Below are 51266 nucleotides of genomic sequence, written 5' to 3'. Positions count from 1 at the left end.
TCTCAGGGCGTCAGGGCCTCGGGGACCCGGTCCTTCTTCCCTCGTCCACTCCCCGGGGCACACTCGCGAGGCTCCCACTTGCTGGCTCCTGGCCACGGGAAGCAGAGCCAGGCTCAGCCAGGGCACCAATGGGGCCGACATGGGGCAGGCGTCAGGCATCTGCCCTCAAGGGGACACTTTGGGTGCTGAGTGGGGTTGGCCCTGACGAGAGGGTTGTGGGGTGTGTTTCAGGGAAGCCCCATGGGGCGCAGCTGAACGGTGGGTGAAAGTGAGCAGGTGGAGATGGGGGGCAGCCCCAGCGTGAACGTGTCCGCGGCCACAGAGAGCGCCTCCAGCGGGGTCACTAGATACAGCAGCAGCGGGAGGCCGGTGGGGACCCCAAGCATGCTCATTCCTCGGTCCCCGTGCCTGGCCTGGCCCCGGGGGGCTGCTCGCCCAGATCTGCGTCCAGAGGCCCGGGGGCAGCTCCCACTTGGGCCGAGGGCCCGGGAGAGGCCCGGGCACCGCTGTGCCCACACGCACCACCCAGCTGACCTCTTGGGCCGTGAAGCCACCCGCCGCCCCAGCCCCGACCCGGCCGCGGGGGTGCACCCGGGTCAGGATGACAGCCTCAGCGGGACGGGCCACGGTCTCCCAGTGGGCGTCCCTCCACCCTTGTTTCGCTCAGATCGGGCCCGGGTCTCAGAACCGGGACCCTGAGCTCAGCTGGAGGGACACCGGTGCCTGCATTTCCAGCCTTCTCCCCGGAACCCCTCTCCTTGGGTGAGTGCGACCCCCAGCACTAGCCTCCAGCCAGCAGGGGGCCCGGAGTGGGGCAGGGGTGGCGGGAGGCCTCCTGGGGCAGGGGCGGGCACGCTGGGCCCCGGGAGGGCGGGACGGCCCCGAGGCTCAGGGGTGCTGGTGCGCACTGCCAACCAACTATTTCCCTGGGCAGGAGCTCGTTAACTCCCGACCCGAAGTGCCCCAGGGCGCCAGCACAGGCCGGAGGAGACACTCTCCACCTGCCAGAGGCCCCGTCTACACTAGGACACGTGTCCCGGGGCCGGCCGGGCTTGGGGGTGCCCTGAGGCGCGGGTGGGCTGACTGACTCGCGGCTCACTAGCTCACGGGTCGCCTGGCCGGGTAACCAGCCGACTGACTCGTAAGCGGCAAACGAACCAGCTGCTAACGAGTGACCGGCCCGTTACCAGCCGCCGGCTGTGAACTGGCCACTGGCTGTGGCCGTGGGAACGCCGTGGGCTGCGGGGCGGGGGCTGGGCTCGGCGGTCACGGAGCAGGTGTGCGGGGCCGGACTCTGCCCCCTGAGCACAAGCGCCTGTGCATTTCCTGAGGCCACAGGCTAGTAAAAGTGGTCACGCGACTATGGTATGAGGAGTAAGATCCGGGGGGTGGGATTGGACCGGGGACAATGTTTTACGAGGAACAGAGCAGGGGACGGCGTGACCACAGGTCAAGAGACATTTGCGCGTGTGCTGATGTCATCAGGGCAGAGTTATCCCGAGGCCACCTTGGCCCCCTGGTCTGTGTGGGCCGCGCGTCCCTGCTCGCCCAGTAGGGGGTGTCCTGCAGCTATGGCCACAAGTTCCTGGGGCTCCTCGAGGGGGGCCACTGGGAGCTCAGACAGGGAGACAGACCCAGCTCAGGGTCTGTCAGCGGGGAGGGAGCTGTTCTGGCCCAGCACCTGCTCCCGGCTTTGGCCAGGCACCCTGCTGGAGACCCAGTGGCAGCTCTGCGAGCGGGACAGTCTCCTCACCACATCCACCGTGGCCCGGGCCCCCAGGCTCCTCGGGCCCTGAGGCCCGCCTCGGGACACAGCATTGGCCGTAATGGCCAATCAGGAACATGCTGCTGGGACTTGCAGCGAGCAAATAGGTGCTAGTTGCCCGTGAGTGATCAGCTCATAGGAACCCACAACCAACCAGTTAACTAGCCGAGTAACTAGCAGATAATCACCTAACTGGCCAGGTAGTTAACTAGTAGGTTGCCACGCTAACAAGAGAACTAGCCAAATAACTGGTTCACTTGCTGACTAAGCAGCTGACGAGTCAACCAATGAGCTAACTAGCTGGCGAGCCGGTGAACAGGAGCCCATCCGGTGACCCGAGGCGCCGCTAACTCGCTCCCCTGCTGGCTGAGTCTGCTCTTGCCTGGCCTCACGCGGCGCCGAGACCGGACGCAGGGCCGCGCCCTGGGGTGGGGCTGTCTCTGGAAGCCAAGAGGGGTTCCTCCCCAGTGTCCCTTTCCTCCTGGACACTAGCGATACCCTGGTCCCTGGGCATGAAGGGCCTTGGACGAACGGACGAATGGACCAAAGCGTTGACAGAGGAGGCGAAATTTTGGCCGCGGGGAGACACAGAATTCGACTCTCCTCTCGAACGCGCTATAGGAACATTCTCTTCCCAGTTACGAAGTCACACCCGCGAGGCTGGAAACGTCAGGAACCAGCGCCACACTGGCTGACTCGAGGCGTCCGGTACCCGGAGACGCTCGTGGTCAGCATCTGACCTGTCGACTCCCCGTTTCTCGAGTGCGCGCAGACACCTGCGGGCCTGGTCCAGGGGACACCAGTGGGAGGCGGGGCTGGGGGAGGGTCTCGCAGGCCGAGAGGAGGTGTCCAGGGAGAAGCTTGTCGGCCTGGCCTGGGATCCAAACGCGCAAGGGGAGTGGAGAGCCCCACGCGGATTCTAGGGGCCCTCCGAGAAGCTGGGGCTGGAGAGCCTGGGGCAGTCAGGTGAGGCCATCACAGGAGTCCGGTGACAGGGGCTTCCCCCGAGCTGGGGGGCTGTGTCTGCTGAGCTGCGTCTGCATGCGACAGTGTCTCCGCCCTGGGGGTGCGGAGAGATGTGTGGACGGGACGGCTGGGTGGGTGGCGGGTGGCTGGGGGATGGGTGGGGGGTACATGGGTGGGGGGCAGCAAGGGCACGGGCGCTCACCGCCGGCCTCGGGTGGGCCAGCACCGGGTGTGAGGTGCTCATCTCCCACTTCACAAATGAGGAACCCAGACCGAGAGCTGGACCCCCCCAGCTGTGGGCTTGAACCCCTAGTCCTGCCCTCCCTCGCCCCCTGCTCAGGAGCGGCCCGCAGCGCCCCCTGGGGGCAGGACCCGTCCCTGCGCCCCTGCTCCAAGGCAAGGAGGGGCGCAGGGGTGGGGGGAACAGGCCAGTGCCTGCTGGGGCGGGATCCCGGCCCCCGGGCTGGCGGCCAAGGCCGCCCTGAGCTTCCTCTCTCCGCGGCCAGCTGGTGGCCGGCCCTCCCCTGTGCCCGGGCAGCGCCCCTAGTCCTGGTGCCAGAGGGCCCCAGGGTGAGGGACCCCAGCCAGGCCCAGCTGTGCCGGGCGGGGAGCCAGGGGCCAGCGGAGCCCGAGGCGGGGCGGTCCCCCCGCGGCCCGTCCTTCCCCTCCTGCACCTGCGCCGCGGGGCGGCCCCTGGACGGAGGAGCCGGGCCTGCGAGCCCCTGCGTCCTTCCGGCCGTGCGGAGTGTGTGTGCGCAGGAGACACGCGCAGGGACAGACTCGGCTCAGACTGCATGACACACACTCGTGCGGGGACACACGCGCCCATGGACACACTTGTCCATGGACACACGCACACATGGACACAGGCCGCACTCCCGCCCCCACAGGCACCTGTGAGGGAGTCGGGGCTGTGTCTGGGGCCCTGGTCTCCGGTGCTGGGGGCGGGGTCCTGGGTGAGGAGTTATGGGGGTGGGATCCCCTGACCAGTGCCTGGGGGAGATGGGAGGGTCTTAGGGGTAGTTACCAGGGGGATGAGTATTGGGGCAGGGGTCCTGGGGGCGGGTTCCTGGGGGAGGGATGTGCCCTACCAGGGGCTGGAGTTTGAGTTTTGGGTTCCCTGCTGTGGCTCAGACAAGAGAGCTGGGCCCACCCCACATTCAGCCCCAAGAAGGGCTGAGGGTCTGGGTTTGGGTTTTGATCCATGGTGCCCTCCCCCACTGTCTGGGGGTTCTGATGAGGCGTGACCGGGGGAGGTGCGTCAGCACAGCAGCGGGGACAGTCCTCATGTAGACCCGGTCTGAGGGGCTGGGCCCAGGGGCAGCTTCAGAGAATCCACTGGGGCTTCTGCCCACCCCAGGGCCACGAGGGGCTCCCTCGTCAAAGCCTTAGTCGGGGTCATGAGTTCAGGGCCCTGTCGGAGGCAAAGAAGACACTTGCAGACAGGAGGTGCGTCCCTCAACATTTGAGATGGGGCTTGCCGTGGGCGCCCCACCACCTACACATGTGCAGATAAGGGCCTGGGCGGCCAGGGAGACCACACGAGGAAGCCCGGGGCTCAGAGTCTCCGGAGCGTCTGTGGGGGGTACCGGTGAACCGGGTTCCTGGGCTGGTCACCACTCAGCTCCCGACCTCGGGTCACCTGAGAGCGTCGGATGGACAGCAGGCCAGGCCCGGCTGTGACCCTCCCCACGAGGCCAGACTTGGGGCCACTTTCCTAGCGGGGCTGCGGGCACCCACTTGGACAAGGGTCTCACGTATATGGCCAGAGAGAGGGTTGCCCTTTCAGGGGCCTGAACTACCCCCAGGTGGATGGCTGAACACCAGCACCGCCAGGCTCTGCTCCGAGGCTGTGAGTCAAGTGCAGACCGAGGTGGCCTCGTGGTCAGTCCTCCCAGGCCTCTGTCCTTGGCTGGCGGGCACCCTCCTTCCGGGGCTCCCCGGGGCTCCCCGTGGCGGCCGAGTCCACGTGTCCCTGCTGAGGGCCTGGCAGACCGCATCTGTCCACACGGGACCTGGTTCCCCTAATCACCTGTCGAGGCCTGCTCTCCATACTGGTGCGGCGGGCGGGGGGTGGGGGCAACACGTGGCTGGGGGCAGCAGGGAGGGGGGTGGCTGGCTGAGCCCAGTGGCTACTTTTGTGAGCTCCGATACCATGGACTTTGGGGCTGGTGGGGCGCAGTGCGTTGGGAGACACACCTGCACTTTACAATGACGAGACGCGATGTATAGGTCATCGCCCCACCAGGGACTGTCACAGGAGCAGGTGCCCAGTGCTGCAGGGCCCCGACGACACCCCCACATCAGAGTCACAGGGCCCGTGAGGTACAGACCCTGGGGGATACCACGTTGCTCTGGGCCCAGCCAGGGTGTGGGGATCGGAACCCGCTGACACCGCTGGTGGGGGACAGGCTCCATCACTCGGAAAGGACAGTGGTGTGCAGCCTGACTTTGACTGGGCTGTTGCCCACCGAGGAGGAGAGATGCCTGAGACACCCGAGTCCCCCCGGGGGGTTGCGGCAGGTGGGAGGGTGAGGGACAGGACACCCCGCAGACATGACAGCTACAGCAGCAGGAGCAGGCAGCAGCCTCCGGGACCTGGTCCTCTTCTTGTCAGGCAGGATCCGGGGTCTGGGCCCACTCATGGCCCCGCGGGAGGGGAGGCCGGCAATCACCACCCACCACGCCAGCGTCCTCTGCGTGGGTGACCAAGGCTCCTCCCACCCTATAGGACCGGGGACCTGGCCTGGAGAGGAGGGGAAAGCATGGCCATCCCACGCCAGTCCACCCAGCATGGGCTTCAGAGGAGCTGGTGGGGCCTCCACCCAGCTGAGATGAGGGCAGCAGCCAGCAAGGGTGCTTGCCCCCTGCAGGGGACACAGTCTCCAGCCCCCACTGGGGTGGCCCTGCTTCCCCAGCTGCACCCCAAGTCCTTGGGCCCAGGGAGGTGCCATGGACAGAGCCTGAAGGTGATGGGGCAGCTGGGATGGGCAGCTGACGGTAGAGGTGTCTGTCAGGCCCCACCGTAGAGGGAGAGCCAGAGGGCTGTGAGCAGAGGGATCTGTCCCTGCACCCGGCCGGTGGTCCCCCGGGGCTGGAGCCACCGCTGCTGCAGGAAGCACTTCCGGGTCCGAGGCTCACCCAAGCAGCCCCACGGCAGCCCTGGGTGGGCAGCGTCGCTGCCCCCACCCCGCAGCGGGCAGACGGTGGGCCCGCCGGCCCTGGGCAGCAGCGAGGGCTGGCTAGGAGAGCCGGCTGCGGGAGAGCGGGCGCCGGGGCCCAGCTCACCCCACGCACCCCAGCCCCCGTGGGCGCAGGCAGGTGACTCAAGCAGGTGCCTGACCGGCTGGGCCCACAGACCTGCTGTCTCATTGTTTTGCTCCCTCCTGCGAGGGAGGATTCACAGGGTCACAAGTGAGTCACCGAATCCGCTGCGGGGTGTGGAGGCCCAGACTATGCTGCCCACACTGGGAAGCCAGGGCCAGGCATCCGCTCTGGCCGCCGCATCTCAGGCCAGCCCACTCAGGAGCCCCACAGGCCCCTGGGGCCCAGGGGACCTGCAGCTCCCCCCTGAAGCGTGTTAGAACTGGGTGCCTGCGCCACTCCGCCGCCCTGCAGAGGTCAAGGGTCGCGGCCCAGCTGCAGGTGGACAGAGGCCGAGCTCTTGGCCAGGTCACTTCCTCATCCCCACCTGCGCCCATTTTAGCACCCACCGGACAGGGCTCCGGGGAGAGATCAGGAGCTGGGGAATAAATAATTTATTGAAATCGGGGGAATAAATAAGATCGTGGGGGGGGTAACAGAACTATAAAAATCGGGAACAAGTATATACAGGCAGGGGGCGGAGCCTGCCCCGGGGCGGGGCGTTCTAGGGGCGGAGCCTCGCCCCCACGGGGCGGGGATTTCCGGCAGGTGCGGGCTCCCGGGCACCCGGGAGGTAGACGGCATATCTACAAGGCAGGAGCCCCTCGGGTCAGGGGGTGGGAGGCTTATTTACTGTGTGCATTCTGTGTGCATTCTGCAGGCCGCTGCCTCCCCGCGCCAGCCTCTGCTGCGTTTACAGACCTGAAGGTCGCTGGGAAGGATGAGGAGCTTTGGGGGGCAGGTGGGGGCCCTCACCTTCCTACGTGAGTCAGTGGGGCCTGAGCCATCAGGAGCTGGTCCAGGGAGACCAGTGCAGGCCGGAGAAAGGGACGGCTCCGGACATACTCCTCTCTCTCTGTTCTGCTCCCCAGTAAAGGCTGAGTGTTAAATGGAGCCCCCAGTCCCCCCTGAGCCCCGCGGCCGCCAGCACCCGGGCGGGGCAGCACCGTGGCCGGGAGGGAATCCGTGGCTGCGGGTGAGGGGCCGCGAACGCCACCTCTGCAGGACAGCCTGGCCCGGCCTCGCCGCGGAGGCCCGAGGGTGGGCGAGGCTGCCTGAGGTGCCACACTCGTGGGCATGGCCCCGAATCTCACGGAACGACTTTGCATGTGTCACCAAACAGCATTTGCCTTTGGAATCGTTTTCAGCCACTTAAAAATGTAAAGTGCGATCCCGGGTCCTGCGCCGGGCAGGTCAGGGGTGCAGCCACCAGGCCCCCCTCGCCACATGCCGCTGGGCATGGACAGGGCAGCCAGGCTGCCTACTCTGGTGCAAGAGGAGCCCAGGGGCCACGACACCATCTCCAGTGACCGCCACCGGTGCCCGTGCGCCCTCTGTGGGGCCGTCCCAGCGCAGGCCCCGAGGCGGGCCTCCCGGGGTTCTCAGAGCCCCGAGAGGAGGAGACGGCAGAGGCTGCCAGACGGTCAGCCCGGCTGAGAGCAGCGGGGTCCGGACCCGGTGGCTTGGCACCCATGCCACAGTCACCTCCGTGTCCACGGCCCTTCCCCAGCGCGGGGGACCCGTGGGCAGCCCTGGCGGCAGCCCACACCGAGAGCCTGGATTTGCCCATAGGGCTGGAGGGCAGAGGCCAGGCCCCGAGAAGCCCTGCTGCCTGCTGGACAAGCCCTCCCGTGGGGGTCCCATCCCGTCAGGCAGGGCTGGGGCTGCACAGTGGCCCCTTCTCCCCGTGCCCCTGCCGGGCTTCGAGCCCACTGTCCACAGTGTGGAGGCCGCACATCCCAGCAGCGCCCAACCCCACACAGTGGGCGTCACAGGTGGCCTCAGGGACAGGCCTGAGGCAGCACCTGGGTGCCTGGCACCCTGGCCGGACCCCGGCCCGCCGAGGCCACGCGGCAGCTGGGCACCGGGCTGCGGCCGGCAGGATCCGGCCCAGGGGCGCCTGCGGACGTGGGCCCTGCTCCTGCCCTGGGGTCCGGGCCAAGCTGGACGACCCTCCCCCACCTCTGAGCCGAGTTAGTCCAGGCGCTGAGACACCCGGAGGGGACAGCGGGCGCCTGTCACTGTTCCGGGCTGTTTGTGTAGGCCGCGGGGCCAGAACAGCAAACACGGCACGTCCGGAGCCGCCCCAGGATGCTCTGGGGAGCCCCCCCAGCGACAGCCCCCACCCCAGCTCTTCCTTCTGGCCGGGGGCCCACAGGGCCCGGGAGGGTATAAAGGGCTCCGGGGAGCAGCGCCCAGGACTCGGGCAGGGCTGCCGACCAGACCGCTTCCAGGTAGGGCTCGAGCGGGGCGGCGGGGGGCCTGGCTGGGCGCCTGCGAGCTCCCTCTCTCCCCAGGGGCTGCCGGGCCTGCGACACCATGCTGCTGTGGCTGAGCCTCCTGCTGTGGAGCGGCGCCTGCTGGGCCAGACGTGAGTCGGGCTGGGCCACCCCCAATCCTGAGACCCGGGCGTGGGCCCCACCCCAGAGGCCTCGGGGTCAGGACGGCCCCGTCTGAGGACCCGCGTCACCGGGTTCCCCTGTCTCCATCTTCACATCCAGAGATGTACGGGGCTGGGCGCGGCACCTCCTGCTCGGTGCCCCAGAGCAGCGACAGTGATATCACCGGCATCCGGGTGTCCATGGGCTTGGCCGGCCACATTAAAGGGTGCGTAGGGCGCCGGGGCTTCCGGGGCTGCTCCCATGCGGGCAGGGGTGATCCCCTTGCCTCTCCGTCAAGGCCATTGCCCCAGCGTTGGGTGGGGTGTGCAGGGGCCTGGGGCCCTTTGTGCTCAGTGCTTTTGGGGTCCCCGGCACCTGGGAGAGGGAATGGGGCCGAGCAGCCAGCGCCCCAAGGGCACAGCGAGGGTGGGGGGGCTGGGGCAGCACCGAGGTGGGGGAGGCCCCGGAAGCCCTGGCCGCGGAGCCAGTGGGCCCAGGTGAGCGTGGGGTCACCTGTGCTCAGGCCTGCGACCCGGGCCCCAGGGCAGCTCCCCACCCTGGGCCTTGACAGGGGCTGAGGGGCGGGCTTCATGCTGGTTCCCAACGGTCACCCCCCATTACAGAGAGGGAAACCGAGGCCCAGAGAAGCTGGGGAAGAGGCCCACACCCCAGAGTCCCTGCGGGCAGAGCAACATTCCCGTCTCAGCACCCAGGGCGGCCCGGGCACCCTCGGCGCATGGGCCGCTGCCCTGTGTGGTTGGGGGGGGGGCGACAACCAGGCAGGGGTCACCCAGGACGTCCCCCCACGGCTCCCCTCCCTAGGGTCTCCCTGAGACAAGGCTCCGTCTGGAGCGAGATGTGCGGCAAGAAGGACGTCATCAACCAGGAGTTCATTCTGCGGCCGGGCGAGCACGTCATTTCCGTGTACGGCACCAGCAAGAACTACTTCCGCTACCTGGTCTTCTCCACCGACTTCGGGCGCAGCGCCTCGTTTGGGCGGAAGGAGGGCCGCACCTTTACTGCCTACCCTGACGAACCCGGCCGTGTGCTGACCGGCATCTTCGGGCAGTACAGCTTCCTGGGCCTCAAGCGCCTGGGCTTCAAGTGGGGCCAACCCCTGGTGCAGGCCACGATGACCCCCCCGACGACAAAACAGAAAACCACCAAAGAAAGCTGGTGCGACATGCTCTGAGGACAGAGTCGGGGACCCGCCACGGCCTGTCTGGTGATGGGTGTGGCCCTGGGGATCTGAGTGCCCACCCGAGCCAGAGCCCTCCAATAAATGAAAGCACAAACGGCGTGTCCAGGCTGGTCCTTGGGTCTGGGGCCCTTGTGGGTGGCGCAACCGCGGTGGGGCAGCCCCGAAACCAGCCACAGGACGAGGCAGGAGAGGGTGACAGGGCCGCCCCGCATCGGCCATGCACACCTGGGACCGACCCTCAGCGAGGACACGGGAACAAAGGAGGCCCCGGGCCCACCCCAGTGTCCACTGGCCCCGCCTGGGCAGGCGCGTGTCCAGGCTCTCAGGGCGTCAGGGCCTCGGGGACCCGGTCCTTCTTCCCTCGTCCACTCCCCGGGGCACACTTGCGAGGCTCCCACTCGCCGGCTCCTGGCCACGGGAAGCAGAGCCAGGCTCGGCCGGGGCGCCTGGTTGGACCGACTTGGGGCAGGCCTTGGGCATCTGCCCTCAAGGGGACACTTTGGGTGCTGAGTGGGGTGGACCCTGACGAGAGGGTTGTGGGGTGTGTTTCAGGGAAGCCCCATGGGGCGCAGCTGAACGGTGGGTGAAAGTGAGCAGGTGGAGATGGGGGGCAGCCCCAGCGTGAACGTGTCCGCGGCCACAGAGAGCGCCTCCAGCGGGGTCACTAGATACAGCAGCAGCGGGAGGCCGGTGGGGACCCCAAGCATGCTCATTCCTCGGTCCCCGTGCCTGGCCTGGCCCCGGGGGGCTGCTCGCCCAGATCTGCGTCCAGAGGCCCGGGGGCAGCTCCCACTTGGGCCGAGGCCCCGGGAGAGGCCCGGGCACCGCTGTGCCCACACGCACCACCCAGCTGACCTCTTGGGCCGTGAAGCCACCCGCCGCCCCAGCCCCGACCCGGCCGCGGGGGTGCACCCGGGTCAGGATGACAGCCTCAGCGGGACGGGCCACGGTCTCCCAGTGGGCGTCCCTCCACCCTTGTTTCGCTCAGACCAGGCCCGGGTCTCGGAACCGGGACCCTGAGCTCAGCTGGAGGGACACCGGTGCCTGCATTTCCAGCCTTCTCCCCGGAACCCCTCTCCTTGGGTGAGTGCGACCCCCAGCACTAGCCTCCAGCCAGCAGGGGGCCCGGAGTGGGGCAGGGGTGGCGGGAGGCCTCCTGGGGCAGGGGCGGGCATGCTGGGCCCCGGGAGGGCGGGACGGCCCCGAGGCTCAGGGGTGCTGGTGCGCGCTGCCAACCATTTCCCTGAGCAGGAGCTCGTTAACTCCCAACTACCCCGCGAGAATCTACCGGGTGACCCGAAGTGCCCCAGGGCGCGAGCACAGGCCCGAGGAGACACTCTCCACCTGCCAGAGGCCCCGTCTGCACTAGGACACGTGTCCCGGGCCGGCGGGCTTGGGGGTGCCCTGAGGAGCGGGTGGGCTGACTGACTCGCGGCTCACTAGCTCACGGGTCGCCTGGCCGGGTAACCAGCCGACTGACTCGTAAGCGGCAAACCAACCAGCTGCTAACGAGTGACCGGCCGGCCCGTCAGCAGCCCCCGGCTGTGAACTGGCCACTGGCTGTGGCCGCGGGAACGCCGTGGGCTGCGGGGCGGGGGCTGGGCTCGGCGGTCACGGAGCAGGTGTGCGGGGCCGGACTCTGCCCCCTGAGCACAAGCGCCTGTGCATTTCCTGAGGCCACAGGCTAGTAAAAGTGGTCACGCGACTATGGTATGAGGAGTAAGATCTGGGGGGTGGGATTGGACCGGGGACAATGTTTTACGAGGAACAGAGCAGGGGACGGCGTGACCACAGGTCAAGAGACATTTGCGCGTGTGCTGATGTCATCACGGCAGAGTTATCCCGAGGCCACCTTGGAGATAGTCACATCACCACATCAATGGCGGCCCCCGGTACCCCAGGCTTCCGGGCCCCCGGGTCGGCCTTGGGACATGGTATCGGCTGTAGGTGGTCAAGCAGGAAGCGACGGCCACACAGGGTCCTCAGAGCCTGGGCTCCCAACTGTGCTCCCAACAAGGAGCCCAGGTCCAGAGCAGCCCTCAGCCCCTCCCCGCACAGGCCTGACACTTAGCTGTGAGCAGAGGGGTCGGGCCCCCTGCCCCTCAACCCTGGCCGGTGGTCCCCCGGGGCTGGAGCCACCGCTGCTGCAGGAAGCACTTCCGGGTCCGAGGCTCACCCAAGCAGCCCCAGGGCAGCCCTGGGCGGGCAGCGTCGCTGCTCCCACCCCGCAGCGGGCAGACGGTGGGCCCGCCGGCCCTGGGCAGCAGCGAGGGCTGGCTAGGAGAGCCGGCTGCGGGAGAGCGGGCCCCGGAGCCCAGCTCACCCCACGCACCCCAGCCCCCGTGGGCGCAGGCAGGTGACTCAAGCAGGTGCCTGACCGGCTGGGCCCACAGACCTGCTGTCTCATTGTTTTGCTCCCTCCTGCGAGGGAGGATTCACAGGGTCACAAGTGAGTCACCGAATCCGCTGCGGGGTGTGGAGGCCCAGGGCGCGCTGCCCACACCGGGGAGCCCCTCCCCGACCCGCAGCCCACGGTGTTCCGGCGCCCACGGCCAGTGGCCGGTTCACAGCCCGCCGCTGGTCACAGGCGCCCGCTCTGGCGCCGCCTCTCAGGCCAGCCTGCTCAGGAGCCCCACAGGCCCCTGGGGCCCAGGGGACCTGCAGCTCCCCCCTGAAGCGTGTTAGAACTGGGTGCCCACGCCACTCGGCCGCCCTGCAGAGGTCAAGGGTCGTGGCCCAGCCGCAGGTGGACAGAGACGGAGCCCCTGGCCAGGTCACTTCCTCATCCCCACCTGCGCCCATTTTAGCACCCACCGGACAGGGCTCCGGGGAGAGATCAGGAGCTGGGGAATAAATAATTTATTGAAATCGGGGGAATAAATAAGATCGTGGGGGGGGTAACAGAACTATAAAAATCGGGAACAAGTATATACAGGCAGGGGGCGGAGCCTGACCCGGGGCGGGGCTTCCGACAGGGGCGCGTCTTCCCGGTAGGGGCGGGGCCTCTCCCGGGGTGGGGCGGGGCTTCGAATAGGGGCGGGGCTACCATCAGGGGCGGGGCCTGTACGGGGCGGTGCTTCCGGCAGGGGCGGAGCCTCGCGCGGGGGCGCGTCTTCCCGGTAGGGGCGGGGCCTCGCCCGGGGCGGGGCGGGGCTTCCCGGCAGGGGCGGTCCCGCGCCGGCTCGCGGGCGCCCCCAGAGGTAGACGGCGTATTTACAAGGCAGGCGCCGCGCGCGTCAGCGGGGCGGGAGCGGGCGCCGGCTCCGCGCACCCCCGAGGCGGGCGACCCCGGCCGCGCGCGGCGCCCCCTCCGCGCGGGCCCGGCCCCCGGCGTGCCCGGCGTCCCCGGAGCGGCCGCGGAGCTGCACCCCTTGCACGATCCTCTGCACCCAGGAGCGGTGGGCGGTCAGGCTGATGTAGACGCCCGGGCGGTTGCGCTGCGCGCAGCCCTCGCCCCAGCTGATGATGCCCGCCAGCAGCCAGGTGTCCTCCACCTGGCACATGAGGGGCCCCCCGGAGTCGCCCTGTGAGAGGAGGGGGGTAGGAACGCCCGTGGGGCACCGGCGGGCAATGCCCTGGGCCAGCCGTGCTGGGTGTCGGAAGGACACTGGGGACCTGCGCTGAGCTGGCCTCCGCCACCCCTCGGGGCGCCTTCCGCGCTCACCTCCCCCGCTGTCCCGGGAGCCGCTGGCGGGCGCTGTCCTGCTTCTGCACAGCCGGCTCCCCTGAGGCCCCTGCATCCTCCCAGGTCGCCCTCGGGCCCCTCCAGCTCGCACCCGCCGGTCTCTGCGCCCCGCTCCTGCTCACGCTTTGGTCCCACCGGCCCCATCTCGTAATCAACCCTGCAGCGGGGTCCGGTGCCCCCACCCCTCACCCCGCCTCCAACTGGGAATAAAATGCAAACAGAAGTGGAGCGCCCCCTCCTCGCCCAGCCCACCTTCCCCTGTCTGGGGGAGCCCCCTCCCGCCCGCCCTCCGCAGCCCCCCACTTCCTAAAGGCAGAGACCCCGGCTGTTGTTTGATCCTGGGCGGGGCGCTGTGGACATGCCGGCTGCAGGCCTCACCGGCCACGTCTGGTCTCCAGAGAGTGGGGGGCTGGTCCCGGGCCGCACCAAGACAGCGGCCTTCCAGGCCGGCCCTCCCTGCTGCGAGCTTCTCCCAGGGCTGTCCTCCGGTCAGGGCATCCTGAGCTTGCTCCCCGCCTCCCCCCTTGGAGCCGTCGGCTGCCTCCTGGATTTATGCGTCTCCACAGCTCCCCCCTGACCCCCCAACACCGGGCGGGTCAGCCGGGCTGGGCCTGGGGCAGGAGGGCGGGTGTTGTCCCCCGTGGCCATACCGGGATGGTGCCCTCTCTGAAGCATGTTGAGAGTGACTGTGAGGGACAGGGGAGGCCGGCAGGCTGGAGGGATTCTGAGGCTCAGCTGCAGGTGGAGAGTAGCCTAAGGCCTGAGGGGCAAGGGGCCCCGAAATAGGAGCTGAGGTTCCCACCCAAGAGCAGTCGCCGGGAGGGCCCTCGCAGCCCCGCCTGTCTGGTCCTTCCCGGCGCCGACTCCGGGTGCAGTGGCCCCTGGAGTGTCTGCAAGCAGTTCCCAGCTCCTGCGGACGTGTGCAGGGCAAGGCGGGCTTCGGGCTGGCGGGTACCAGCCACTGTTGCGCCTGCCCAAGCAGGGGTTCCCCACCCCCCAGACCCTGCCCGTGAGCATGAGCCTGGGACTCGGCGGCCCTGCCAGCTCTGGTCTCTCATGCCCTCCAGGCAGGCCACCTGCAAAGCGCCAGCCAGCTCCCTGGGCTGCAAACCCGTCAGGAGACCCCCAGAAACCACCGAAGAACCTTCAACTAAACCTCCAGACCCCAAGGCCAGGGTGAGCCTCCCTGGTGCAGCTCGCACCCGGCCCGACGCGTCCTTGCTGGAGGGTTAAGCTGGGTCAGGCCCCCGCTGGGAGAGGACAGATGACCCCCGTGGGCCTCAGCCCGCCCCGCCCGCCCGTCCTGCCTGATGTGACCTGATCTGTCACCTCATGGGCCACGACCAGGATCACAAAGGCTTCAGCCGCAGCTGTCAGGGTGCGGGCGCTCCAGGGCCTGCTCCGCGTCCCCGGGGGCGGAGGGGGAGGCTCCCCCATGTCCTGACCCAGAGAGGTGGGGCGGGGCTGCGCAGGGCGGCTGGCTCCTGTGGCCAGGGGGCGCTGCAGCGCTGTCGGGGTAGAGCAGCCCCAGGGGGCGCCGGGGGCGCAGAAGCGGCCAGGGGCGTGCAGGTGGTGCTGGCGTGGCTGCTGCAGGCGGAGCTGGTGGTGGGACTTGAGCTCAGGAAGCTGGGTGAGGGGGAGGGTCCGGGGAGGGGGGCTGTCGGCTGGACTGGGGGTGCGGGAGGGGGCAGTGGAGACGGCTGGGGTGGGACAGGGGGGCACAAGGGTGCCTCATCTTTTCCTCTCCTTCCCCACCCACAGGTTTGGAGAACTGGTGCTTCATCTCACGTAACTGACGGGTCCCAGGAGGCAGGGAGGGTCCCCGCGTCTTCTCCCTTGGAGAAGGTCGCTCGCGGTTCCCCGGGGAGCCCCAGCCCTTGTGCACACCATCGCCCCCGTGGGCGAGGGCGTCAGGGTGGCCGGTCTCCTGCAGCTCAGCCCCGGTGTCGTCTGTCTGTCCAGGGCCGTGGGGCCTGCAGGCCAGCAGGGTGGAGCCGCACATCGTCTGCAGAGAGGACGCCAGCGCAGGACATTGGGGCCGCGCTGATCAGCCACCCCACTGCTTCTATCTCAAGTGAGGTGGGACCAGGACTCCTCAGGCGCTGGGGGTGTGGCTGGTGGCTGGGAGGCCATGGGTACCCGGTGGGGGACCCTCCAGCTGGAGCCTCAGGCTAGCTTACAGCTGCTCATACCCTCGGGCCCAGGGGGGAGGCCTGCTGAGCATCTTCCAGAATATTCCCCTAAATATTCCCAGGCACGTTTACACATGGGCTGGTTTCCTGCGCTGTCCCCTCTCCCCAGAAGGGAGCTCCAGCCCTCACCTCCCTCCTCCTGCCCCAGCGCAGCGTCCTGTCCTGGGTGCAGGCAGCAGCAGGGGTGCCAAGTGCTGGCCCCGGGCGGGGTCCCTGCCCCCAGGGAGCTGTGGGACCCCTCCCTGCTTTGGGGCCGGGCCCGGGTGGTTCTTTGCGGGCAGCTGGGAGTTGCCAGGCTGGCCGAGTGGCCACGGAGGGTCCCCAGGCCGGGCATCCGCCTTTGCCACCCAGGCCCCTGCGCCGGGGACGCGGTCTCGGCCTCTGGGCTCTCATGGTTTCTTCAGGGACTTGGGGGCCCTAGGAAAGCCTCCAAGGGTATTGGGGTCCCTGATGGCACCCCGCAGGCCCACCCCAGGAGGGCGTGTGCCGGGTGGCCCCCTGTGAGGAGCAGATAAAATGTCAACATCACTGACACCCTCATGGGATCCCAGCCTTCCGCAGACGCAGGCTGCGCGCAGCAGCCGCGGGTAGGTAATGACGTAATGAAGCGCACCCCCTGATCGGACACCCGCTGTCCAAGGATGCCGACGCGGTAGGAAGAGTGAAAGTAAATATTTTTGTTTTGATGATGAACTGGTAGTAACCGTTCTGGTGAAAGTGAGCTGTAAACGTGTGTGTGCACGTGTTGGTGAATTCTCCGTGTAAACATGGAAGAACAGGCTACGGAACCCCAGGCGGGGGTGAGCAGACGCCGTCCCCCAGCCCCGGGGCAGGACATAGACCGCACGATCGCAACGCACTTGGCTTGGAGACGAGCTCCAGACGCGCCGGGGCTGTGTGACCAGAGCCGCCGCCCCGTCCCGATCCAGCGAGGACGACCCGGGACATTGTCCCTGCGGAGCCGAGACCGACTTCAAGATACTGAGTTCGAGTCCCCGGACCACGGACGACCCCTCCCCGGCGACTGGGGCGACCCTGCGGTGAGCGAGCACTCGGGGGACGCAGCGACAGGGCCGCGCTGGGCGCGGGGTCAGCCGGGCGTGTGATGGAGCAGGTTGAGGGGCGCCGTGCATGGGCAGAGTCTGCTCGGCGACCCCCCCCGAGGAAGCCCCCAAGGCCATCCGCGTCCTTGCTCACGACACCCCCTCCTCTCAGGCCCCGACCGCGCCCCCAGGAACAGGGACCCCGCCACGCGGAGGGTGCAGCTTGGCGAGCCGTCTGGAGAGCCTCCCTCTGGAGCCCGCGGCCCACCGCCCCCGTCGCCTCGGCGGGCCCCGCACTCCCAGGCCTGGAATTCACTGCCGGCCCCGCCGCACTGGCCGCCTCCGGCCCCCGTGCCAGGGACACGCAGCCCGGCCCGTGGGGACACGTCCCCCGCGCTCCCGACCGGGACCGCCGCCTGGGGACCGGCCGGGGCAGCACGGTGAGGACGCGCGTGAGGCTGGGACTGGCGGGCCCAGGAGGGGCTTCCCCTGCGGGCGCTGACCCTGTCCCAGCCGCGGACCCCGCCCCATGACCAGCTGCCTGTCCCGCCCCGCTTCCTGGGGAGTCTTCTCCCCCCGGGACATCTGCCGGCAGCCTGGCGAGCACCACTTAGCCAGCGCGGCGGGCGGCTCTAGACCACGGCCTTGCTCCTCCTCGCGCGCCTGCCCCGGCCTCGCTGTGGGACCCCGGCAGCTACAGTTGGTCACCGGGAGGTGCGAGTCTCCCGCCATCTTCCTGTGTTTTCAGTATCGGGTGAGCTTGAATTGCGGTGAATGAGGATCAGCTTATCACTTTCTGCTAGCGGGGCCCCCGGGACCTGTGTGGGGGTTGCACTGAATTTTCAGATTGCTTTGGGGGGCTGTGCATCTCCCAGGACGGTCTCTGCCCCGGAACCTGGGCTCTGTTTCCCTTCACTTAGGTCTTCTTCAATTTCTCTCTTCAACGTGTTGCAGTTTTTGGCGTGCGAGTCTTCCTGCCGCTCCAGGTGGTTTGTCTGTAAATGTTTTGTTCTTTTCGAAGCTACTGGAAGTGGATGACTGGGAACAGCTGCGTTGGGCAGTGTTCCTCGCGGCAGACGGAATTCTCACGGCTGTGTCTTCATCTTGGATCCGGCCAGTTTGCTGAATGTATTAAATCTAGACCTTTCTCGTGTCCTGGTCTTGGTTTTTTCCATCTGTGGACAATGAATTACTTCTCTTGAACAGGAATCCCGGCGTTTTCTGTCCCATGTGCTTTCTTTTTTCTTTTTTTTCTTTTAAAGATTTATTTATTTATTTATACATGCACTGGGCACAGTCAGAAGCGCGGGAGGGTGAGAGAATTCACCAGAGCCAGAGCGGGGAGCAGAGCAGGCAGAGGGACCGAAGTACACTGCTGAGGGGAGCAGCGGGCGGCAGGAGAGGTCTGCGCGCCATGCGGGACCCTCCTCCGGTGGCCGGGGAGCAGCCGGGGATCGAACCGGCGCTGCAGAGGCTGCGGGCAGCTTCGCAACCCAGCGCTCAACCGCTGCGCCACCAGGGAGGCCCCCATGTGCTTTCTTGCTTCTACGTGGGCCCTGATGCGTGGTCGGCACCCTGGAGCCACGGGCGGGAGGACAGCAGGGCGGCCTGCCCTTCTCAGACCCGGGCGCCCATCCCATGAGGGCCACGGCCCGGCCTCCTCCAGGGCGCCGCAGGCCCGGCCCTCCCCAGCCTCAGCTGCGCCGCGTGAGCCCGCCTGGCTGCCTGACACGCCGCGCGGAGAGGGCCTGCTGGGCGCCCGGGCTGCCTCTCTGCCGGCCGGTGCCCTGGCCACGGACTGAGCGCCTGTTACAGCGCACAGGCTGGAGGGCCGGGTCGGGCAGCCCCACGCAGCGCCCCCTTCCTGTCTGGGTTTCCCTGCGCGGATCCTCGGCGGTGCCGCCTCCTTCCAGCCGGGCTGTGTGTTGACTTTGCGGCCTAACTGCCCGGGCTGACCTCACAGCAAGATGGTGCGGTGGGCGCCGCCAAGCCAGCCTCCGCGGCTGGGTCTGGCCTCGGGGCACACGCGGAGCTGCTTGCGGGGCTCCCCGGCCTTTGGGGAGGCCGGGCTTCGCTGCGGTTTGCACGGTGAGCTGGCCGCGGGTTTGCCAGAGGCTTGTCTCGCGTCAGCTGAGAAGACCACGGCGCTTTCCCTCCGTTCCTCCGGCACCTCCGCTCATCCGCGCGCGGCCGCTATTCCTGTGGGGGGGCAACGCCATGTCCGTGACACGAACGTTACACTAATATTAATGCGTGACGAGGCCGGAGTCCGGCGCCCGTGAGCAGGGGTGAGAGAGGACCCCGACGGGCCGTGGCAACGAGCACGAGCTGACAGACACAGAACGGAGCTTCAGCGGGACCCGGGGCCGCAAGGCCTCGCCTTTGCCCACAGGCGTCCCGCGTGCCGGGTGCCGCTGATGTCACGGACCCGAGCAGCCCCCCTCGCCCCCTCGGGTCAGTGACTAGACAAGGAGGGATTCTCTGAGCCTTTGGCCTTGCCCGGGCACAGCTCGCCGAGGTTCTGCGCGTCAGGTCATTGTTTCTCTTTCTAATCTCGTCTGGCCCCCAGACGCAGCTTCGCCCGCACCGCACCTGAGAGGACTTCCCGACATGCCGCGGCCAGGCCTCCCGCGCGGGCGGACCCATTGTTTAGCCATCCCCTTGATGTCCTCCCTGTCTCAGCACTGCGTGCCTCGGGGGGCGCCGCCGCGCTGACAGTTATATCCCTGATGCTAATGGCTGACATGTTACACGCATGATTAAGGTGCGGTGATATGAATGCTTTGATGACGTTACACTAATGATATGAACGTAGAATACTGACATTCTAGAAATGACATCCGTGCAATAATATTACTGTTTGGTACCTGTTCCCTGGACTGCCAGCAGCTGAACCCCCTTTACGCTCACGGAGTCAGTCGCGCGGGGTCAGCGGGCGAGGGCTGGGCTGGAGGCATCGGCGTGAGTGTCTTAGAGGGGACGCTGCTCCGTCATTTATTCTTACGGTGTTCTTACCCGGCTGCAGGTCCAGGTGCCGCGGGCTTCATGGAAGGCGTGAATGGCGCCCCCCCCTTCTGAGTTTTCAAAGCCCTCGAGAAGGACGGGCGTCGCTCTCACCAGGCAGGGCACGGCCCGGCGTCTGGAGCTGTCGGGTCCCTGGCGTTTCCCCCCCGGGGCGTGGCGCGTGGGGTCAGCCTCCGTATTCGCCAGGGGCCGCGTCTGATTCTGTTTCTTCATGAATCCGTTTGCTCGTTGGCGTATTTATGGGAGTTTTCCCGCCTCCTCGAGGTTGTCTGACTTGTTGGCAGGCAGTGGCCACCGGCGATTGCCCGCACTGTCCCTGTCAGGTCAGCGCAGTTGCCCCAAGTTTGGTGTCAAGTTTTGCTTGTGTTGATTTTCTTTTTTTTTTTTTTTTTTTTTTCAGATTTATTTATTTATGCATACAAGAGCTGGGGTACAGGCCAGAGGTGGGGGGGTGAGAGCATTCACCAGAGACAGCGTGGGGAGCAGAACAGACAGATGGACTGAAATACACTGCTGAGGGCAGCGGCGGGGAGACAGGAGGGGTCTGCTGCGCCATGTGGGTTGCCCCCTGGCCGGCCGAGGGATGGAACTCGTGCTGCAGCGGCTTCGGAGAGCTTCATAGGTTGCGTCTTAACCCCCTGCACCACCAGGGAGGCCCCCACTGTGCTGGTTTTCTCTGTAGTTTTCCTACCCCATCCCCCAACCCTGCGCCCGCTCCCCCCCCCCCCCTTTGCTTCCTTCAGCTTTGAGTTCACTTTGCTCCTCTTGTTCTTCCTCAAGGGGTCACTGAGATGATTGATTCGTGATGTTTCTACTTGACTCATGCAATATTTCCCCTTCGGGGAACCCCCCGAGCTTTGGGGTGCTCTGTCCTCATGTTTACTCTTCTCAAAGAAGAAGAAAATGGATTTTCAGTTAAAACCTGCTCCATGGCTGCAAGAAGGTAAAACCATCAAAGTGTCGAGAGGGGCCATGGAAACACCCACACCCCTCACGACCCGGCCCCAGCACGGAAAGACGACAGAACCGGGGCAGGAACACGGCTCTGCCCAGGCCGCTGAGGCCCTGACGCTGGGGGGACGGAGGGGCGCTCGGGGAGCGGGGGGAGAAACCTCTACTCTCTCCTGTGAGTTCTTCGAGCCGCTGGTACGATGTTCCACTTCCACACACGCGTGCACGCTTCACTTTCCCTTCCGCGCTGGCTTCTAGCCCGTTCCCTTGCGCTGGAGACTACGTTCTGCGTGATTTCAATCTTTTCTCATTGACTGCAACCTGTATTGTGACCCGGACGCCCCCTCGCGCTCGCCCACGTCCCGTGCACCCCAAGGCCCACCCCGGGCCCTCAGTCTTGTGTCCCAGCTGCGCCACACGGGTGCAGACCCCCCCGCCCCTGCGTCCTGCAGCCACACAGGTCAGTCAGGGAAGGACGTCAGTGGCCCTGGCCCAGGAAGCCTGGGGGGTGCTGGGGGGAAGCGCCCCAAGCCCCCACGCCAGCCAGCGTGGCCCGTCGCACAGGCGCAGACGTGCCGTCCCGCCATGCCCCCCGAGGCCCGTCTGGGCCCAGGGCTGGGGTGAGGGTAGTTTATTGATGCAACGAAGCCCAGCGAGGAGTGGGGAAACTGAGGCAGGGAGGGCGGAACCGGAAGACGCTTGCTCCAACAGGGAGGGGCAGTTGTGACCATGGAGGCCCAGCCTGGCTGAGCCCTCTGAGAAGGCCTGGGACCGTGGCTGGCGCCCGGCCTGGGGGAACCAGGCCCCGTGGCATCTCTGAGCCTGAGGCTGCCTCTCCAGCCCGCCCCCCACCCCAGGGGCACACTGACCCCAGCCCACCCCCACCAAGCCCCTCTGAGGACAGGTGACTCTGGGGCAAGAGAGGTCAGGAGCCCAGGGACAAGACACCCCGCCTCAGCAGCACCTCCAAGTTCCGTGTGGCTCAACCTCGGTCATCTTTCCCACCTCAGAGGTGGCTTCAGAGAGGAGGAGACGTCCCCTCCCACAGGGCTCCAGAGGGCAGAAGGGCGCGCAGGGGACTCGTGCTAGAGTGTGGTCCCACGCTCTGGCCAGCGCGGCCCAGGCCGGTGGTGCTGCCCGACCCTTTGCCCTGCTGCCTCTTCCTGGCAGCCTGAGCCGACCCAGTCGGGGCAGACAGCAGACCCCCTCATGGGGGCACAGACACACCTCACCCTCCGCACCCACTGGGCCGGGCCCGCGGGGGCTGGGCTGGGAGAGGACCCGGGAGGCGGCAGCGGGGCTGCGTGAGGAGGTGGAAAGAGGAGCCAGAGCTTTCTGGGCAGGGGCTTGGCCCAGCCTCACTCCCCCACCCCCTGGCAGAGACAGCAGCCTCGCCACCCCGCCCACCCAGCTGGAGGATGGGGCGTCTGCCCGCATCACCTCCACTCCCGCCTGGCACAGGCCAGGCCCCACTGGACTCCTCCAGACCCCGACCCGGGGGCGTGTCCGGGCCGGGGCGGGGGGGGGGGGGGGGGCGCCCGCGGGAGGGCCCAGCCGGGGTTCCTGGGCACAACAGCAGCCTCGCTAGAGGCCGAGCCAGGATCAGGTTCCGAGGAGCTGCCAGGATCCTCCCGGCGCTTCCGGGCCTGACCGCAGCCCCCGCCCCTCCCCGCCCCGGCTCCCCCCACCCCTGGGTCCCAGCACCTTGACCCGAGCCAAGCTTCCTCTGAGAAACCCGGGCGTCCCTTCCCGCCTCCGCGGACGAGCTGCTGAAAGCGTCTTTGTTCGGGCCGGGGGGAGCCCCAGCACCGCCCTGGCACTGGCTGGCCGGCCCGCCCCCTCCCGGCCCTTTAAGCCCCCAGGTCCTCCCCAGCCCAGCAGCGGGGTGCGCACCCAGCGGGAGGGTGAGTGTGGGGCCAGACGCCAGGCGGAAGGGGCTGGGGCTCCATGGAGGCTGGGGGATGGGGGGACCTAGGGGTGGTCCCTCGGGTCTGGGCCCCGGGGAGAGCCAGGGACCGGCCAGGGGCTGAGGCAGCACTGAGGGGCCTCTGGGGGCTGGTGTCCTGGGCCGGGACCCCCACTTCTCTCCCGCAGCCCTGACCAGAGTGCACCCCAGGACGTGCCACGGAGCGGCCTGGAGACAGCATGAGGGGGGCCGTCTGCCCCCGGGTCCCACTCCTCCTGCTGCTGGGTGAGTGGCGTCGGCTCCGGGCACGCAGGGGTCATGGCCACGGGAGCTCCTGCTCCCAGATGTCTGCCTCCCCCGCCCCGCCCCGGCCCCTGAGCCCTGGAGGGGGTGCACCGCCACCCCTGGGGTGCTGGCACCCAGGCTCTCCAAGCCCCGTCGAGTCTCATCAGCCCGGCACTGTGCTCTGGGGAGAGTCCCCGCCCGCGTTCCTGGCACCGGGGCGCAGGGTGCCCGCCTCCTTCCTGATCTGCCCCCCATTGTTACCGGACACCAAGTCCATACTCCTGCCCTTCGCTGCTTCCTCCTCCAGGAGCTGGCGGGGCGCTGGGCTCCACAGGTAAGGACGCCTCGGCAGGGGTCAGCCCCTCCCGACCCCGGCGCTGTCGCCCCCGGCCCCCCACCCACCTTCGCGGGCTCCCCTGTCCTCTCGCAGTCTGTGGGCAGCCTCAGGTGTCGAGCCGGATCGTGGGGGCCGGGACGCCCGGGACGGAGAGTGGCCGTGGCAGGCCAGCGTCCAGCACCGCGGGGTGCACGTGTGCGGGGGCTCACTCATCGCCCCCCAGTGGGTGCTCACCGCCGCCCACTGCTTCCCGAGGTCAGCGGGCAGCGGCCAGGCCTGGGCCCCCCCGGGGGGCGGAGCGAGGTGGGAGCACACAGCAGTGGGGGGGAGGGAGGGGCGAGGCCCTGAGGAGGGGAGGACGAGGGCGCAGTGAGGAGCCACCCCCCCCCCCCCCCCGCAGACGGGCGTCCCCCTCTGAGTACCGCGTGCGCCTCGGGGCGCTGCACCTGGGTGTCGCCTCGCCCCACGCGCTCTCGGCGCCGCTGCGGAGGGTGCTGCTGCCCCCCGACTACTCTGAGGACAGGGCCCGTGGCGACCTGGCACTGCTGCAGCTACGCCGCCCCGTGCCCCTGAGCGCCCGCGTCCAGCCCGTGTGCCTGCCCAAGCCGGGTGCCCACCTGCCGCCCGGGACCCCATGCTGGGTCACCGGCTGGGGCAGCCTCCGCCCTGGAGGTGAGCGGAGGGCTGGGCCTGGCCTCGGGGTGAGGCCCGAGCATCTGCCTTTCCCTCACTTAGACCCCCAACCCCCGCCGCCCCTTTGCCCACGTCCAGGTGGGGGGCTGGGCCTCCCCCTCGCAGCCTCAGAGGCCCCTGCCTCCCCCAGTGCCACTCCCAGAGTGGCGACCTCTGCAGGGGGTGAGGGTGCCGCTGCTGGACGCCCGCGCCTGTGACCGCCTCTACCACGTGGGGACCGCCGTGCCCCCGGCGGAGCACATAGTGCTGCCCGGGAACCTGTGCGCCGGCTACCCCGAGGGCGGCAGGGACGCCTGCCAGGTGTGTGCCGCCCGGAGCCCTCCCTGGGTCCTGCCCTGGCTGAGGCTCCGCCCGGGGCCTGCGCCCACTGTCATCAGAGCCCCAGAGGCAGGAACTCAGCCCATCTTTCTCCCGCAGGGCGACTCTGGGGGACCCCTGACCTGTGTGAAGTCTGGGCGCTGGGTCCTGGTGGGTGTGGTGAGCTGGGGCAAGGGTTGCGCCCTGCCCAACCGTCCAGGCGTTTACACCAACGTGGCCACCTACAGCCCCTGGATCCAGGCTCGCCTGTCTCTGACGCGATGCTGACGGGCGGACGCTGCGCCCTCAGGCTGCACCTGCGCCAGCGCCTGCACATCCCTTGTCCCGCCCTTTGATTCGGGGCTCAGAGACCTGATAAGGCGAAGGGGCCATCTGCTTATCCGTCTGCCCATGCCCGGCCTCACCCACCCTGACCTGCCAGCCTGCCCTGCGGCCTCCGTGTGGGCAGGGGCCTCGCCCTGTCCCTGCCCCTCCTGCTCATGCTGACGCTCCCGGAGCCAGGCAAGCGCTGGTCCCCTGGCGAGGCTGCGTGTCCCTTCTTTCCTCGAGGAAGTCACGAGACTCGAAGTGTGAGAGGGACCCTCACCCAGGTGTCCGCGACAGCTTAGAGGCGGGGGGGGGGGGGACTGCGGGGCGCTGCTCCCCGAAGCTGAGCACAGTGGCGGGGGCATCGGCGGGGCACCCTTGGTGGTCCACCTGCGGGAGCCAACCCCTGCCAACAACCTGAAAGTGCTTGGGGCAGGTTCTCCCCTGCCTCCGGCCTCCTGCAGGCCAAGCCCTCACCTCAGGCGGCCCCCAAGCAGAGAGCCCACCTGAGCCTGCTCAGACCTCTGGCCTAGACCGCGGTTTAATAAAGATGAGCGTGTGCAGCTGCTGCGCTGCAGGTGTCGTGAGACAGAAGCCGGAGGCCAGACGCAGGGCCGCAGGCTGGCTGCGCGGGGCGGGAGGGCCAGTGACCACTCCCTGAGGCGCAGCAGCCTGGGGCATCTCAGGTCAAGCCCTCCGCCCAGGAGGGGGCCAGGTGAGTCCGGGGCTGTCCCACCTTAGCCAGGAACCCCAGGTCCATCCCCGCCCCCACTGCTGGAGACCAGCCAACGCCCTCTGCAGCTCCCTGAACGTCCTGGTGTGCCTGGGGCCTGGTGTCCTGTCCCCTCCTGCCACCTCGTCCCCAGGCTCAGGACCACCCATCACCACAGAGATGTCCGTTTCTAGAAGTGCAAACGGGACAGGAATCAGCCAAACCTACAAAAACCTGAAATCTAAGCTTTGGAACAGACGGGGCAGGAGCCAAGGAGGGGCTGGGAGGCAGCTGCTTGCACCCGCTGTGACTCCAACAAGGGGCCCCCTTCAGAGCCCGTGTTTCTGGAGCGGGCTCCGGGGGCCAGGCGGGGCGTCCTAGAAGCAAGAGGGGCTGGGCTGCGCGGGGCAGAGACAGGCTCGTGGATGACAAGAAAGCAGCCTTCTCCCCACCAGGCCCTCCCAGCACCACGGGGCTTCACGGCCCGCGCCCCGTCTCACCAGAGGCCCCGTGAGGTGGCTGCCCTCGCTGGCCAGATGAGAAAACTAAGGCCCCAAGCGGCACAGCTGGCAGCCCGGGCGGGAGCCGGTGGCCTGACCCCTGGCCCCCCGGGATGGCAGCAGCAGGTGCGCGCACGCGAGGGCGCCCGCTCGGTTCTCTCCACGGCCTTCACCCGGGGCGCGCGCCTCCTGACACCCTTTCCAGGTGCGGCGGCCGGTGGCCCGGGCGGCTCGCGGTGTCCACGCCGCAGCCTGGGCAGGGCACCTGCGGCAGCCTCTCGGGGGCTGGCGAGGCCGGGCGCTGCTCCGCTGCCTCCTGCCCCGTCCCTGGCTGCGACCCCGGCAGAGCAGGCGCTGGGCCCCCGGCGCGCCCCCAGGAGCCAGGGCTGCAGGTCAACAGCCCCCGGGCAGGCGTCCCGGCGAGGCTGGGCGGCCGCCGGCTCCCGTCTGGGCGCGGAAGCCGAGCCTCGGCCAGCCCGGGCGGGCCCGCGCTCCCCGGCAACCCGCGCCGGCGGGCGGCAGATGCGGCGCCGCGAGGCCCCCTCCGGGCGCACCCGCGGGCGTCTCCCCGGACCCCCTGGACCCCCGGCGGGCCCCGGCGGGCGGGGCGGGGGCGCGGCCGCCGCGCGGGAGGGAGGCTCGGCCGTCGGGGCTGCCCCGCGAGGACGGCCGGCGGCGTCCCCGGGCCGGCCCGCACAGCCCGCGCGCCCAGGCGGGGCGGGCGCCGCAGACAGGCCTCCCGGCGCCGGCGGCCGGGCGCACCCCCGCCTCAGACGGCCGCCGGGGCGCCCGCACCACGAGCGGGCCCCGAGGGGCAGGCGCCCGACCCCCGGCTCATCCCCGGCCTGCGGGGCCCGCGGCGCACCGCTTGGCGCCCGCCGCGTCCCCGAAGGGCGGGCCTGCGCGGCCGCCGGCGACCGCCCCACGCTGGGCCCCGGCCCCGCCGCCCGCGCGGACGCGCCCACGCCGAGATGGCGGCGGGCGCGGGGCGCGGGCGGGCCCCTCGCCATGACTTAAGATGGCGGCGGGCGGGGGCGGGGCGGGCGGGGCGGGGCGGGGCGGGGCCGCGGCGGCGGGCGCGGGGCACGCTGGGCCGGCGCGCGGGCCGCTGGGAACGGGGCGGAGCGCGGCCGCGCCGGCGCGTCGAGGGAGAAGCAGCCGCCGCGATGGTGAGCGGGCGCGGGGGGAGGGGCGCGGGCCGGGCCGGGCCGGGGGCGGCGGGCGGGCGGGGCGGGGCGGGGGCGGGGGGCCGGGGGGCCCGGGCCCGCGCTCACGCCGGCCCGCCGCCCGCAGGACGTGTTCCTCATGATCCGGCGCCACAAGACCACCATCTTCACGGACGCCAAGGAGTCGAGCACCGTGCTGGAGCTGAAGCGCATCGTCGAGGGCATCCTCAAGCGGCCGCCCGACGAGCAGCGGCTGTACAAGGTGCGCCCGCCCGGGCCGGGGCCCGCGGCCGCGAACGGCCGGCCGCCGCGCGTGGGGCCGTTGCGGGGCCCGGGGCCGGAGGGGGCCGAGGGCGCGCCGGGCCCGCGCCCCCGGGCCGCCGCCTCGGGCCCCCGATCGCCCCCGCCCCCCGACGCGCCGGGCGGCCCGGCGGGCGGCGGGGGAGCCGGAGGCCCGGCGGGGGCGCGCGTCGCTGGCCGGGGGGCTTGGCGGGGCCGGGGCTCGGGCCCCAGGCCCCCAGGCGCACCGGAGCCCCCTGCGCGCCCCCCACGCGCGCCCGGGGGAGTGGCCCGTTGCTGCCGAGCCGCGAGAGCGTGAGCCCCAGGCGGCCCCCCGCTCGTCCCCGGCGCCTGCCCAGCCCCCCTAATCGCCTGCCTTTGGAGCCAGCCGCCCCGCCGCCCCTGCAGACCTGCTGCCGTTATTCAGCACGGACCTCCGGGGGCAGCGTGAGGTCCCGGGAGTCTGGCCGGAAACCGCCCAACTGGCCCTTCACCCCCGGCCGGGCCCAGCCTCCTTTGTGTGTAAAGGCCCGTGCTCCCCACCCCCGCGCACCCAGCCCTAGCCTCTAGGGACCCTGCTGCACCCCTGCGAGCCTGGCGCTGAGCCTTGGGGCGCCACCCCTCTTCCTGGAATTCCAGCAGTTCCCGCGGGACAGCTGAGGAACCCGCACGTCAAAGTTGAGCCACTTGGTCCAACATCGCGGCCCAAACCGTGTCTGTCTGTGGCCAACCTGGGTCCCTGGCTTTGGAAATTAGGTTCTCCTGGAGCTTGGGAAAACCAGACTCCAGGGCCCTTCCCCGGGAGGCTCTGGTGGGAAAGCCGGGGTGTAGCCCTGGAGGCGGCGCCAGGGCTGTCATCCCTCTGACTTCCCGCCTGGCTGCTGACCAGAGGCGTCTCGGGGACTTGCCCTCCTCCGGCCTCTCCCGGGACCAGGCCTCGCTCTCTCCGCAGGACGACCAGCTCCTGGACGACAGCAAGACCCTGGGCGAGTGTGGCTTCACTAGTCAAACTGCGCGGCCACAGGCCCCGGCCACGGTGGGGCTGGCCTTCCGGGCAGGTGAGCGGGCGACCCGGCGGGTGGGAACGGCCAAAGAAAAGGTCTCCGGGGGGCGGCAGCTGTTGCCCTGAAGTCTTCCCGGGATGCCATTTTCTATTTAAAAAAAAAAAGCAGACGAGCCGCCTGCAGAGGAAGAAGGCTCTTTCGCGGGCTTCTGAGCGCCCGCCCTGCAGGCTGCGGCTTACCGGCCGCCGTGTCGGGAGCCCGGCTCGAGGCAGATGCCCAGGCCCGGCCCAGCTGGCGCCACGCGACGCCTTGAGCCCCGCGTCTCCACGCAGGCCGGCCCTGCGTTCCGCCCGTCCTAATGCTTACTCTGCGCCTGGGCCCGGCAGACCCAGGGTTCGGGTCCGGTCCCGGCCACACCTCACTCCCCAGCCGGGAGACGAGAGGGCTGGGGGCAGGTGACTTCCTGTCACTGTCTCCTTCCGCCCTGACAAAGAGGGGCCTGGATTTTGTCGCGTGTCTCTGGAAACTTAACAGCTTGTGGGATCGTGAACACGCGTGGCCCCAGGGGTTGTGTGGGTGGCTGGGTAAGCCTGAGCTGCTCTCCTCCCTTCTCGTAGTAAACGCGGCGAAGGTACGACAGCTCTGTGAGGGGGTCGCCGGCCCTCAGCAGCCCCGGCCCTCCCGAGTGGCGGCGTGAGGCTAGGATAGGCAGGTCCTGTGAGCCCCCGGGCCCCTCCGGCCCCACCTGTAAGTGCACAGCAAACAGTCCTTGGGGGCCTTCACGCGGGTGCCTCCCGACCTCACGGGGCTGCCGGGGCTGCTGTCAGGCAGGCTCGGTGAGCCAGGCCAGGCCGCAGTCTCCCGGGGGATGTCTCCCTTTCTCGACTTGAACGAAGGTGCCCCGTGGGCCCGCAGCTAGGCCTGGGAGCTGTGGACGGGCCCTCCTGTACAGCTGAGAAAACCCCACAACACAGGTGGTTTTTCCCCATGGCCCCGGCGTAACGTTGAGTGTGGTGGTGACGGCCCTGGCGGCATCGGCCCTCAGGCGGGGGCTGCCGTCTCGATAGGGACGATGGTGTGAACTGGGCGGTCATTGCTTCCCACGCAGCCAAGAAAACACTGCAGAGGAAACCTCCTCTGGGTGGGCCTCTGTCCCGGGTGTGGGGCCTCCCTGGCTCGTCTCCTCAGCCCGCGCTGGCTCACGGCGAGGGAGCCAAGGTGCGCGTCAGCAGGTGTCCAGGCCTGACCGCCAGGGAATAGCGCGGTTAGTAAGCTGCGCGCAGCGCCCTCGCGCCGGCCCTGCTGACCTCTGGGTGGCTGCCCCTGTGGGGTGGCCTTATGCATCGTGCGGTGGTGGGAAGCCCCTGGCACCGCCAGAGTGGCCATCTCCTGCCCGTAGGACAGCCAGGCCTGTCGCCACACAGGAGTGCCCCCGCGGGGCCCGGGGGAGGAGCCTCCCGGGTGGGAGAACGGGCAAGCTCTAAGTGAGATTCATTGCCCTCGCGGGGCGCTGGCACTCGCTGGGGTGTTACGAGGCCTGTCCAGAGACCAGTGAATGTTTCCGCTGCTGGCGATGCACAGGGCCTTGGGGCACGGAGGGATGGGTTATCGGGGTGGCCGGGAGGGCTTCTTCGAGGAAGTGACTCCATTGAATTCTCGAGGCCAGCCGTTCCAGAGACCGGTGACGGGTGACGAGGCCAACGGCCTGGCCTTGAAGCAACCCTTGAAGCCACGCCTGCTCTCGGAAGGCGTGAAGCGGGGGTGGGGAGAGGGGACTTGAGGGCTGATGCCGCTATAGGGAGGAGTCGGTGGGGGCAGGCGGTCCACTTCCTTGCAGCGAGGACAGGCCGGGCCTTTGCCAGGCGCGCCCTCCAGCTCTCCTCCCTCCTCCCGCAGACGAGGCGTTCGAGGCCCTGCGCATCGAGCCCTTCTCCAGCCCGCCCGAGCTGCCCGATGTGATGAAGCCACAAGACTCAGGAAGCAGCGCCAATGAGCAGGCTGTCCAGTGAGAGGGTCCCGGGCCCGCCCCTGGTGCCCCGTCCCCCCAATAAATAAGATTTGGGTGTCTGCCTGGCTGCTGCCTTTTTCTCTCCCCCCTCTCCTGACTCCAGGCCATCTCACTAGATGAGCCTGTTCCCCGGTGAGACCCCACTTGGCCTCTCGCTCACCAGGCTGGCCTGCTGGACCCCTCCCTGCCCACCCTGTCCCCCCTTCTCAAGGCCGTGGGGAGGGGGGGCGGCTTTTTCAACCTGCTCCTGCCTGGGCCACTGCTTCGTCCCTCCAGAGCAGCCCCTCCCAGCATGCTGAGCGGGAGCCCGCGCTGGAGCCAGAGTGAGAGTTGGAGACCACGTGCCGTGGGAGACCCAGGGCCTGGACCCACCCCCGCAGGGGCCACAGTGGCCTGCAGGGCGGTCAGAAGAGCGGCTCCCCCGCCGCCCCCACCCCGAATAAACAGTCTACAGACTCGGCGCCTGCAGTTCTCATTTTTATTTGACAGAAAAAGTCGCTTTGCTGTACAGATTTTAAAAAACCAAAATGCCTTTAAGAAAGTGAAGAAAAGCTGGGGGGAGGGGCCCACAAGCTAGCGGCGGGGCAGTCGGGCCCAACAGGTCCCCGACGCCTGCCCCTTCCTTCCAGGGAGCCCCCACACAGCTCCTGAGCCCCAAAGCACCCCTCCCAGGAACCTGGGGATAAAAGGGGTGCGGTGCTTCCCAGGCCCTTCCTTTCCAAGACCGGCGTGTCCCAAACTACTCTCCCTCCCGTCGCTCCCGTTCTCGTTCCCACCCACCCCCAAACCCCCCCAAACATGAACCAGGAAAAACTCACAGAGAATAACATTTCACAGGAACAAAGAAAAAAAAAAAAAAAAAAAAAAGGGCGAGGGAGAGCACCCGCCCCCAAGGTGCTGCCAGTCACAACGGGGCAGACGAGGACCCCGGCCCGCGGCCGCTGGGGAGAGAGGGGCGCTCCCTGTGGCTCCACAACCCGGGGGGTGGTGAAATTCCCCCAGCACGTCAAGGAGACCTGCAACGGAGAGGACGACGGTCACCGCGGAGGCCCGGCCAGCCCGCAGGCGCCCAGGACGCCCGGCGCGGGGACCCACCTGGAGGAGCGGCGTCTCGCCGGGTGGGGGCTCGGGGTGTCCTTCCTGCGCTTGCGGCCTGGGGAGCGGCTCTCCGCGCGCGGGCCTCTTCGGGAGCTGCGCTCGCTGCCGCTGCAACACAGGGCAGACGTCAGGTCCCAGAGCCCCCAAGCTGCGCGGGGCAGGGAGCGGCCGGCAGCAGGGCAGCAGGGGAGGACACACCCACCTCTGCTGGTCCCGGGGCGCGGGCTGCGGGGAGGGCTGGCGGCGCTCTGCAGGCGAGTAACTGAGGGAGCGCGAGTCCCGGAGGGAGTCTATAGGCTTCCGCGGGCTGCGGGACCTGGGGGGCAGAGCAGGTCCCCATAGCACTGCGCCCTTCCAGACCCAGCAGCGAGCACTCAGGACGCCCCCCAGGTCCTGACCACCAAACCTCACACCACATGGGGCCAGCCTCAGACCCACCTTCGTCTGCTCACTCACCCGTCCGCCCGCACACCATCCACCGAGCGCCCCAACGGGCAGGGCGCGGGGTGCAGCGGGGGACACAAAGATAAAGACGGTCCCTGCCCTTGGAGGGACTGTCTGGTGGTGAAGGAGAGCCAAGGGGGGCTTGCTCGGCCCCGTGTGGGGGAAGCAGTCTCGAAAGGAGGGGTGTGCGCGGGTCTGGGGACCCGGGGGGAGGGGCCAGGGCCGGGGAGGGCGGGGCGGTCTTCTCCAAGGTGCGGTGGGAGCGGAGTCTTGCAGAACGAGGAGTCCACCAGGCGGACAAGGGATCCCGGCAGAAGGAGCAGCATGTCCCAAGGCATGGGCTCTCCTTAGACTGCAAGGCGCCGGGTGTGGCTGGAGCACAGGGCATGTGTGGGGGCGGGCAGGAGAGGAGACACAGGGCGGGCAAGGCCAGTTGGTGAAGCGCCTCGCACGCCATTCCCGCAGAGGTGGGGCTTTATCCTGCAGGCCACATGGCGTCCCGGAAGGATTTGTGGCGTGGAGGGAAGTAACCAGATGTGCGTTTTAGAAAGATCCCTCTGGCTACGTGTGGAAGAGAATGGCGTGGAGGCGGGGAGACAGGGAAGAGGCTGTGGACAGAGTCGGGAGAAGATGACGGTGGCCAGACCAGAGTCCTGGCGGCAGCAGCGGGGAGACTTAACGCTAGACTCCCTGGGGCCGGGCGGCACGTCGGGGGCAGAGAGAGGAAGGAGCCGAAGACGCCCCAGCGCCGGGCCTCGGCACCGCCGTGGAAGGCACAGCCCGCTGCCGGCATAGGCGCCCCAGCCGACGGGGAGGAGAGCCCAACTCCTCCCATACGACCAGACACCCCAGCTGTGAGAGACACCCCAGCAGGGCGCTCACACCCCAGGGTCGAGCCCCACCCCGTCCATCTCAAGCAAGGCCGCACTCACCTGCGCTCGCCGGGGGGTGGCTTCTTGGGGCTTGCAGGTTTGGGCAAGGCCTGAGGCCCAGGCTTGGCAGGGGAGGGGGAGGAGGAAGTGGAGGAAGAGGAGGAGGAGGAGGAGGAGGAGGAAGAGGAGGAGGAGGAGGAGGAGGAGGAGGAAGAGGAGGAGGAGGAGGAGGAAGAGGAGGAGCTGGAGCTGGAGCTGCTAGAGCGCCTCTTCCGCTTGGCTGGGGTCGGCTCCTGAGGACGTCCCTCTCGAACAGCCTCCTTTGGGGCTGGGACGGGGCTGGGGACCCTGCGGGACAAGAGGGGTGTCACAGGCGACAGGGTGCCCCAGCCCCAACCCTACCTTCCTCGGCCTGGAGGCTCGCAGTGGGGAGGCGAGCCCGAGAAGGCCTGGCAGCTCTGGGCAGAGCCGGCGAGCGCGTTCTCCGCGGGGCAGCGGCCCGGCTGACCCCACCTCTGCTAACACAAGCATCAGGCCGGGGCCCGCAGCACAAGGGATCAAGGTTAAACCTCAAGAATGTCCCTGATGGAGGAATAAGGCCCTTGGACACGGTGTGGAAACCAAAGCTGAGCAGCCTCCTTCCTCGGAGAGCAACTTGGGGGGGGCCCTGTGTGCAGGGCGGCTGGGGAGGGGCCGTCCTGCCTGGAGGCAGGGGGGGGATGGGATGACCGCTGAAGATCCTTCCAGCCCAGGGAGTTCCTCTTGAGGTCTAACTGCCATCCCTCCTGCTGTAAAATTAAGTCCATTTCCTCTAGTTCTGTCCTCTGTAGAGACGGAAAACTTATCATTATCCTCTGGAGAGCAGCTCTCGGTGACTTTCATCTGTCCCCTTCCAGCCCCCAGAGCCCCACCCGCATTCTTGTCTCCCCCAGCCTCAGCGTCCAGGTCCCCACACCACCTCCAAGAGCGTCTAGAATCCCTGGGTAAGGCTTCACCCTCCCCACACCCACCCTCCCCACCCCAAACTTTCCCCGCAGAGAGCTTTGCCAGTCAGGCCTCCTCACCTCTTCACGGCTACCTCAGGCTGCGCAGGAAGACTAGAGCCTTCCGAGTCGCTAGAGCTGGAGCCGGAGGACGAGGAGGAGGAGGACGAGGAGGACGAGGAGGAGGAGGACGAGGAGGACGAGGACGAGGAGGAGGAGCTCCGCCGCTCCTTTCCAGGCTGTAGGGCGGCCAGTGCCGAAGGCTGCTGGGCCCCGGCGGAGGCAGGCGGCTCCCCACCCTCGGGCCCGGGGCCAGAGAGCATGCCATTGTGGTCCCCAGCAGAGGACGTGGTCTTTGCGCCCACCCCAGGGGGGAGGGACTGAGAGCCTGCCACGGGGGTGGTCTGGCCAAGCAAAGATCGGGACTGGTCAGGAAAAGCTGATGGCACAGGGGACCTAGACCGATCCTGAGCTGGGGGGAGAACAGCCTGTGAGGGGCCCGGCACCATTTTAGACGCGGGCGAGGGAGCCCGCTCCGAGGTCATTCTAGACTGGCTTGGGGCAGATGGTGGGGTTCTGGAGCCTGGGCCTCCTGGGGGTGTTCTGGACCTGGCTCTGTCTAGGTGTGGTGGTGAGGTTCTGCCACTGACGCGCTCGTAAGCAGGAAGGGGCACCCTAGGGCTGGTGAGGTTTGCACCAGACAAGGCTGGGGCCATTCTGGCGCTGGCCAGGCTTGCAGGGGCCAGGGCCGGAGGGTTTCTTGAGCCAGCAATATTCACAGGCGCCGTAGCGTGTGCAGACCTCGGTCCCACCAGGTTCGCGGGAGCTGGAGCCTGGGGCGTTCTGGAGCTAGAGGGATAGTTTGCAGCAGTTGGGGGTGTCCCAGAGCCTGAGAGACTCAACGCTGCCAAAGCCGCTGGGGTTCTGGCTCCTGCTAGGTTCACAGCCGGGGCTGTAGGGGTACGAGGGTCAGCAAGGTTCACAGCCGAAGGTGCTACTGCAGTTCTGGGGCTGGCCAAGTTCATGGCCGCTGCTGCGGCTGGTGCTCTTGAGTCAGCCAGGTTCACTGCTGTCGGGATGGCAGGTGTCCTGGCGCTGCCTAGGTTCATGGCTGCTGCAGAGGCTGCGGGGATCCTGCTGGCAAGGCTGGCAGCCGGGGCTGTTCTGAGACTCATGAGAGGCACTGGAGCTGGAACCTGGGACATTCTTGCAGCAAGGCTAGCAGCGGACATGGATGGAGGCGGCCGAGCAGTGCCAAGACTGATAGCTGTCAGAGCAAGCGCAATTCTAGACTGAGCGTGATTTTCTGGTACAGATGTTCTCGGGTGATCAGGAATCCGGGGACCTGGGCCATCCATCATGGGGCCACCAGCTTGTTGGAGGACAGACATGGGCGTTCTCGAGCTGCCGAGGGGTTCGAGCATTCCAGGTGACCTACAGCGGTCCAGAGGTGTCGGGGACATGCTAGGACGACTGAAGCAGCTCATTCGAGAGCTACTGAGCGCCGCTGGAGGTGTCCGAGAGCCGGAGTGGTTGCGCGTCGCCGGAGGGGTGGCAGAACGCGAACGGTCGGAACTGCTCCCAGAGGCGGAGCGCCTTCGGATGGCGGGAGGAGACCTCGTTAAAGACCGTTTGCCTCGAGCCGCCCGCGGAGTACGGGATCGGGAACGGCGGCGGATGACCAGGGGTGAGCGACTGCGAGAGCGTTTGCGTGGTAACAGCGGGGTTCGAGACCGTGACCTGCGCCGGATAGCCGGAGGCGACCGCGACCGCGACCGGCGGCGCGTCACTGGGGAGGTGCGCGAGCGAGACCTCCTTCGAGTTACCGGAGAGGTGCGCGAGCGGGATCGCCTTCGAGCGACCGGGGACGTTCTGGATCTTGACCTTCTCCTAGCGATAGGCGAGGTTCTGCTCCGAGACCGTCTCCTTGTCACTAGGGGTGTCCTAGATCGGGACCTTCTCCGAGTCACGGGCGGGCTTCTAGAACGAGAGCGGCGGCGAGCGGGTGTTCTGGACCTCGAGCGCCGGCGGGTGACCGGCGGGGTTCTGGACCGAGAGCGCCTTCTGCTCACTGGCGATGCCCTGGACCGAGACCTTCGCCGGGTCACAGACGTCCTAGATCTTGACCGTCTCCGACTGACGGGTGAGGTCCGAGACCGGGACCGGCGCCGACTGACCAGAGGTGTCCTGGACCTGGATCGCCGGTGAGTGGCTGGAGACGCCCTAGACCGGGAGCGTTTCCACGGGGCTGGCGACGTGCGCGAACGGGAACGCTTCCGACTGGCGAGGGGCGTCCGGGAGCGGCCTCTTCGGCGTCGAGAGGAGGTTCGGGAGCTCTCCTGCCGAGCGGGAGACCTTGAGTGATACCCAGAACCTCCTCTCCGTCGACGGGTAACCCGAGACCTTGACCGGCTCCGCTGTCTTCTCCGAGAGGTTGACTGAGAAGATCCAGATCGCTCTCTACGTCGAGTTGTTCTGGTTTTCTCCCTCCTTGAGCGAGAACGGGACCTCTGGAGCCCACGAGGCTTGAGCGAAGGAGAACGGCCTCTCCTTGAAGTGGTCTTAGTGCGTGGAGACGAAGCTGAACGCCGTCGGCGTGAGGACCGTGACTTTTCGGCCGGCTCTGGGGAAGACACGGAAGGACTTCTCCGGCGCCTTGGGGGAGTGCGAGAGCGGGTCTCTGGTGACGAAGACACAGAGCGGCTCCTCCGGGACAGTCTGGCCTTCCGGGTCAGCTCAGGAGAGGAGCGCAAGCTGCGACGGCGAGGCGGGGTACGAGACTTGGTTTTCAGCTCTGGTGATAACCTAGAGCTTCTTCTGGCAGCTCTGGATTTGGGTGGGTGTTCTGGAGAGGACTCAGAACTGCTGCTGCCTTCGGGTGAAGGGCCTCTACCTTTGCTCGAGGAACCTGACCTGCTTCGCCTAGGTAGGGCCCGAGAGATAGGCACCTTAAGCTCAGGGGACGACTCAGAACCACTTTGTGCCCTGGCTGCAGCTCGCGGCTTATCTTTAACTTCAGGTGATGACCCAGACTGGCTGCGTCGAGGAGACGGTCGAGATTTGTCATCAACCTCTGGAGAGGATCCTGAGCGGCTTCTTTGTCTAAGTGGCACATGTGTTTTCACCTTAGAATCTGGAGAAGAGTCCGAGTCACTTCCCTCCTGAGGGGACACGTTGGGCTTCCCATCAAGCTCTTGAGAAGATTCAGATTGACTTCTCTGCCCAAGAGAAGTCCTGGCCTCAGTCTTCTGTTCAACTGATGATTCTGACCCACTTCTCTCTCTCTGGGGGGTAAGACCCTTGCTGTTGAGCTCCGGGGAGAATGGAGAGTGACTCCTGGGCCTGGGCGTCTGAGGCAATGTTTTTGGTTCTGGAGAAGAATCACACTCACTTCTCCCCCTGGAGGGCGTTCTAGGTATATCCTTGACGCCGGGAGAGGACCCTGATAAACTGTGCCTAGAGGGAGTCCCAGACCCATCTCTAAGTCCTGGGGAAGACCCAGACCTACTTCTCCTTGACGGGGTTCTAGGTAAACCATCTTTGAGCTCAGGAGATGATGCAGGGCTACCTCTCTCCCTGGAGGGTGTTCTGGGTACAGCATCAAGCATAGGAGAAGACACACTCTGATTTGAAGACGTTCCTGCTTTTTCCACTGCTTCTGGGGATAACTCAGAACTGCTGCGTCTAGAAGACCTTGTTGACTGTTCTTTTGCATCTAGAGATGGGTCTGTTTCCAGCTGATTAGAAGCGCCACTCAAATCTTTTACCTCAGGAAAAAATCCAGTATTCATTTCTGCAACAGGGCCCGAGTTTCTAAACTGTAGAGATGATACGAAGCTGTTCTCCCTGGCAGGGGAATTAGACAGTTCTTTATGATCTGGAGAAAGACGCTGTCCACTCCAAGTTGAGGCCACTGCAGGGATTTCTGCTTCCAAGGAAGCCTGTGACTGGCTTTGGTCAAGAGTCAGAGACACTGCAGACTGTTCTTCATTTTCAGGAGATGACTCAACATTACTTCCGGTCATTTTTTTATGCTCTGGGGGCAAATGGGGCAGGACCTGACTTGGGAGTTCTTCAGGTTTCTCTTCCAACTCCATTAATTCCTCATTTCGGCTTGGCTTAGCTGATAAGCCACTTTGGTCTTTTGTATCTGGAGATGACCCAATGCCGCCTCTTTCCCTTGAGGGAGTTCTAGGTGTGTCTTTGAGTAGTGGTGGGAACTCACACCTTTCCTGCACCAGAGGGCTGAATTTGTCATTTGGTCTAGGAGATGACATGGCCACATCATCCTGAAGGAGTAAGCTCATTGTTCTCTCTTTTGCTTCAGAAGGCTCAGATTTACTTTGCCCCAGAAAAGATTTGGAGTCCACTGCAGGATATAGGGAAGAGTCGGACTGGGACTTGCCCTGCTCTGGAGACATTCCAGATTTCAGCCTAGGACTCGCTGACAACTCACTCCCTTCCTGTCTTTTTGGAGAGCTGCATGCCAGTTCGGTGACTGGAGATGAGGACCTAGACTGGCCACCCTTAAACATCTGAGATTTATTCTGCAGTGATGGAGATTCAGAATGACTCTGTCTTATATCTGGACTTGATAAATCAGATCCAGGGTCTGGTGAAGTCTGAGAGTGTTCTTGCTGTTGAAGAGATGAGGAACCAAAATAGCCCTCTCCTGGAGATGTAGTAGATTTTACTCCTGCACAGAGGGAGGAAGATCCAGAGCAAATCTGTGCTGGTGAATCTTTAGCCTTCTCTTGGGAACATGGCGATGTTGCTCCGGAAAGACCATGCCCAGGTGGAGTTTGGGGCTTTACTTTGGGGCACGGCGAAACAGACCCTGAGTGACTTTGTCTTGGTGGTGTTTCGGGTTTCACTTTGGTATCTGGTGAGGAGGATCGAGAACGGATGTGATGTGGTAACAATCTGGAGTCAACCTTGGTGCAGGGAGACTCTGATCTGCTTTGCCTTGGCGGTGTTCTAGCTGCAACCCTCCCAGGACTTGGAGAAGAGGAGCCGGACTGGCTGTGAACTGGTGAAGCTCCAGCCTTGGCCTTGGGCTGCGGAGACGGTGAGCCAGACCGGCTGCGCACTGGAGGTGTGCGAGACTTCACTCTCGGAGGAGAAGACCCAGAACAGCTGTGTCTTGAAGGAATCCTGGATTTCACTTCAGGGCCGGGGGGTGACTCAGACCGGCTCTGTCTCTGTGATGCTGCAGAATGCTCACTGGCCTGGGGGCTTGCGACAGGCCCTTGCCTTGGTGGTGCTCCAGATGTCACCTGAGGCTGAGGAGATGAGCTGGAAGCGCTCTGTCTTGGTGGTGTTTTAGCTTTCTGACTAGGAGGTGAAGACCCAGAGCGGCTTCGCCTGGGTGGGGTTCTAGATTTAGCTTTAGGCTGGGATGATGCAGAGCGACTGCGTCTTGATGGCGTTCGAGATTTTTGTTTAGGGCACGGAGAGGACCCTGAAAGGCTTCGCCTCAAAGACAGGCGCGATTTTGCTTTAGACCGTGGTGAAGAGAGAGATCTACTTCTCCTCGAAGAAACTCGAGATTTTTTCATTTCTGGACTTGAGTTAGACCTGCTTCTCTGTGACATTCTGGATTTATTCTTCCTCTCAGATGATGAACCTGACCTGCCTCTCCTTTGGGGCGTTCTGGAGTGAGATCTTCCCCGTCTAACTAAGCTTCTACTACGTGATCTTCCTCGTCTTGCTGGTGTCCTCGAGCGCGATCTGCCACTTCTCCTGGCTGGTGTCCTCGAGCGCGACCTGCCACTTCTCCTGGCTGGGGTTCTAGAGCGCGACCTGCCACTTCTCCTAGCTGGGGTCCTAGAGCGCGACCGCCCACGCCTGGCTGGGGTCCTAGAGCGTGATCGGGCGCTTCTCCTGGCTGGTGATCTACTGCGAGACCTCCGCCGCACTGGCGATCGGGTTCTAGACCTGCGCCTGGTGGGGGTTCTAGAGCGAGACCTGCCCCTTCTGGCTGGTGTCCTAGAGCGAGACCTACGCCTAGTGGGTGTTCTGGATCTTGACCTCCTCCTAGTGGGAGTTCTAGAGCGAGACCTGCCCCGCCTGGCAGGGGTTCTAGAGCGAGACCTGCCCCTAGTAGCTGGGGATCTAGAGTGTGACCTGCCTCGTCTTGTTGATCTAGACCTGCCTCTTCTCTGGGCATTTCTGCTCCTGGACCAGCCTGGTCTCTGGGGAGACCTAGAGCGGCCACGTCGCTGGGGGCTCCTAGATCGTCCCCACCTCTGTGCAGACCGGGATCTACGCCACTGAGGGGACCGGGACCGAGAATGCCCTCTCTTGGTGGGGGTTCGAGATCTAGATCGTCCCCTCTTGGTAGTGGTAGGGCTACGAGACCGCCCCACCCTACGAGGAGTATGAGAACGTGACTTATCCCGCTTTGCTCGGCCATGTGAGCGACTCTTGGATGCGGGAGAAGAAGAAATCTCTCGGCGGGATCCGGGAGCTGGTGTGGCTTTAGGGCTTTCAGGGGAGGAGCTGGCATGCCGAGAAACTTTGGTAGTTTGAGGGGATGGTGGGCAGCTTTCTGAAGATGACTGGGGAGGTTTCTCAGGAGACTTAGGTGGTGAATGGCCCCGGGATGGGGAAGCCTCAGTTGGGGGATTCACTGGCTCCTGATTTAAAGGGGTTGTTGCACTAGGTTGTGGGGAGCCGCCATGTTGCTCAGCAAGGAGCGGGGTGGGAGCAGGTGGATCTGGGCCTGTGCTGCTCCTTTCCGGAGAGGGACTAGGTCGAGTTGCAGATTTCTAAGAGTAGAAGAAAGTAGGAATAGGGATATGTAATAAAAATTCTTTATCATTCATTATGATCCCAACACCCTTTCCAATGAAAGTTTTCCTCTACACACCCCATTATAACAACCGGTCCTTTTCTTCACCATAAACAGTCAGTCATTTAATTAACAGAATCATATAATATCAAAACAGTAAAAAAAAACAAACAAACAAACAGAACAATGAATGCACTAAACTTTGCAACAAGTATCCATTACAAATTACTGCAAATCAAAGAAAAAAGACATTTGTAAATGGAGAAAAGCAATTCCCTAAAGTGCATTTCACCCCCCAAAAAAATTACATTGAAGAACAAAAGCAAAGACTTGATGATGTAATTTGTGTGAATAAAAGTTACTATGCACAATATAGAAAAAAACGACCAGATTATTAAAAAGGTTTAAATATATGTCAAGAACAGGAATTAAACTGTTTCTGAAGGGACCCGAATCATAGCATGGAAAAAATAACTATATTACGTGAGAAATGAACAAGCGCTAAAACTTTTAATAAAGCACAAATAAAACATACCGTTAATAGTATAAGCAAAAAGTGATTACAGCTTAAACGGCAAATATGTATGAGTAAAAACTACTATAAATACATTCCAAAATCATGTTTCCATACTGCAACAGCAACCCAGTGGGTTGAAAACTTTTAGCATACCACGACCAACATTTAAACAAAGAAATTACAGGAATCTAAGTAGTAAAACAGTGAAGAAATTTCTGTTCCAGTGCTATCCACATACAGAGCAGTGACATAAATAAAACCTATTAATGCTCAACAAAGTTTGAAAAACACAATTACAAAAGAATCTGCAGATGCAGGAGATAAACTGAAAGCAATGCAGGAAAGAATCTGAATTCCTTCCCCTTAATAAGCACTTAGATCTCATTTCCAATACCTGCCCCTAAATCCACAGCCCTACAGCACAAGGAGTCAGTCATTAACTCAGGAACATACCTCCTTCTTGTCTTTGTCTTCACGTGGGCTGCCAGGCTGCTTCGTAGAGGGCTCTGGGCTGCCAGGCTGCCCTGTGTTGGTGGCACCTGGTTCCCTGGCAGGTGCATCTCCCTCTCCTCGACACTCCGAAGGAGGGGAAGGACTTCGCCCAGTCAAGGCAGTTGTATGGGTTTTAGCTGCAGCACTTCGAGACCTGAGAAAAGGAATTGAAGGAAGGCGGAGAAGAGGGAAATCAGTTCGGGGGAGAAGAGAAAACCCCCTCCCCAACTCCCATCCAGCCACCTTTCCTGATTGCACAACCCTCGTCCACAAAACCTTCTCCTATTTGCAAGACTCAAATCATTCATGTTGAGATTCAAGTCAGGTTCACTTTGGTCCTTTCTTTTCCCATCAGTCCCCAAAAAACATTCTCCCTCTACCCTTTTTTCACCTCCCCCAAACCTCCCCAAGCCCTCCGCCCATCCCATTCCCTACCTGCTTCATTCACAACTCACCTCTGAGCCCACCTCCTTCAGGAAGCCTTCCCCGATTAAGGAAGCCAGGGTAAGGATTCCTTCCTCCCCCAGACACCACGAACAAACCACCACCCCCCCTATTCTGGCAGTCCATATACATCAGAACAAAACAAAAATAAAATAACAAAATAAAAAAAAAAAAGAGAAGGGGAAAATGTATATGTCTGTCCATCCTGTTGCTTTAGCCTGTCAGCTCCTAGAGGGCAGGGACCGTGTCTTCCGAATGGTCTGTGCAGCGCCTAGCACACCGTGGGCGCTCAATAAATATTAAATTGATTAACCCACAAGTCCCGCTCCCTCCCATCCTCCTGGACCACCCCTCACCGACTGCGGGAAGTATCAGAAGAAGAAGCAGAATCGGCGGAAGTTGACCGATGGGCCCGGCGGCTCTTGGGGGCTGGCGTAGTACTTCTAGACCTGTGGGAATACACCAGCACAGCTCAGCATCACACCTGCACCGAGGGTGGGGGGTGGGGATCCAGCCTGCAACTCCCTGGCAACCAGGGACACCCCGCTCTCCCCGTTCCCCAGGTAGTGTTCATCATGCACTCACTGAGAAACCCCTTCCATTTCACCTAAGTGCACTCACCGCTTCCGCTTCTTGTCCTTAGATTTACGTTTGCTCTTTGGAGTGGGAGACCTAAAAAACGAGGCAAGATGATTAAAGAAGGATCTACTTTTAAAAAAAAAACCACCACCCAAAGTGAGGGAGGAATGAAAAGGCATATCAAGACAGCATGCACGGGGAGAGAGAGGCCCTCCCGTAGAGCAGGCAGGGCCGGCGAGCAATGGCCCCCGCGCCACCGCGGCCCCCGCCAGCATGCTCACCTGTGCTTCCGTTTCTTGGACTCAGATTCCGACCTGTGGGAGAGAAGAGAGCGTGAACCGACACCCGCACTGGCCGGCCGCGCCTCGCCCCAGCCCCGCGCGTACCTGTGCTTTTTCTTCTTGGAGCTCTTCTTCCTTTCCCGCCGAGGGGAGCTGCTCTCGGAACGGCTGCAGGTGGGTGCAGACGGTCATTCTGAGTGCTCCCCCGCCCCACCCACTCCCAGGAGAGGCTGCTGAAGCACCCAACAACTGCAACGATGCAAACATCCCAGCCCTGAGCGTGTGCCTTACACACCACCCCCCCCAGCCTCCTTAGGCCAGCAAACCTCAAAATGGAGAAGGAAGTCCCAGAAATCCCAACTGCTTTTTGCCAGTCCAAGTTCCCGCAGACTGAACCCTCCCCACCGAAGCAACACGTTCGCTTCTCCTCCCAGCTAGCCCTGAAGGACGCCACCCTTGCCTCTCTGACCAGTCTGAGGGCCACTATGGTAATGTCCCAATTTACCGTCCTCTGTCTTTCTTCTTCTTCTTCTTCTTCTGCTTCGGAGTGGGCGAACGAGAACTGCTGGACTCCCGGACAAGGCTGGAGAGAGCAACAGAGGGAGAGGCTAGAACCCATTTCCTGAGACACCCCCACGTCAGAAGAACAAGCCCACAGGAAGAAGAAATCACCCGCCAAAATGGAGAGCCGCGTGCTCGGAACCAGAAAGAGGAGCTGACGCTGGTTTCTCCATCTTACGTACCTGTAAGGCTTGGGAGGCTCAGGAGCTGGCTGTTTAGCTTCTCGAGCACGACGCTGAGGGTCGAAAGAGCTGCCGTCCACATAGGAGTCACTGATGCCAAAGGCGGCGCGAAGTCTCTCGTTCTTCTTCTCATTCAACTCTGCCAACTGGTGAGTCTCAGTCACCCTACAGGAAAAAGGGCACAGGTCTGAAGGGGAAGGCAGATTGACACTCACGCAGGCTGAGAGGAGCCAAGCGGGCACGGGAAGAGGGCGCCGAGAGCAGGCAAGCAGCAGGGCGAGAAGGGAGGCGCGTGGCCCCAGAGCCCCAGGACAGCGGGAGAGGGAAACACTCACGCTGGCCTCTGCCCCGGGGCCTCCTCCTTGCCCCCAGGGTTCACATCCTTCTCCAGCAGCATGAGTCGGAAGGTCGCCACTTTCTCCTGAATCTGCTGTTCCTCGTACCTGAAGAACAAACCCCTACAGGGTTAGAGCTGGACGACACACACCCCCGTCCCAGGTTTACGGTTCCAACACTCCCAACAGGGCCCCTTCCCTCTCCACGCACACGGAGCTTTTCACTCACTGTCACCCAAAGGAGCCGTCTCTTAAATCGTCCTGAGCTTTCCCTGTAACCTTTCTCCTCCACTTAACTGCACCCCTAGAAGAGTGGACTTTAAACACGCTACACTCCAGGAGCCGAGAGAGGAAAGTTAAGCAGGTAGAGTTCCAGGTGCTCCTCCCCAACTTCAGGAAGAGTTAAGTCTTTCACTCTGCACCCCAAAAATAGGTCGTGTAAGAGCGCTACCCCCCATGAAGTTTGGAAACCGCTGCTCTCGGAAGGTCTGTGCCTGGACGGGGTCCTTCTCCAGGCCCTCGCCGCACCACCCGCCCCGCACACCGCCCTCCCGGCCGGGTGTTCTACTTCTCTTCCTTCCTCTGCTCCTTTCCGAGGCCTCAAGCCGTCTACTGCCCTCTCCACCACGGACGTCACCTGGCAGCTGGCACCCGGCACCCGTCTGGGCTCTGCTTCCTCCCCCACCTCTCCCTTAAAGCACCTTATTGTTTCTCCACACCCCTCCCTGCCCCAGGTGCCTCCAGCTCTATAGACCTCAGCCTCCTTCAGGTTACCTCCGTCCCAAAGGCACAGCTTTCTCGTCTCCCACTCAGAACTGTCCCTTCACTTCACCTCGCTAGCTCCTTTACCTCTTCCCTCCTCCAACTCCTCTCCAGATCTTTCCAGCAGCCCTACCGCTTCCTACACCCCATCTCTGCACTCACTCAGTGCTCAGCTCATCCCCAGCCCTCCCCTCACCCCTGCTCTTCCATCATCTCCTCCAGCTCGAGGCATCTCAGCTCCACGCGCCGCTTGCGCTCGTGGTCCAGGATGTCAGGATTAGGCCGCTTCACCAGGGCAGCCTCCAGGCGCCGCAGTTCCTCCTCTCCCTTGTAGTCAGGCCGCTCACCCCGGCGGCCCCGCACCAGGGACAAGTTGCGCTGGACGTAGCCGTTGGTGCCGCTGCCCCGGGGCGTCGGCAGCCCGATCCCGTTGTACATGGCCCCGTGCCCGGGGGGGCACCACCGCTCCTGAGGGGGAGCGGGGAGACACGGGTCAGGCCCCTGGCCCCAAACTAACCACTTACCACCACCCAAATCCCTGCTCTCCATCTTGTTCCAACATTATCTCCACACAAAACCTCCTTTAGCTACATAAGGCTTTATCCTTCCCCAGGTTCTTTACTGGAAAGAGCTACTTTCTTTCCAACGAATCACAGCCGAACCCTTACTGTCTGTCCCTTCAATGCTCAAGAACTCGTCTTGCTCTTACTTGTCTTTCTTCTTTTTCTACCCTAGGCAAAAGGACCTCGTTTCTCTCAAAATTCCTCACTGTCCCTTTATTCTCCTCTGCCCAACGCACAGTGGTGTTTTCATCAACTACTGTAATTCCTGACCTTGGAGAGTAACTTGAGAATTCCAAACCGAGTATATAAAACAGACAGACCTGTGGCACCTGTAGCCCTGCAGCCTGAGTCCAAAAATTCTTCCAAGAACCGACCTAAGAATTTCAGACGACTGTTAAAAGTACAAAAAGGACTAAACGGCTCCTAAGTATCCAAACAGGTGGACTGACTGGTTAAGCTAAACCACAAGGGCCCCGTGCAGCCTCACCCCCAGGCTAAAGGCAAGCGTGCACAGCAGAAACTCACAAGAACCTTGGCTACCCAATCCTCATAGGCTTCACCTCCCAATGAAGAAACCATTTCCTTGACCTCCATGTCCATAGACTTTGCTGACACCTTATCCTCTCAATTTCCTTCTGACTGGAAGGCCTATGACTTGCACTCTCACCCAACTCCCATGAGCTCCTGTTCAGCATTTCCTGGTTTCAAATCAACGCTTTACACACATCACACCAGCCTCCTCTGTCCCTACTGTTCCCATACCACGTCCACATTCCTCACTATAAAACGTACTCAAAAAACACCCCCCATTCCTTACACCTCACTTTCATTAGTGTCAAACTGCCAGCTTTCCCTGCCAGGCCCCTGTGTCTCACCTCCTAGTTGTTCTGCCCCACCAGGTTCTAGCGTGTCAGCTTGTCTGAAGCCCAGATTGTTCAGAAGAGCCCTCAGACCCCAATTTTTCTCTTAATTTCTTGACTACACAAACTCTTTCTCCATTTCATTCTGTCGAAAGCATTTTCCAAGAATATGTATGTGTGAAGGAAAACCACCCCAGGAAAAAAATCACGTGGAGAGATTAGTGAAAGCAGAGGAAAACAGGAAGAACTGAATAAAAGGAAAAGTCTGCATATCTTAAATTTCACAATAAATACAGATAAATACCCAAAAGGCTGGACTAAAGTTGAAGGGAAAAAAAAAAAAAGGACAGAAAAGTGCAGATATTGCACAGACAGGAGACAGCCCATCTCTAGAACAGCTTCGGACTCTTCCGACCCCCCCCCCCCACCTTTTCAGGTTGGGTTCAGGCCCAATCCCTGCAGCAGACTCAAGAACTGCAAACAACAAAAAATAACCACACCAGAGAGTAAAGAAGTAACAGATGACGCTAAATCTAGAAAAGGTAACTGGAAAGCACAGAAAAAAAAAATCCAATTTTACAGCCCGAGAAATTAGTTTCTCTACTTTCAAAAGGTAACTCATTTTTTTAAAATACCAATCCTCCCCACTCTAAACCCAAGACCTTCTTGGCCTACATATACCCCACCTAATTCCTGCTTTCTTTGCAGAACTCTTCAGATGTGCAATTAGTTCTTCAGCTTAACCATTCACCCACACTTCCATACCACCTCACACAATAATCCTCCCACTCCCTACAGAGGAAAGCTGCTAAGCAAAGAGTATTAAGTCACATGGAACTGGAAACTTTTAGAGAATGAGCCAAAATAGAAATGAAAAAAAAAGAACCACAGCATTAAAAGCAGCGCTCAAAACAGGAAAATGATTGGGGGGGGGGCGGGGGAAACATCAACACACACAAAAATCACCCAAACAGGTAACTTTATGTAATTGAAATCCTTACGGCAGGGAGCCCACAAAATGGACAGAGAAATAGCCCAAGTCAAAAGTGTGTGTGGGGGGACTGCAATGAAAGAGAAAAGGGAATTTCGTGCGGGAAAATTATCACCATGTCCAACCAGGCGGGGAAGACACCTTGAAGACTCGCTAGCAGAAGGTTCAGAAAGCGTCGCGCCCGGGAAGGGCCGGGGGCGGCAGGAAGGCGGCCCTGGGTAGGGCCCAGCGCCACGCCGGGAGCCGGAGCCGACGAGCCCGCGCCCCTGGGCGCCCACGCCGTGGCGGCCCGGCCCGCAGCGCAGCGGCGCCCGAGACGACGAGCAACGCCCGGAACGGGCCGGCGCGCCCCCCGACGTCACCGCGCCCCCCACGGCGCCGAGGCAAACGCACACGGGGGCGGCGCGCGCGGGGCCCACGCACCCCGGCGCGGCCGGCTCTCCCCGCCGCGCGCGGCCGGCGCCCAGGAGCGCGGCGCCCCGGCTCCGCAGCCGCCAGCCCAGGCCGGACCGGGCGCGCGCGCTATTTCGGGCGGGGTGGGGGAGGGGCCGCGCGGCGCCCCGCCGTCTGGGCCGACCGGATCGGGCCGCGGCGGCGCGCGGGAGGGTGCGGGAGACCCTCGCGGGCCGGCGCCGCCAAGATGTCGGCAGGAGCAGCCGCGGGCGGGCGCCCCGACCACACGCGCGGGGGAGGAGAAGCCGAGCAGCGCGCGCCCGCGCCTCGCCGAGCGCGCGCCCGATCGGCGGCGCGCCGTTGCCATGGGGGGAGGGGAGGAAAAGCCCGCGCGCGACCAGAACCGCGCGGGGGAGGGGGAAGGGAGGCCAGCGAGCGAGGCCGTCCGCGCGTGCTGGGGGCGGCGAGCGCGCGTGCGCGCGGCGGCGGCCAGGACCGTTCTCCTCGCGCTCGGGCCTCGCGCCGGCCGCCGCCCCTCCCCCACCCGGCTGGCGCGCTCCCCCACCCTCTCACCCGCCGCCGCCGCCGCCGCCTCCGCCCGCCGCCTCCGAGGGGGAGAGGTCCTGCCGCTGCTCGAACTCCCGAATCCCTGGGGCCTGGAGCCGACGCCTCGCCGGTCCGCCCGCCTCAGCCGACACCGACGCCTCCTCGCTTCCTCAGGGGCCGCAGCGGGCTCCGACTGCGCCACTCGCACCCCGCCTGGGCCGCGCTGCGCGTCAGCACGACTAACTACGCACGTCAGCACGCAGCCTCCCGCGTCGCGGGGCCCGCCGGGAACCGTAGTACGCCACCCCCCCCCGCGGCCTTGTGCGCAGGCGTCAACGCCACCTCGGGAAGTGTAGTTTCTGAAGTCGCGTGAGACAAGCCACTTCGTCGCCGAGGAACTACTAATCCCGTCGGCCAATGCGAGGAACAGCGAGGGAGTGGACCGGAGCTGGCAACGTCTTCTGGAGAGTTTCCGCTGCAGGGGGAGGAGCACCGGGCCTGGCGCCACCTCGAGCGACGCTCGAGCGCTCCTCAGCCTCCCGCCTCCGGCCCGCAGCATTCTGGGACTTGTAGTTCTAATGTGGCACGGAACCCGTATGTAGCCTCCGCGTCCCCCTTCCCTGTCCGGCACGGCCGCCATTTTGTCTCCCCATGTTGGGAGGCGATGGCCGGAGCCCGGCGACGCTGCTGCTTCTGTGAGACCGCCGGGCACCGAACCCCGGCGCCCCGCCCCGGGCCCAGGCCCGTGGTGTCCGCGGCCTCGCCGCTGCAGCTGGGCCGGGCTGGCTGCCCCTGGCCATCGGTGAGGCGACCGGGCGGCCGCGCGACGTCTGCAGCGCCCGGGCGCGCCGACTGTGGCGCGCCGGGAACGCGACAAGCCCCGCACACGCGCCCCTGCGGGAGGCCCGGGCCGGGCGGGGCGCCGGGCGCGGCGGGAGGAGCGGGGTCCACGCCGGGCGCCGCCCGCCGGCCGGTGATGGGGGGGGCGCTGCGGCCCCGGGCGTCGGGCCCCGCGTCTTCCCGCTGAGAGCCCGGGGCGCCCACCGTCCTTCGCGGGGCCCGGACCTGAGCTCGCGGCGCCCGGGGCTGCCCCCGCCTGCCGCCCGAGCCTGGGCGCGACCCTGGAGGAACGGGGCCCGGAGCCCGGGTCCTCCGCGGCCGGAGGCGGCGTCGGGAGGTGGCGGGGTGCGCGGTGGCTTCGCGCCCCCCCCCGTGACCCCCGCCCCCCGGCGATGCGGGCGTCCCCGGGCACCCGGCGCGCCCTTCTGTGGGGGCAGCGGCGCCGTAGATGCTCGCGATGCCCGCGTGGGATGCGGGACACCCTCGTCCCACCCTCTCGGGCGGGAATGCGCCCTCCCGGTCCAGGGCGCGCCCTGGGGGTCAGGAGAGCGGCCCTGAAACGGGCAGCAGCCCAGGCCGCGCCACGTGCGGCCCCTCGCTCCCCGCCCGCAGTCGGCCGCGGCTCCTGCGCGCGTGTTCACTCCCGATGGTTCCTGACGCTGCCGTCTTTGGAACGCCCTTAATTCTGTAGTGCCCCCGTCCCCGTAGTCTGCTTCCTCGGGAGACGCCCGGGCTGTGCACGCTTGCCAGGAAGCCCGCGGAGCCCGGCTTCTTGCGGGGCATCCTGTGAAGAGGCGCCTAGCACCCCATTGCGTCCTTGGGCTCACAAGGAGGTCAGGGGCCGCCCCCAGGTGGCGCAGGGATTAGTCTCAGCGCTATGAAGCTGTCGCAACGTGGAAGCTACCCACATGACGAGGCAGACCTCCCCTGTCACCCGCTGCCCCCCTCAGCGGTGTATTTCAGTCTGCCTGTTCTGCTCCCTGCTCTGACTCTGGGGAATCTTTTCGCTCCCCGCACCTCTAGGCAGTACCCCAGTTCCTGTATGCATAAATAAATAAATCTTTTTTAAAAAGGAGCAGGTGGGCCTCTCCAGTGGCTCAGTGGGTTGAGTGCAGCGCTGTGAAGCTGTCCACAGCCTCTGCAGCGCAGGTTCGATTCCCGGCCGGCCAGGGAGATTCCCACATGGCGTGGCAGACCTCTCCTGCTCGCCTGCTGCTCCCCTCAGCATTGTCTTCAGTCCGTCTGCCTGTTCTGCTCCCCGCTCTCTCTGGTGAATCCTCTCACCCTCCAGTGCCTCTGACCTGTACCCCGGTTGTTGTATAAATAAATCTTTAAAAAAATAAAATAATGAAAAAAAAAGGAGTGGGTCAGCCAGGTTTCTCTGCTGTAAAATTGCCAGTTAAAAAAAGAAAGAATGGGCCTCCCCGGTGGCTCAGCGGTTGAGCGCTGGGTTGCCTCACCTTCTCAGTGGGCTGCCAGCCGCCTCCACTGCCAGGACCAGACACCTCGGCCACAAGTGCCTAAAAACATGGCCCCAGGCCCACACCCTCCGAGCCATCGCTCAGGGCGCTGGGAGAGGGACTGTGCCACCCTCCAGAGAGGAGGAGGCCGGCCCAGCCCACAGGACGGTCAGCTGTCTCCGGCCAGGAAGAACCTGGGGCAGGAAGAAACCTTCTGTGAAGAAGCCCAGAGGTGAGACAGGCTCCCCTTTGGCTCAAAGTCGCGGGTGACCCTAAAAGTGGCCGGCAATAGGGTCACCTCCTTGGTGAGCAGGGGCCGCTCTGCCTGCTCCAGGTCTGGGGACTGGCCTTCTGGTCGGCGTCCCCCTCACCAGTCAGTCAGCCTGGGCCAGGGCCCTGCCCAGCCCGCTGCCCTGCTCGCTGCGAGGCCCCATGTGCACACATTGTCCGCATTGTTTCCCTCGCTCCCTCTGTCCGGACAGGACATGGTGGCCGAACCCCAAGCCAGCAGCCTCCGCAGCCCCCGCCGCCTCTCCCAGCCGCCGCCGCAGCTGACAGGAATAGGCGGAGGCCCCAGTTCTCGCTGACGCTGTCATTTGGCTACACACCTGCAGGTGTTCGGGACGCCACAGTCCCAGGCTGAGGCGTCTCTGCCAGCCCTGCTGGGGTGCAGTTACAGGAACCTCCGATCTTCCTGAGGGAGCCGCTCAAGCCGAAGCCCAACAACGCGCCTCAAATTCCCTCGTCTCAGTGGTTCTGTGAAAAACAGAGCCTGGACTTGCTCACGGTCTGTGCCCTCCTGAGTAAACTGGGTTTGGGTGAACAGTTCCAAGGAGGGGAATCTTTTTTTTTTTTTTTAATATTTTATTTATACAAGAGCCGGGGTACAGGCCAGATGTGGGGAAGGGGAGAGGATTCTCCAGAGACAGAGCCGGGAGCAGAACAGGCAGACTGACCGAAATACACCGCTGAGGGGCTCAGCGGGGAGACAGGAGAGTCTGCGCGCCATGTGGGGCCCTCGTGGGCGGCCGGGATCGAATCTGCACCGTCGAGGCTGAGGCAGCTTCACACGTGGCGCTCAACCCGCTGCTCCCCCGGGGAGCCCCGAGCAGACCGCCTTGGGGGCGCCTCAGGGCGGGGTCCCCAGTGAGGCTCTGGCCACACCCAGAGCCCCGCCCCGCGCTG

The 51266-nt window shown here is 65.0% G+C and overlaps 4 protein-coding genes across 7 annotated transcripts; 3 read left to right on the top strand and 1 right to left on the bottom strand.

The window, feature by feature from the left end:
* The first annotated feature begins 8597 nt into the window (after window positions 1-8597).
* Window positions 8598-9667, top strand: LOC119242377 (zymogen granule protein 16 homolog B-like). The gene is made up of 2 exons (XM_037508096.1): window positions 8598-8701; window positions 9298-9667. The coding sequence occupies exons 1-2, from the start codon at window positions 8598-8600 to the stop codon at window positions 9665-9667; spliced, it is 474 nt and encodes a 157-aa protein (XP_037363993.1).
* Window positions 9668-22677: 13010 nt separating this feature from the next.
* PRSS33 (serine protease 33) lies at window positions 22678-24422 on the top strand. Its single transcript, XM_037508095.2, is given in 7 exon segments — window positions 22678-22762; window positions 23070-23096; window positions 23193-23222; window positions 23225-23354; window positions 23500-23771; window positions 23923-24092; window positions 24210-24422. Coding segments are annotated over 7 exon segments (843 nt in total). The 5' UTR covers window positions 22678-22716; the 3' UTR covers window positions 24378-24422.
* A 2318-nt stretch (window positions 24423-26740) lies between these two features.
* ELOB (elongin B) lies at window positions 26741-30559 on the top strand. The gene is made up of 4 exons (XM_037507757.2): window positions 26741-26797; window positions 26922-27056; window positions 28026-28131; window positions 29974-30559. The coding sequence occupies exons 1-4, from the start codon at window positions 26795-26797 to the stop codon at window positions 30084-30086; spliced, it is 357 nt and encodes a 118-aa protein (XP_037363654.1). The 5' UTR covers window positions 26741-26794; the 3' UTR covers window positions 30087-30559.
* Window positions 30560-30874: 315 nt separating this feature from the next.
* Window positions 30875-47055, bottom strand: SRRM2 (serine/arginine repetitive matrix 2). 4 transcript variants are annotated; one of them, XM_037507754.2, is made up of 14 exons: window positions 44625-47055; window positions 43667-43774; window positions 43332-43496; window positions 43094-43171; window positions 42694-42756; window positions 42589-42621; window positions 42350-42400; window positions 42085-42177; window positions 41246-41438; window positions 33564-40252; window positions 32560-32847; window positions 31386-31499; window positions 31181-31291; window positions 30875-31101 (listed from the first exon to the last, which is right to left on the bottom strand). In XM_037507754.2, exons 1-14 carry the CDS (start codon window positions 44975-44977, stop codon window positions 31092-31094), a joined length of 8349 nt encoding a protein of 2782 aa, XP_037363651.1. In that variant the 5' UTR covers window positions 44978-47055; the 3' UTR covers window positions 30875-31091. The 4 variants fall into 4 exon arrangements, with proteins under 4 accessions (XP_037363651.1, XP_054549847.1, XP_054549848.1 ...); XM_054693872.1 differs by lacking the exons at window positions 30875-31101; window positions 31181-31291 and having other exon boundaries at window positions 31459-32235; XM_054693873.1 differs by lacking the exons at window positions 30875-31101; window positions 31181-31291; window positions 31386-31499; window positions 32560-32847 and adding an exon at window positions 32861-33323 and having other exon boundaries at window positions 44625-47054.
* Between the last annotated feature and the right edge of the window lie 4211 nt (window positions 47056-51266).

This window comes from Talpa occidentalis, unplaced genomic scaffold (assembly GCF_014898055.3).
Source record: "Talpa occidentalis isolate TD23 unplaced genomic scaffold, MPIMG_talOcc4v2.1 talOcc4.12, whole genome shotgun sequence".
NCBI lineage: Eukaryota > Metazoa > Chordata > Mammalia > Eulipotyphla > Talpidae > Talpa > Talpa occidentalis.
The sequence above is the reverse complement of the archived record's forward strand: the minus strand, read 5'-3'. Positions and strand labels throughout refer to the sequence as shown.

Bases quoted from the DNA above. Each gene is read 5' to 3' on its own strand.
- LOC119242377 (XM_037508096.1), top strand. From the start codon at position 8,598: ATGTACGGGGCTGGGCGCGGCACCTCCTGCTCGGTGCCCCAGAGCAGC. The intron at 8,702-9,297 runs GTGCGTAGGGCG...TCCCCTCCCTAG, and splicing joins TTGGCCGGCCACATTAAAGG to GGTCTCCCTGAGACAAGGCT.
- ELOB (XM_037507757.2), top strand. The intron at 27,057-28,025 runs GTGCGCCCGCCC...CTCTCTCCGCAG, and splicing joins ACGAGCAGCGGCTGTACAAG to GACGACCAGCTCCTGGACGA. The intron at 28,132-29,973 runs GTGAGCGGGCGA...CTCCTCCCGCAG, and splicing joins GGGGCTGGCCTTCCGGGCAG to ACGAGGCGTTCGAGGCCCTG.
- SRRM2 (XM_037507754.2), bottom strand. From the start codon at position 44,977: ATGGAGAGCAGGGATTTGGGTGGTGGTAAGTGGTTAGTTTGGGGCCAG. The intron at 41,439-42,084 runs GTGAGGGGTGGT...TCCTTTTCTCAG, and splicing joins TCTGATACTTCCCGCAGTCG to GTCTCGAAGTGCTGCAGCTA. The intron at 40,253-41,245 runs GTATGTTCCTGA...TTCTACTCTTAG, and splicing joins AAGACAAAGACAAGAAGGAG to AAATCTGCAACTCGACCTAG.